The sequence below is a fragment of the Balaenoptera borealis genome, assembly GCF_965194805.1.
Source record: "Balaenoptera borealis genome assembly, chromosome: 3".
Taxonomy (NCBI): Eukaryota; Metazoa; Chordata; class Mammalia; order Artiodactyla; family Balaenopteridae; genus Balaenoptera; species Balaenoptera borealis.
The window spans coordinates 130,620,731-130,692,819 of NC_138866.1; the positions used below are offsets into that span (position 1 = coordinate 130,620,731).

The following is a 72,089-nucleotide window of genomic DNA, read 5'->3' on the forward strand; positions in this document are numbered from 1 at the left end:
TCCTTAGGACAGCCAAGCGTCATTGCTATACCCAGTCGGCATAGCATTCCCTGACGTTTGGAGCTCTTCCCGGAGGTCTTTGGGCCCAACCATGCAGAAAGAAGGGAGTCGGCTGCCAAAGAAACCCTACAGGTTGAAGGGCTGGAGTGAATGTGTGCTGCAGGGGTCATTTTGTCCTTCCTCCTTCTGGTGCTGTGAGCCTGTGATCTCCAGCGTGCATGGCTTGAAGCCAGAGAAGTCATGCCGGTTCATGCGTCCAGGATGTTGGATGCATTCTCTCATTGCACGGCTGTGGATCACACGATGGTTCTGGAGGACCTGGGTCTCATGGTTTCTCCAAGGTTTTTTCCTTAAAGGGAAGAATGCGAATGTGCAATGTGCTACGATAAGTTACCCAGTTGCTGCAAGGTTTTGCTCTGCCACTTTGGGCATTGGAACGGCTCCCTTGCCATTAGCTTTGGTTGCGGTCCTAGGGAAGTCCCTCTGGCTTGGCAGGAGACCAGGAAGTATGCCTGCTGGTGAGTCTCCCTTGATCAGTGCAAGGGTTTCTCAGGTGCCCTTTCTCATGGATCCCTACAGGTCGATTTTGATGGAGGTCATCATATTCGGCCAAGGGCCCTTCCCTTGTGGAAGATCTCTCCCCTTGAGGGCATGTCCACTGTGGGGAATCATAAGTGCCAAGGGCGTGTTTGTTCCCGTACAGGGCACTTGCTCTTAGGCTGAGGGGGCCCAGTTGTCCTGAGGGTGTCTCAGGGGATCAGGAAGACATCCTTTTGCTGTGATGGAGGACAGATTTCTCAGGAGAGGTATTTCACTGCCTGAGACCAGGGGGTTTTTGGTCAGCGGCACTCTTTGTCCTCATGGCCGCACGCTCTGAAGGCACCTGTGCCACGATGCTTTCACGTTTGGCTGCAGACACACAGGCAAAATGGACAGCAAATGAAATGTTGAGGAGAGATCGGACACACATCGCTGGGTGGTATCACCCTTTCCCTCGGTGCTCCCGTGAACACTCCTCAAGCATGCGTGTGTTCTCTCACCCCCAGCCAGGTGGAATGCCAGGGAAGGAATGCCAGCAGCAGCCTGGGGCCATCCATATAATCCCTGATACCAATTGAAGTGAGGATGGTGTGGCAAGGCGAGGGCAGGCGATGGAGTCTCGGAGGTGTGTTGGCGTGAATTACATGAGTATCCTGCTTTAAGCCTTGTTGCGGTAAGCGACACTTCTTTGCTAATCCTAATGGTTTGGTGACGGGAACTTGTCCACCGGTACTACACCCTCACCTTCTGGTCTTTTCTCGGGGAACACGAGCTTAGATGCCCTGAGAACTGGCTGCATTTCCTGACTCGTGGCTCGGCTCTGGCCACTTCCGTACACTGATATGATTCAGCTCGCTGGCCGTCCCATTGTGGAATCTGCAACTTTGCATATCCAACGTTTGAGCATGTGCTTGGATCGATGATGACTCTCACAAATGCATTCCTTGGAAATCTGAACAAAATGAGTGAGAAATCCCTACCGTCTCCTCGTTGGAACTGAGGTCCAGCACGTGGCTCCCAAAAGGAAAGTAGGGAGAGGTTCACATTGCATTTGCGGCCGTGGGTGTCTACAGCCACGTTGTTCAAGTTGAGGGTTGTGGTCATCTCCTGGGCAGAAGAGCCATTGGGAAAGGAGCCTGGGATGCCAATCCAGGTGGGAAGGCTTGGGACAGCGTGCTATCTCTGTGTTCCTTGGTCTAGCCAGGACTGCTGTCCCCTGCCACGGTTCAGCATGCAGGTAGGAGAGGAAGTGTGAGCCATTGCTCTTCCTGCCACCTGCACTTGAGTTCTACAGGCTGCCCCCACCTGCTGGTCATTGCCTTGTGGCCTCAAAGAAACAGAAGTCTGTAGGCTCAGGGTCAGAACAGGATTCCAGGCCTAGGGCAGGCTTTTTTGTCATGTTCTGCTTGGGAGACCAGATTCAGTTTAGGTTTCTCCTGATGAGGGGAGAAATCAAATGGGCCACTCTTCCCAGGATTTTGACCAATCTGATGGCTCCTCCTCGGGTTGTGTCCTGCTGGTGTGTGCTGTGTGAAGGGGCTGGGAAATGCCTTATTCAAGCTTGGTCACGGCAAGCTTCTTTGGTGAGGGGTGGCTCTGGCATCTTGCCGTGACACGTTGGGATCCTGGTGGAGAGAGAGTAAGGCAAGGTGAGTGAAAGAGACACGTGATATGGCTGGCTAAGCCCACAGGTTTACTGGTGGGTGGATAGATCGATGGTAGTCATGGGGTTGACGGTACACATTTGGGATTCCCTCAGGAGCGTTTGGAGGCACGTGTAGGGATGGAATACGGGCGCACATTTGCGGACTGTCCTGCCTTTTTCCTCTCCTTGGTCGATTTGCTTCATGGTGGGTCCTTGTGCCAGCAAACGGTTGCCCCCGTGGCACAGTATGGTGTCTTCTCATGGGGGCCGATTTGGAGGCCATGGGTTTTTTTTTCCCTGTCTGGCCACGTTCCCCCTGTGTTGAAGATGTGAAGGTGTTCCTTAGGAGAGCCAAGCATCGTTTCTACATCCGAACCACAAAGCGTTTCCTGAGGATTGGAGCTCTTCCCGGAGGTCATTGGGCACAACCATGCAGAAACAAGGGAGTCCGCTGCCAAAGAATGGCTACAGGTTTAAGGGCAGGAGAGGATGTGTGGTGTGGGTGTCATTTTTCTTGCCCCCTGCTTGTTGCTTTGAGACTGTGGTATCCGGCAAGCCTGGCCACAGGCCAGCAATGTCATACCGGTTCAAGTGTCTAGGCAGTTGGCTGGGTTCTCACGTTTCACAGCTGTGGGTAACAAGTTGCTTGTGGAGGACCTGGGCCTCACAGTTTCTCCAAGGCCACGTCATTGATGGGCCCAGAGTGCGAAAGTACCAGGCACCACTGCAAGTTACGCAATTGCTGCAAGGTTTTGCCCCGCCACGTTGGGCATCCCAATGGTTGCCATGCCATTAGCTTTGTGTGTGGGCCAAGGGAAGGTTGTCAGTCTCGGCAGTAGGCCAGGAAGTATGGCTGCAGGTGAATCTCCATTGTTCAGTCCAGAGGATCCTCCCATGCGTTTTGTCACCGGTCCCTACCAGCTGCTTATTGTTGGAGGTCGTCACATTTGGCCAAGGGCCGATCGCTTTTGGAAAATCACAGGGACCACATTTCCCCTTAAGGGTGAGTCCATTGTGTGGAAGCGTATGCGCCAGGAGTGGTTTTGTTCCCCAGAGGGCAGTGGCTCTTACGCTGAGTAATCCCAGTTCCCCTGAGGGTGTCTCAGCAGTTCAGAATGACATCCTTATGCTGTGTCGGCGGGGAGGTGGCTCAGGCAGGAAAGTTCAAGGCCCATACCGGGGGGTTGATGGACGGCCGTGCTCTTTGTGCTGTTGCCCGTGCGCTCTGAAGGCATCTGTGCCACAATGCATTCACGTTTGGCTGTGGACACACAGACATGATGGGCAGCAAATGAAATGTTGAGGAGAGATATAGCCCACATCGCTGGGCGGTATCACCCTTTCCCTTTGTGTGGTCATTCACTTTTCTCAAACATCCCTGTGTTCTGTCACTCTGAGGCAGGTGGTGGTGTGTCAGGGAACCAACCCCTGCAGCAGCATGGGGCCCTGTGTATAGTCCGTGATATCTGGCTAAGTGAGGACAGTGCAGCAAGGTGAGGCAAGTCGAGGCCAAAGAGTCTCAGAGTGATTTTGGCGTGAAGTCCTTGAGGATCCTCGTAGGAACCTTGTGGTGGTGGGCGGAACTTCATTGCAGAAACGTAGATGTTTGGCCACGGGGACTTGTGCACTGAGACTACACCCTCACCTTCTTGGCTCTTCCAGGGGCACCCCAGATCCGATGTCATGATCCTTAGCTCCATTTGCATCCTCGTGGGTCGGCTCTCGCCGCTCCTGACTGCTGACATGATTGAGATCTTTGGCTGCCCTGCGGTGGAGCCTGCGACTTTGAACGTGCAGCCTTTGAGCAGGTGCGTGGATGGATGATGACTCCCATAAATGTACTGCTTGGAAATCTGAACAAAATGAATGGGTCTCAGGTTTCTCTGAGTTCATGTCACTGACGGGCCCAGGGTGCGAAAATACAAGGCACCCAGGCAAGTTATCCAGTTCCTGCAAGGTTTTGCCCTTCCTGTTTGCGCATCAGAATATCTCCAATGACAATAGCTTTCTGTGTGATCCAAGGGCATCACCTCTGGCTCGACAAGATTCCTGGTGGAAACCTTGTGGCAGTAAATGGAACTTCTTTGCAGAAACCTAGATGTTTGGCCATGGGGACTTTTGCACCGACACTACACCCCTCACCTTCTAGACTCTTCCTGGGGCACCCGAGCTCTGATGCCCTGAGACTTGTGTGCACTCCTGCCCCTTGGCTCGAATCTGGCAACTCCCTACTGCTGAGATGATTGAGATCGCCGGCAGTCCACCATGGAGGCTGCGACTTTGCATGTCCTGCCTTTGAGCAGGTACATGGATTGGTGATGACTCCCATAAATGCATTCCTTGGAAATCTAAACAAAATGAATGAGCAATACTTACCGTCTTCTCATCCTAACTGAGGTCCAGCACGTGGCTCCCAAAGGAAAATTAGGGAGAGGTCCATGTTACATTTGCTACTGTGGGCATTCGCAGCAACAATGTTCACGTTGACAGTGGCGGGCTTCTCATGCAGAAAGGGCCATGTGGAAAGTAGCCTGGGATGTCCATCTACGTGGGAAGGCTAAGGACAACTTGACGTCTCTGGGCACCTGAGTCTTGCCAGGACTGCTATCCCCTGCTGCAGTCAGTGTGCAGGTTCGAAAGGAAGCGTGAGCCACTGGTGCTCCTCTGGCTTGCCATTGAGATCTACAGGCTAACCTCGAGCCCAGGTCGTTGCCTTGTTCCCGCAAGGAAACAGAAGTCTCTGCACTCAGGGTCAGAGAAGGAGTCCTGGCCAGGCCACGCTTCTTTGTAATGTTCAGGTTGGGAGATGGTATGCAGTTTAAGTTTGCCCCGATGGTCGGGGGAAATCAAATGGGCCACTGTCCCCGGGATTTGGGCGACGCTGATGGCTCCTCCTTGGGTTCTGTCCTGCTTGTGTGTTGTGTGTGGAGAAGTTGGAAAATGTCTTAGGCAAATCCAGGGGATATCAAGCTACTTAGGTGATGGGTGTTTCTGGCACCTTGCCATGAGACGTTTGGATCCTGGTGGAGAGAAGAAGGCAAGGCGAGCGGGAAATACACGTGAGAGTGTTGGCTAAGCCCATAGGCTTACTGTTGTGTGGATAGATGGTCGGTGGACATAGGGTTCCAGAACTCTTTTGGGATATCTTCAAGAGCATTTGGAGGCCCGTGTAGGGAAGGTATACAGGTGCACATTCGTGGACCATGCCACCCTTTTCCTCTCCTTCGTCAATTTGCTTCACGGCAGGTCCTTGTTCCAGTGAATGGTTGCCTTCACGGCACAGTATGTGTCTTCTCACTGGGACCGATTTGGAGGCATTGGGATTTTTTGTCCCTGTGGCCTCATTGCCCCTATGTTGAAGATTTGAAGCTGTTCCTTAGGATAGCCCAGCGTCATTGCTAAACCCAGTTCGCATAGCATTCCCTGAGGTTTGCAGCTCTTCCCAGAGGTCACTGGGCCCAACCATGCAGAAAAAAGGGAGTCGCCTGCCTTGGAAAGGCTACAGGTTTAAGGGCTGGAGTGAATGTGTGCTGCAGGGGTCATTTCGTCCTGCCATCTTCTGGTGCTGCGAGCCTGTGATCTCCAGCATGCATGGCTTCAAGCCAGAGAAGTCATTCCGGTTCAAGTGTCCAGGATGTTGAATGCATTCTCTCATTGCACGGACTGGGTGACACGTTGTTTCTGGAGGGCCTGGGCCTCACTGTTTCTCCAGGGTCTTGTCATTGAATAGAAGAGTTTGAACGTGCAAGGTTCTACGATAAGTTACCCAGTTGCTGCAAGGGTTTGCCCCTCCACTTTGGGCATTGGAATGGCTCTCATGCCATTACCTTTGGTTGCGGTCCTAGGGAAGTTCCTCTGGCTTGGCAGGAGACCAGGAAGTATGCCTGCTGGTGAGTCTCCCTTGATCAGTCCAGGGGTTCCTCAGGTGCCCTTTGTCACAATTCCCTACGAGCCGCTTTTTGTGGAGATCGTCATATTCGGCCAAGGGCCCTTTCCTTGTGGAAGATCTCTTCCCCTTGAAGGCGTGTCCACTGTGTGGAATCATAAGTGCCAAGGGCGTGTTTGTTCCCCTAGAGGGCACTTGATCTTAAGCTTAGGGGACCCAGTTGTACTGAGGGTGTCTCAGTGGATCAGGAAGACATCCTTTGGCTGCGATGGAGGGCATAGTGCTCAGGAGAGTAATTGCAGGGCCCAAGACCAGGGGTTGTTGGTCGGCTGCGCTCTTTGTCCTGATGGCCACAGGCTCTGAAGGCGTCTGTGCCCCGATGCTTTCACGTTTGGCTGCGGACACACAGGCAAGATGGACAGCAAATGAAATGTTGAGGAGAGATAGACCCCACATCGATGGGTAGTATCGCCCTTTCCCTTGGTGCGCCCGTGCACCCTCCTCAAACATGCGTGTGTTCTCTCACCCCGAGCCAGGTGGAATGCCAGGGAAGGAATGCCAGCAGCAGCCTGGGGCCATCCGTATAATCCCTGATACCCATTGAAGTGAGGACGTTGTGGCAAGGCGAGGCCAGGCGAATGAGTCTTGGAGGAGTGTTGGCGTGCATTCCATGAGGATCCTGCTTTAACCCTTGTTGCGGTTAGCGGCACTTCTTTGCTAAACCTAAAGGTTTTGCAACGGGAACTTGTGCACCGGGGCTACACCCTCACCTTCTGGTCTTTTCTCGGGGAACACGAACTTCGATGCCCTGAGAACTGGCTGCATTTCCTGACCCATGGTTCAGCTCTGGCCCCTTCCGTACACTGATATGATTCAGCTCGCTGGCCGTCCCATGGTGGAATCTGGAACTTTGCATGTCCAACGTTTGAGCATGTGCTTGGATCGATGATGGCTCCCACAAATGCATTCCTTGGATATCTGTACAAAATGAGTGAGAAATCCCTACCATCTTCTCGTTGGAACTGAGGTCCAGTACGTGGCTCCCAAAAGGAAAGCAGGGAGAGGTTCACGTTGCATTTCCTGCTGGGGGTGTCCACAGCCCACAGCCACTTGTTCTAAGTTGAGGGTTGTGGTCATCTCATGGGGAGAAGAGCCATTGGGAAAGGAGCCTGGGATGCCAATCCAAGTAGGAAGGATCGGGACAGCGTCCCATCTCTGGGTTCCTTGGTCTAGCCACAACTGCTGTCCCCTGCCACGGTTCAGTATGCATGTAGGAGAGGAAGCATGAGCCATTGGTTGTGCTGTCGCCTGCACTTGAGTTCTACAGGTCGCCCCCACCTGCTGGTCATTGACTTGTGGCCTCAAAGAAATAGAAGTCTGTAGGCTCAGGGTCAGAACAGGATTCCAGGCCTACGGCAGGCTTCTTTGTCATGTTCTGCTTGGGAGACCAGATTCAGTTTAGGTTTCTCCTGATGAGGGGAGAAATCAAATGAGCCAGTTTTCCCAGGAATTTGGCAAATCTGATGGCTCCTCCTCGGTTGTGTCCTTCTTCTGTTTGCTGTGTGAAGGGGTTAGAAAATGCCTTAGTCAAGCTTGGTCACGGCAGGCTTCTTTGGTGAAGGGTGGCTCTGGCATCTTGCCATGACACGTTGGGATCCCAGTGGAGAGAGAGTAAGGCAAGGCAAGTGAAAGAGACACATGTGATGGCTGGCTAAGCCCACCGGTTTACTGTTGGGTGTATAGATCGACGGTGGCCATGGGGCTCCCGCAACACATTTGAGATTCCCTCAGGAGTGTTTGGAGGCACGTGTAGGGAGGGAATACGGGAGTACATTTGTGGACTGTCCCGCCTTTTTCCTCTCCTTGGTCGATTTGCTTCATGGTAGGTCCATGTGTCAGCGAATGGTTGCCTTCGTAGCACAGTATGGTGTCTTCTCATGGGGGCCGATTTGGAGGCCGTGGGGTGTTTTGTCCCTGTCTGTCCACGTTCGCCCTGTGTTGAAGATGTGAAGGTGTTCCTGAGGACAGCCCAGTATCGTTTCTACACCCGGCCCACATATCGTTCCCTGAGGATTGGAGCTCTTCCTGGAGGTCATTGGGCGCAACCATGCAGAAACAAGGGAGTCGGCTCCCAAGGAAAGGCTACAGCTTTAAGGTGTGGAGAGCATGTGTGGTGCGGGGTCATTTTGACCTGATACCATCTGGTGCTGCGAACCTGTTGTGTCCGACTGACCTTGCCTCAGGCCAGAAGAGTCATGCCACTTTAAGGATCCAGGATGTTGGATGCATTGCCTCGTTCCTCAGCTGTGGGTGACACATTGGTTCTGGAGGGCCTGGGTCTCACGGTTTCTCTGATGTCTTGTCATTGAAGGGAGAAGTGTGAAAGTCCAAGGTTCCATGATAAGTTTATCAGTTGCTGCAAGGTTTTGCCCAGCCACGTGGTGCATTAGGATGGCTCCCCTACCTTTAGCTTTGCTTATGGTCCTCTGGATTGTCAGGAGGGCAGGAACTATGCCTGCTGTTGAGTCTCCCTTGGTTATTCCAGGGGTTCCTCTGGTTCCCTTTGTCACAGGTCCCTATGCGCCCCTTTTGTTGGAGGTTGTCATATTCGGGCAAGGGCAATTCCCTTGTGGAAGATCTCTTCCCCTTGAGGGCTCGTCCATTGTGTGGAAGCGTACGTGCCATGTGAGGGTGTGTTTCTCTAGAGGGCAGTATCTCTTTGTCTGAGGTGGCCCTGTTGCCCTGAAGGTGTCTCAGGGATTCAGGAAGACATCCTTTTGCTGTGATGGAGGTGAGAGCACTCAGGAGAGGAATTGCAGGGCCCGAGACCAGTGGGTTGTTTGACAGCAGCTCTCTTTGTCCTCATGGCTGCAGGTTCTGAAGATTTCTGCACCACGATGCATTCACGTTTGGCTGTGGACACGCAGACAAATGGGCAGCCAACGAAATTTGAGGCGAGATAGACGCACGTTGCTGGGTGGTATCTTCCTTTTCCTTGGTGCGCCCGTTCACCATTCTGAAACATCCGTGTGTTTTCTCACTCCAAGCCAAGTGGTGAAGTGCCAGGGAACGAATGCCAGCAGCAGCATGGGCCCTGTGTATAGTCCGTGATACCCCGTGAAATGAGGAAAGTGCAGCAAGGTGAGGTGAGGCGGGGGAGTCTCGGAGGGGTGTTGGCATGAAGTCCTTGAGTTTCCTGGTGGAACCCTTGTCACGGTAAGTGGAACTTATTTACCGAAACCTAGATGTTTGACCACGGGGACATGTGCAACGAGACTACACCCTCACCTTCTGGGCTCTTCCTGGAGCTCCCTAGCTATGATACCCTGGGACTTGGCTGCAGTCCCTGCCCCGTTGCTTGGCTCTGGCCGTTCCTCACTGCAGACAAGATTCAGCTCACTGGCCATCCCGTGGTGGAGGCTGCGACTTTGCCCACCCAGCCTATTAGCAGGTGCTTGGATCGATAGTGTCTCCCATAAATGCATTCCTTGGACATCTGAAGAAATCAATGGGTCTCATAGTACCTCTGAGGTCATTTCACTGACGGACCCAGAGTGCCAAAATGCAAGGCACCACAGCTAGTTATCCAGTTGCTGCAAGGGTTTGCCCTGCAACTTTTGCAATCGGAATATCTCCGATGCCATTGTCTTTGCGTGTGGTCCAAGGGAAGGGCCTGTGGTTTGGCAGAGTTTCCTGGTGGAAACCTTGTGGCAGTAAGGGAAACCTCTTTGCAGAAACGTAGATGTTTGGCCACGGGGACTTGTGCACCGATACTACCCAATAACATTCTGCGCTCTTCCTGGGGCACCCGAGCTCTGATGCCCTGAGACTTGTGTGCACTTCCTGCCCCGTGGCTTGTCTCTGGACGCTCCTGACTGCTGACGTGATTGAGCTTGCTTGCCGTCCTGTGGTGGCAGCTGTGACTTTGCACGGCCAGCCTTTCAGCAGGTGCTAGGATCAATGATGACTCCCATAATTACATTCCTTTGAAGTCTGAAAAAAATGAGTGAGCAATCCCTACCGTCTCCACATCGGGACTGAGGTCCAGCACGTGGCTCCCAATGGAAAAGTAGGGAGAGGTTCACATTGCATTTGCTACCCTGGGCATCCACAGCCACATTGTTCAAGTTGAGGGGGGCAGCATTCTCGTGGGGAAAGAGCCATTTGGAAAGAAGCCTGGGATGCCCATCCATGTGGGAAGACTAGGGACACCTTGACATCTCTAGACCCCTGATTCTAGCTAGGTGTCATGTCCCCTGCTGTGGTTCAGCATGCTGTTGGGAGTGGAATCATGAGCGATTGGTGAGCCTCTGACCTGCCTTTGAGTTCTATAGGCCTCCCCCGGCCCCTGGTCTTTGCCGTGTGCCCTCAAGGAAACAGAAGTCTTTGCGCTCAGGGTCGGAACAGGAGTCCTGGCCTAGGCCAGGTTTTCTTTGTCATGTTCTGCTTGGTAGTCGGCATGCAGTTTAGGTTTCTTCTGATGATAGGGAGAAATCAAATAGGCCACTGTCCCCAGGAGTTTGGCCAAGTTGATGGCTCCTCCTTGGGTTGTGTCCAACTTGTGTGTTGTGTGTGGAGGGGCTTGGAAAATGCCTTAGGCAATTCCCAGGGAAATCAAATTTCTTGGATAAGGGATGGCTCTGGCACTTTGCCCTGAGATGTTTGGATCCTAGTGGAGAGAGGAAGGCAAGCCATGTGGGAAATACACTTGTGATATCTGGCTAAACCCACAGGTTTACTGGGTGACTGGAAAGATCGACAGTGGCCATAGGGTTCCTGGAATTCCTTTGGGATACCTTCAGGCACAGTTGGAGGCACGTGTAGGAACGGATTATGGGTGCATGTTCATGAACCATCCCCCCCTTTTCCTCTCCTTTGTTGATTTGCTTCATGGCGGGGCCCTGTACCAGCGAATTGTTGCCTTCGTGATGCAGTATGGTGTCTTCTCTTGGGGGACGATTTAGAGGCCATGGGGTGTTTGTCCCTGTCTGGCGACATCCCCCTATGTTGAGGATGTGAAGGTGTTCCTCACGAGAGCCCAGCGTCATTTCTATACCCAAACCATACACCGTTCCCTGAGGTTTGGACTTCTTTCCGGAAGTCATTGGGCGCAACCTTGTGGAAACAATGAAGTTGGCTACCAAGAAAAACTACAGGTTTAAGATCAGGAGAGAGTGTGTTTGGGGGTCATTTTATCCTGCCACCTGCTGGTGTGGTGAATCTTTGGCCTCCAGTATGCCTGGCCTCAGGCCAGAGAAGTCAATCCGATTCAAGCCTGCAGGCTGTTGGCTGCATTCTCTCGTTGTGCGACTCTGGGTGACCCGTTGGTTCTGGAGCACATGGGTCTCCTGGTATCTCCGAGAGTATGACACTGATGGGTCCAAATTGTGAAAGTGCAAGGTGCCATGGCAAGGTACCCAGTTGCTGCAAGGGTCTTGCGCTGCACCTTTGGGCATTGGAATGACTCCCATGCCATTAGCTTTCTGAGTGGTCCAAGTGAAGGTTCTCTGGCTTGGTCGTGGGCCAGGAAGCATGCCTGCTGCTGAGTCCCCCATGTTCAGTCCAGTGGTGCCTGAGTGGCCTTTGTGCCGAGGCCGAGGAGCTGCTTTTGATGGATGTCATCACTTTCTCTCATGGCAGTTCCCGTGTGGAAGATTGCAGGGACACTGTTTCCACTTGATGGCGAGTCTGTTGTTTGGAAGCGGATGTTCCTAAAGAAGGTTTGTTTCCCTGGAGGGCAGAGGATCTTAGGCTGAGGGAGCCCAGTTCACCTGAGGGTGTCTCAGGGGTTCAGAATGACATCCTTTTGCTGTGTTGGAGGGGAGAGCACTGAGAAGAGGAATTGCAGTGCCCAAGACCAGGGGGTTGTTGGACAGTGGCGCTCTCTGTCCTGATGGCTGCATGCTCTGAAGGCGTCTGCATCCCAATGCCTTCTCATTTGGCTGCTGATACGCAGCCAAGATGGGCAGCAATGAAATATTGAGGCGAGATAGAGTGCACATCCCTGGGTGGTTTCGCCCTTTCCCTCAGTGCGCCCGTGCACCATCCTTAATCATGCATGTGTTCTCTCACCCCAAGGCAGGTGGAATGCCAGTGAAAGAATGCCAGCAGCAGCCTGGGGCCCTCCGTATACTACATGATACCTGGTGAAGTGAGGACGGTGCATCAAGGCAAGGCTAACGAGGCGAAGGAGTCTCCGAGCGGTGTTGGTGTGCAGTCTGTGAGGATCCTGGTTTCACCCTTGTGGCGGTAAGCAGCACTTCTTTGCTGAAATCTAGATGTTTGGCCATGGGGACTTGTGCACTGGGGCTACACCTTCACCTTCTGGTCTTTTCCCGGGGAACATGAGCTTCGATGCACTGAGACTTGGCTGCACTTCCTGCCCCATGGCTCGAATCTGGCCACTACCGAATGCTGACATGATTGAGCTCGCTGGCTGTCCCATGGTGGAGGCTGCAACTTTGCCTGTCCAGCGTTTGAGCATGTGCTTGGATCAATGATGACTCCCACAAATGCATTCCTTGGAACTCTGAACAAAATGAGTGAGAAATCCCTACCGTCTCCTCATTGGAACTGAGGTCCAGGAAGTGGCTCTCAAAAGGAAAGTAGGGAGAGGTTCTCGTTGCATTTGCTCCCATGGGTGTTCACAGCCATGTTGTTCAAGTTGAGGGTTGTGGTCATCTCATGGGAGAAGAGCCATTGGGAAAGGAGCCTGGGATGCCCATCTCTGTGGGAAGGCTAGGGACAGTGTGCCATCTCCGGGCGCCTTTGTCTAACCAACACTGCTGTCCCCTGCCGTGGTTCACCATGCTGGTGGGAGAGGAAACATGAGCCATTGGTAGGCCTGTCCCCTGAAATTGAGTTCCACAGGCCGCCCTCACTGGCTGGTCGTTGTCTTGTGCCCTCAAATAAAAAGGAGTCTGTATGCTCAGGGTCAGAGGAGGATTCCTGACCTAGGCCAGGCTTCTTTGTGATGTTCTGCTTGGGAGACGAGATGCAGGTTAGGTTTCTCCTGGTGATGGGGGGAAATCAAACGGGCCACTGTCCCCGGGAGTTTGGCCAAGCTGATGGCTCCTCCTCGGGTTGTGTCCTGCTTGTGTGTGCTGTGTGAAGGGGCTGGAAAATGCCTTAGTCAATTCCCAGGGAAATCAAGCTTCTTTGATGAGGGGTGGCTGTGGCATCTTGCTGTGACACGTTTGGATCCCGGTGGAGAGAGAAAGGCAAGGAGAGTGGAAAAGACACGTGAGATGGCTGGCTAAGCCCACAGTTTACTGGTGGGTGGATAGATCGACGGTGGCCATAGGGTTCCCAGAACACAGTTGGGATTCCCTCAGGAGCGTTTGGAGGTACATGTAAGGAAGGAATACGGGAGCACATTTGTGGACTGTCCCGCCTTTTTCCTCTCTTTTGTCGATTTGCCACATGGCTTGTCCCTGTGCCAGCAAATGCTTTCCTTCTTGGCATAGTATGGTATCTTCTCATGGAGGCCGATTTGGAGGCCGTGGGGTGTTTTGTCCTCTCTGACCACGTTCCCCCTTGTCGAAGATGTGAAGGTGTTCCTGAGGACAGACCAGCATCATTTCTATACCCAGGCCACATAGCGTTCCCTGAGGTATTTAGCTCTTCCCGGAGGTCTTTGGGTGCAACCATGTGGAGACAAGGTAGTCGGCTGCCAAGGAAAGGCTGCAGTTTTATGGGCAGGAAAGGATGTGTGGTGCGGGGGTCATTTTGTCCAGCCACCCGCTTGTGCTGTGAGCCTGTGGTCTCTGGCTGGCTGGCCTCAGGCCACACAAGTCATGCCGTTTCAAGGGTCCAGGCTGTTGGCTGGATTCTCTCGTTGCACACCTGTGTGTGACCTGTTGGTTCTGGAGGATCTGGGTCTCACAGCTTCTCTGAGGTCATGTCACTGACGGGTCCAGAGTGTGAAAGTGCAAGGCACCACAGCAGCTTACTCAGTTGCTGCAAGGGTCTGCCCTGGCAATTTGGGCCTCTGAATGGCTCCTATGCCATTAGCTTTGCATGTGGTTCAAGGGAAGCTCTTCTGGCCTGTCAGGAGGGCCAGAACTATGCCTGCTGTTGAGTCCCCATTCGTCAGTCCAGGGGTTCCTCAGGTGCCCTTTGTCATGGGTCACTATGAGCTGCCTTTAATGGAGGTCATCACATTAGGTCCAAGACCGTTCTTTTGTGGAAGATCTCGGGGACCACATTTCCCATTGAGGGCGAGTCCATTAAGTGAATACCTATATGCCAAGAGCGGGTTTGTTCTCTTGGAGGGCAGTGGCTCTTAGGCTAAGGGAGCCCATTTCCCCTGAAGGTTTCTGAGGGGTTCAGGATGACATCCTTTTGCTGTGTCGGTGTGGAGGTCACTCATGAGGGGAATTGCAGGGCCGTACCAGGGGGTTAATGGACGGCAGCACTCATTGTGCTAATGGCTGTGCATTCTGAAGGCGTCTGCGCCACGATGTATTCACGTTTGGCTGTGGACACACAGACAAGATGGGCAGCAAATTTAATGTTGAGGCGAGAGAGAATGCACATCACTGGGTGGTATCACCCTTTCTCTCTGTGCACCCGAGCACCATCCTCAAAAGTGCATGTGTTCTTTCACCCCGAGCCAGGTGCAGCGCCAGGGAACAAATGCCAGCAGCAACGTGGCGCCCTCCGTATAGTCCGTGATACCCGGCGAAGTGAGGACAGTGCATCAAGGTGATGCAAGGTGAAGGAGTCTCAGAGGGCTGTTGGCGTGAAGTCCTTGAGGTTCCTTGTGGAAACCTTGTGGCAGTAAGCAGAACTTCTTTGCAGAAACCTAGATGTTTGGCGACAGGGACTTGTGACCGAGACTACACCCTCACCTTCTGGACTCTTCCAGGGGCACCCGAGCTCCAATGCCCCGAGACTTGGCTGCACTTCCTGCCCCATGGCTCGGCTCTGGCCGCTCCTGACTGCTGACATGATTGAGCTCTCTAGCCCTCCCGCGGTGGAGGCTGCGACTTTGCACATCCAGCCTTTGAGCAGGTGCTTGGATAAATGATGACTCCCATAAATGCATTCCCTGGAAATCTGAACAAAATGAGTGAGAAATCTCTACTGTCTCCTCATCGGAACTGAGGTCCAGCACGTGGCTCCCAAAAGAAAAGTACAGAGAGGTTCACGTTGCATTTGCGACCTTGGGCATCCGAACCACGTTGTTCACGTTGGGGGTGGCAACCTCCTCGTGGGGAAAGAGCCATTTGGAAAGGAGCAAGGGATGCCCATCCACGTGGGAATGCTGGGGACAGCTTGATGTCTCTGGGTCCCTGAGTCTAGCCAGGTCTCCTGTCCCCTTCTGCAGTTCAGCATGCAGGTGGGCGTGGAAGTGTGAGCCATTGGTAGACCTCTGGCCTGCCATTGAGTTCTATAGGCCTCCACTGCCCCCTGGTCATTGCCTTGTGCCCTCAAGGAAAGAGAAGTCTCTGTGATCAGGGTCAGAGCAGGAGTCCTGTCCTAAGCCTGGTTTCTGTGTCATGTTCTGCTTGGGAGACGGGGTGCAGTTTAGGTTTCTTCTGATGATGGGGAGACATCAAACGGGCCACTGTTCCCCGGAGTTTGGCCAAGCTCTTGGCTCCTCCTCGGGTTGTGTCCTGCTTGTGTGTTGTGTGTGGAGGTGCTGAAAAATGCCTTAGGCAATTCCCTGGGAAATCAAGCTTCTTTGGTGAGGGGTGGTCTGGCACCTTGCTGTGACCCGTTTGGATCCTGGTGAAGAGGGAAAGGCAAGGCGAGTGGGAAATACACCTGAGAGTGTTGACTAAACCCACAGGTTTACTCGTGGGTAGATAGATTGATGGTGGCCTTTAGGTTCCCGGAACTCCTTGGGATGCCTTCAGGCATATTTGCAGACGTGTAGGAAAGGATTACGGGTGCATGTTCATGGATGATCCCCCCCTTTTCCTCTCCTTTATTGATTTGCTTCATGGCGGGTCACTGTTCCAGCGAATGGTTGCCTTCGTGGCACAGTATTGTGTCTTCTCATGGGGGCCGATTTGGAGGCCGTGGGGTGTTTTGTCAGTGTCTTTCCATGTTCCCCCATGTGTTGAAGATATGAAGGTGTTCCTCAGGAGAGCCCAGCATCATTTCTATACCCGGCCCACATAGCATTCTCTGAGGTTTGGAGCTCTTCCCGGAGGTCATTGGGCACAACCATGCGGAAACAAGGGAGTTGGCTGCAAAGGAAAGGCTACAGGTTTAAGGGCAGGAGAGGATATGTGGTGCAGGTGTTAGTTTGTCCTGCCACTCGCTGGTGCGGCAAGCCTATGGTCTCCGGCGTACCTGGCCTCAGGCCAGAGAGGCCATGCCAGTTCAAGGGTCCTGGCTCTTGGCTGGGTTCTCTCTTTGTGCGACTGTGGATGACACATTGGTTCCGGAGGTCCTGGGTCTCACGCTTTTTCCAAGGTCATGTCACTGATAGGCCTAGAGTCTGAAAGCGCATGGTGCTGCAGTCAGTTACCCAGTTGCTGCAAGGGTTTGACCCTCAACTTTGGGCTTTGGAATTGCTCTGGCACCATTAGCTTTGCATGTGGTACAAGGGAAGGGCCTCTGGCTTGGCTGGAGGCCAGGAAGCATGCCTGCTGGTGAGTCTCCCTTGGTCAGTCCAGGGGTTCCTCAGGTACCCTTTGTCACGGGTCCCTTCGAGCCACTTTTAATGGAGGTCATCGAATTCGGCCAAGGGCCCTTCCCTTGTGGAAGATTGCAGCGACCACGTTTCCCCCTGATGGGGAGTCCATTGTGAGGAAGCGTATTTGCCAAGACCTGGTGTGTTCCCCTGGTGGGCAGTGGCTGTAAGGCTGAGGGGTCCCAGTTCCCCTAAGGGTGTCTCAGGGGTTCAGGATGACATCCTTATGCTGTGTCGGTGAGGAGGTCGCTCAGGAGGGGAATTGCAAGGCCCGTACCAGGGGGTTGATGGACAGCGGCACTCTTTTTGCTGATGGCCACGTGCTCTGAAGGCATCTGCCCCATGATGCATTCACGTTTGGCTGCGAACACACAGACAAGCTGGGCAGCAAATGAAATGCTGAGGCAAGATAGAGTGCATATTGCTGGGTGGTATCGCTCTGTCCCTCTGTGCACCCGTGCACCATCCTCAACCGTGCGTGTGTTCTCTCACCCCGAGCCAGGTGGAGTGCCAGTTAACGAATGGCAGCAGCAGCATGGGGCCCTCTGTATAGTCCATGATATCCAGTGAAGTGAGGACAATGACACAAGGCGAGGTGAGGCAAGGAGAAGGAGTCTCAGAGGGGTGTTGGCGTGAAGTCCTTGAGCTTTCTGGTGGAAACCTTGTGGCAGTAAGCAGAACTTCTTTGCCGAAACCTAGATGTTTCGCCATGGGGACTTGTGCACCTGGACTACACTCTCACCTCCTGGGCTTTTCCCGTGGCACCCGAGCTCCAATGCCCTGTGACGTGACTGCACTTCCTGCCCCATGGCTCGGTTCTGTCCGCTCCTGACTGCAGACATGATTGAGGTCGCTGGCTGCCGGTGGTGGAGGCTGCAACTTTGCACGTCCAGACTTTGAGCAGGTGCTTCAATCGATGATGACTCCCATAAATTCATTCCTTTGAAATCTGAACAAAATGAGTGGGCAATCTCCATCATCTCCTCATTGAAACTGAAGTCCAGTACATGGTTCCCAAAGGAAAAATAAGGAGAGGTTCATGTTACATTTGCTACCGTGGGCGTCTGCAGCAACTTCGTTCAGTTTGAGGGTGGCAGGCTTCTTGTGGGGAAAGAGCCATTGGGAAGGAGCCTGGGATTCCCATCCACGTGGGATGGCTAGGGACAGTGTGCCATCTCTGGGCACCTGAGTCTAGCCAGGACTGCTGTTCTCTGCTGTGGTTCAGCCTTCTGGTGGGAGAGGAAGCATGAGCCATTGGCGGTACTATGGCCTGCCACTGAGTTCTACAAGCCTCTCCCGCCCTCTGGTCATTGCCTTGTGTCCTCAAGGAAGCAGAAGTCTCTGCCCTCAGGGTCAGGGCAGGAGTCCTGGCCTACGCCAGGCTCCTTGGGAGACAGGATGCAGTTTCGGTTTCTCCTGCTGATCGGGGAAATCAAACGGGCCCCTGTTGGGCTTCCCTGGTGGCACAGGGGTTAAGAATCTGCTTGCCAATGCAGGGTACACTGCTTCAAGCCCTTGTCCGGGAAGATCCCACATGCTGCAGAGCAACTAAGTCGTGCATCATAACTACTGAGCCTACGCTCTAGAGACCGTGAGCCACAACTACGGAGACCACATGCTACAACTACTGAAGCTGTGTGCCTAGAGCCCATGCTCCACAACAAGAGAAGCCACTGCAATGAGAAGTCTGCTTACCACAATGAAGAGTAGCCCCTGCTCACCACAACTATAGAAAGCCCTCACACAGAATGAAGACCCAACGCAGCCAAAAAAAATAAATTAAATAAATAAATTTTTTAAAAACTGGGCCACTGTCCCGGACTTGGGTCAAGCTGATGGCTACTCCTCGAGTTGTGTCCCTCTTGTGTGTTACGTGCAGAGGGGCTGGAAAATGCTTTAGGTAATTACCGGGAAAATCTAGCTTCTCTGGTGAGAGGTGGCTCTGGCACCTTGCGGTGAGAGATTTTGATCCTGGCAGAGAAAGAAAAGCAAGGTGAGTGGCAAATACACGTGCGAAGGCTGGCTAAGCCCTCAAGTTTTACTGGTGGTAGATGGATCGACGGTGGCCATAGGGTTCCCAGAACTCCTTTGGGATGCCTTCCGGCACATTTGGAGTCACGTGTAGAAAAGGATTAAGGGTGCATGTTCATGGACCATCCTGCCCTTTTCCTCTCCTTTGTTGATTTGCTTCATGGCGGGTCCCTGTGCCAGCAAATGGTTGCCTTCCCGACACAGTATTGTGTCTTCTCATGGGGGCCAATTTGGAGGCCTTGGGGTGTTTTGTCCCGTCTGGCCACGTTCCCCCTGTGTTGAAGATGTGAAGGTGTTCCTCAGGACATCCCAGCATCGTTGCTATACCCGGCCCACATAGCATTCCCTGAGGATTGGAGCTCTTCCTGGAGGTCATTGAGCACAACCATGCAGAAACAAGGGAGTCGTCTGCCAAGGAAAGGCTACAGGTTTAAGGGCAGGAGAGGATGTGGAGTATGGGGATCATTTTATCCTGTCACCCACTGGTGCGGTGAACCTGTGGTCTCCGGCATGCCTGGCCTCAGGTCAGAGAAGTCATGGCTGTTCAAGGGTCCAGGCTGTTGGCTGAGTTCTCTTCTTGTATGACTCTGCATGACACGTTGCTTCTGGAGGACCTGGGTCTCATGGCATCTCCAAGGACATGGCACTGATGGGCCCAAATTGTGAAAGTACAAGGCACCATGGCAAGTTACCCAGTTCCTGCAAAGGTCTTTCGCTGCACCTTTGGACATCAGAATGGCTCTGATGCCATTAGCTCTCCATGTGGTCCAAGTGAAGGTCCTCTCGCTTGGCCAGAGACCAGGAAGCATGCCTGCTGCTAGTTGCCCTTGTTCAGTCCAGCGGTGCCTCAGTGCCCTTTGTCCTGGGGCCCGAGGAACCCCTTTTGATGGAGGTCATCACTTTCGGTCATGGCCGTTCCACTGTGGAAGATCACAGGGACCCTGTTTCCACTTGCTGGCGAGTCAGTTGTGCGGAAGTGTATGTTCCTAGAGCAGGTGTGTTTCCCTAGAGGGCAGTGGCTCTTAGGCTGAGGGAGCCCAGTTCCCCTGAGGGTGTCTCTGGTGTTCAGGATGACATCCTTTTCCTGTGTCGGAGAGGAGAGAGCTCAGGAGAGGAATTGCAGGGCCCCAGAGCAGGGAGTTGATGGACAGTGGTGCTCTTTGTCCTGATGGCTGCATGCTCTGAAGGCATCGGCATCCCGATGTATTCACATTTGGCTGCTGATACAGAGACAAGATAGGCAGCAAATGAAACGTTTAGGCGAGATAGAATGCACATCCCTGGGTGGTATTGCCCTTTCCCTCGGTGTGCCATGCACCATCATCAAGCGTACGTGTGTTCTCTCACCCCGAGTCAGGTGGGATGCCAGGGAACGAATGCCAGCAACAGCCTGGGGCCCTCCGTATAGTCCATGATACCCAGCGAAGTGAGGACGATGTGGCAAAGCAAGGCATGGCGTAGGTGTCTCGGAGGGGTGTTGGCGTGCAGTCCGTAAGGATCCTGGTTTAACCCTTGTGGCAGTAAGCAGCACTTCTTTGCTGAAGCCTAGATGTTTGGCCACGGGAACTTGTGCACCGGGGCTACACCCTCACCTCTGGTCTTTTCCTGGGGAACACCAGCTTTGATGCCCTGAGACTTGACTGCACTACCTGCCCCATGGCTCTGCTCTGGCCACTCCGGAATGCTGACATGATTGAGCTCACTGGCCGTCCTGTGGTGGAATCGGCAACTTTGCATGTTCAGCGTTTGAGCATGTACCTGGATCGATGATGACTCCCACAGATGCATTCCTTGGAAATCTGAACAAAATGAGTGAGAAATCCCTACCATCTCCTCACTGGAACTGAGGTCCAGCACGTGGCTCCCAAAAGGAAAGTAGGGAGAGGTTCACGTTGCATTTGCTGCCATGGGTGTCCACAGCCTCATTGTTCAAGTTGAGGGTGGTGGTCTTCTTGTGGGGAGAAGAGCCACTGGGAAAGGAGCCTGAGGTGCCCATCCAAGTGGGAAGGCTAGGGATAGCGTGCCGTCTCTGGGCGCCTTTGTCTAGCCACGACTGCTGTCCCCTACCACGGTTCAGCATGCGGGTGGGAGAGGAAGCGTGAGCCATTGGTGGGCCTGTTGCCTGCAATTGAGTTCTACAGGCCTCCCCCAACCCCTGGTCATTGCCTTGTGCCCTCAAAGAAACAGAAGTCTGTATGCTCAGGGTCAGAGCATGAGTCCTGGCCTAGGCCACGCTTCTTTGTCATGTTCTGTTTGTGCGACCGGATGCAGTTTAGGTTTCTCCTCATGATCGGGGGAAATCAAGTGGGCCAATGTCCCTGGGAGTTGGGCCAAGCTGATGGCTCCTCCTTGGGTTGTGTCCCTCTTGTTTCTTGTTTGCGGAGGGACTCAAAAATGTCTTAGGCAATTCCCTGTGAAATCAACCTTCTGTGGCGAGGGGTTGCTCTGGCACCTTGCTGTGAGATGTTTGGATCCTGGCCCAGAGAGAAAGCAAGGCGAATGGGAAATACACATGAGATAGTTGGCTAATCCCACAGGTTTACTGGTGGGTGTGTTGATCGATGGTGGCCATAGGCCATTACTTTGTGATGCTCTCAGGCGCATTGGAGGCACGTGTAAGGAAGAAATATGGGTGCAATTTTGTGGATCATCCCACCCTTTGCCTCTCCTTTGTTGATTTGCTTCATGACGGGTCCCTGTGCCATCAAATGTTTGCCTTCATGGCATAGTATAGTGTCTTTGCATGGGGGCCGATTCAGAGGCCGGGTGGTATTTTGTCCCCTTTTTGCCATGGTCCCCCTGTGTTGAAGATGTGAGGGTGTTCCTCAGGACAGCCCAACGTCTTTTCTATACCAAGCCCACATAGCGTTCCCTGAGGTTTATAAATCTTCCCAGATGTTATTGGGCGCCTCCATGCGGAAACAAGGGAGTCGGCTGCCAAGGAAAGGCTACAGTAGGTTTAAGGGCAGGAGACGATGTGTGGTATGGGGGTCATTTCGTCCTGCCACCCGCTGGTGCGGCAAGCCTGTGTTCTCTGGCGTTTCTGGTCTCAGGCCAGAGAAGTCATGCCGTTTCAAGAATCCACGTTGTTGTCTCGGTTCTCTCTTTGTGCGGCTGTGGGAGATACGTTAGTTCTGAAGGACCTGGGTCTCACGGTTTCTCCGAGGTCATGGCACTGACAGGCCCAGAGTGCAAAAGTGCAAAGCACCACGGCAAGTTACCCAGTTGCTGCAAGGGTTTTGTCCCGCAACTTTGGGCATCGGAATGGCTCCTATGCCATTAGCTGTCCATGTTGTCCAAATGAAGAGACTTTGGCTTGGCTTTAATTTCATATGGAACTGTGCTCGTTAGTCCCCCTTACCTAGTTAAGTGAGCCAGGTCCAGGTGGTTTGTTGACTTTGTATCTTATATCCTTGCAGTTTTTCCATTCTTCTTGTAATGTGTCCCAGCAAACTAATTTATTCTAGCTTTGTTAATCATGATTATTTTTTATAGTAAATATTCATCTTTTGTCATTGGCCAGTTTTTTTCCTTGACCTTTTATTATATGTGTTATATTATGATACAGTTGCCATTTTCTTCAGACAGTGTTGTTTTGTTTGTTTTTTTCAGAGCCTACGTTTTACATTTTCAAATGGTTTCCAGCAAGAATTTTAATAGACCCTGTGTGTTCATAGGGGATAGTGTCTTTTTGACCTTATTTTGTTATTTATTTGTCCTTTTAATGTCATTGTCATAGTCTTCTGTTTTTCCTCTTTTTTTTATATGGACCGTTTTTAAAGTCTTTATTGAATTTGTTACAATATTGCTTCTGTTTTTTTTTTTTTTTCTATTTTTCTTGGCCATGAGGCATGTGGGATCCTATGTCCCTAACCAGGGATTGAACCCCCACCCCCTGCATTGGAAGGCAATGTCTTTACCACTGAACCGCCTGGGAAGTCCCTAGATATTTTTTAAATTAATAAACTACAGCTAAATATTTCTCAGTGCTGTGTCAGGTACACCTTCTTTCATTTTTTGCTCTCATATTTTCCTGAAATGTTGTTATATAATTGAACTTTTTAGTTTTACATTTTATTTCCAGCTATCTTTTAGATTACAGTGTTTTAACTGTAGATTTTTAAAAATTCTGAATTCACGCTTTTATATGTTTGTCCTACGACCGCTGTATTTTTAACCTTTAGTTGATTAGTATTCTTTTTTAATGAGTTATTTAATATCTAGGCATCTTTTCTTTTTAATCACACAGATCCTTATTAGGATTTGTTTCTTAGATTTTATTTTCTGGTTTTAAAATGATTTTAATATATTGATCTACACTAATTTCTCTTAATATTTTTCCTGTTTTGTCAGCTCTAATAGTGAACCTATCTGGTGAGATTTTCATATTTATTATATAGGTTAATTTGTATTTCAGTTATTTATTTATTTACAATTCATATTATTTACTGGAGATTATTTTCTTTTTTATTTGTTTTAAGGTATTTTTTATTTACACTGTAAAATTTTTTCATCAATATTTTAATATTTTTTCTATAATTGCACTTTTAAGCTTTTGTTTCCTTCATTGATTTTTCTGGTCACATTCTGTTCATGATTATTTTTCTTGTATAGTGTGATTTTTTCATTCCTATTGGGCAGTTTTTTTTTTTAATTGAAGTATAGTTGATAAACAATGTTGTAACTATCTCTGCTGTATAGCAAAGTGACTCTGTTATACACACATACACATTCTTTTTTTATATTCTTTTCCATTATGGTTTATCACAGCATATTGTATATAGTTCCCCGTGCTATATATTAGGACCTTGTTGTTTATCCATTCTAAATGTAATTATTTGCATCTACGAACCCCAAACTCACAGTACATCCTTCTTTCTCCTCCCATCCCCCTTGGCAACCACAAGTCTGTTCTCTATGTCTATGAGTCTGTTTCTGTTTTGTAGATAGGTTCTTTTGTGCCATAATTTAGATTCTATGTATAAGTGATATCATACTGTATTTGTCTTTCTCTTTCTGACTTACTTCACTTAATATGATAATGTCTATTTGCATCTCTATTGGGCAGTTTTTCATATTAAATTGGGATACCTGATTTCTACTTAAATTTTTATTTTAGTTCCATGATCCCTGTGTTGGTTTATTTCAATGTCTTATCATATTTTTCTAGGGTGTGGTTTCAATTGCAGTCCGATTGTCAGAGCCGATTTGCTGCTGTTTTGATCCCTTTGTTTCTTTGGTTTTGCTGGACCTTCACATATCTCCTACTAGTCCTGTATAAGGTGTTGGAAAGTTTTTTCTAGACTGGGTTACCTAAGGCTCTCACTGGGGTAAGGGAGACTCCAGCATACAGAAATGAAGAGTTCCTCTTAATTAAGGTTGCTCAACAACATGGGATGACCTGACCTTTGTCACCCAGCTTTTAGCCTTTTTAGGTGCAGAAAGAGTTTCTCTCTTCTAGACATCTTTGAGGCTAAGTAAATGAGAATACCTGCAGTGTAGGGATTCCTAGGCCAACTGATCAGTGAATGTGTTACAAATCTTTGCTCACTTTTGCTCTAATTTTGTAGTTCAACTTAGAATCAGCACTTGTTTTTTTATGAAAGAACTAATTTTTTTCACCTTGAGAAGTGAAATGATGGAGAATATCATGACTATATCTGCCATCCAAACCTCACAGTCCAGTGGGAATTCTCACACTGGTAAGCATTTTGTCCTGAGAATACTGACATTAGAACATTTTAACATTCCAATGATAATAAAACTCTGGCCAAGCTAGTCAACTGTGAGACTAGGTCATTGACTGTGATGATTGGTCTCTGTGATTTAAAACTGTGGGTCATTGTGTCTGAGGGTGTTGGAATCCTGAGTGCTCAGTCTCTGCCACATATCTCACGTTTAATGTTCTTCTACAAATGTACCTGTATTGATGATGACTTCAGAAATGGATCTCAGTGGGGTCTGAATGAAATGACTGACAAAATTACTTCTGAGAGGTGAGGTCCAGCACAAAGGACTATACTAGGCAAAAAATGGAGGGAGTTCAATTGATCAAGAAGTACTACTAATAGTGACTATGGTATTTGAAAGTTAACCTGGTTGCATAAATTATAGGAAATAAATTTCTTAGTTGTCTATAAACACCTGATTATCTGGTGGCAGAAAATACTGGACAGTATTTGCTCTGATGGAGGGTAGAGATTAACACAATTAATATTGTTGGAATAACATCAGAAATATTTCAGGAGAGAAATATATTATTTTATTTAATGTCAGGGTACATTTGTGAACCTTACCATCTTGTGCCTGGCAGACCAATGGACACATTTACTTCTCATCTTTCCACATTTTATTTTATTCCTACATGCAGCATGGATCAAGTACTGTGTTTCATATGAAAGAGAGGTGACATAAAGGACAGGATTCAGAATAAGTCTGCCTTTCCATCCTTAAGGTCCATTCTCAAACTGGTAAGAATTTTGTCCTGGAAATACTGACATTTCTCATAGGGGTAATATAATATTTCAATAACAGTAAGTCTTTGACTATGCTAGTCAGCCTTGGAGCCTTGGGAAGTATATGTGATATATGGTCTCCATGACTGAATATGATAGGTCAGTGTGTCCATGGGTGATGAACTCCTGAATGCTTGGTCTGTTGCTTAACTGAGCCTCAAAGTACCCCTTTTAATAATGTCCCTGGATTGATGATGACTGTAATTATTGATCTCAGAAAATCTGAACAAAATGAGTGACCTAATCAGTTCTGGGAAACTGAGGTCCAGCACAGATACCCACCCTGTGCAAAATATGTGGAGGGAGTGTTGAGTTTGTTCAGTTGTGAGGTACCAACAGGGACTGTTGTATTTGAAAGCTTACGAACGTGCATGCGTTCGATAAACTGAATTAGGCAGAGGTCTGTACTTCTACAGTGTTGGGATAATAGTGAAACTCTCTGAGTGCTCACCTGGCAGCATTATTTATGTACTTAGTAAACAGACTCTAGAGAGCCAGCACATGAGAGTGGAAAATGTGGGCATGGTTATGCTTACACATGTTTGTCTGAGCTGCTGGAATCTTCTGAGTAACGGTCTCTTTAGGGTAATTAGATGGTCAAAACTCAAAGAGATCACAGGTTTCATGGGTTTTTATTCTTCATTTCTACATTAAGTGAAACAATTACATGGAAATTGAAGCATAGGTACTATATTTTGGAATGTCTTCACAGTATATTTAATCTGCTCGCCAACCCAGTCTTAAGTTTTCAACTGTTGTTTAGTTGTGTCTCTCTTTTTCCTCTGATCATGTGAAGAAGAAGTTTCATATACATTTGATTGCTGGCTTCAATTATATGCTGTAATAAACATTTTTAGATGTGAAATCATGTTTAAAATTCTTGCATTTTTATATGGATTTCATGACTTCTGCCCTCAGTGTGTTTCAAATGTGTATAAGAGAGGTCCTGGTTGTAATGCATGGTTCTGAGGCATGTGCTCTGGGGAACTCTGAAACTAATGTCTTATTAAAAAAATTAATCTGTATACTACCATGTTCCAAATAGTGAGTGTAACTCTTCTGGTGATATCAGTTGTCCGGTGACTATCTATGGTGAATGTTATGTAAGCTTTTATGATTTAACATTATATTAAGAAGATTTTCTTTCTCAACCTCCCTAATTTTTGCTTGTGCTTTGTAGGTTGGAAGTGATGTTGAATGGAAGGTACATTTTATTGCTTGGAATTCTCACCACTACACCAAGGAACTGCTGTTTTTGTAACAGCTTTCTCACCTGGGAATGGCAAGAACAATGTATTCCAGAGATAACCCAATTTTCAATAAGTTTTTTGCAGGATTATTTTTGTTATTGTTTTTAAGAAGTCAGGAATTCACATGGTTTTTTAAGGACTGTTAATTCAAATACTGTGAGGCATTAATAATATGGTGAGTTATTCATGTTTTCTGTCTCCTTTATTTCCATAACTTTTGCTCTTTATTTGTTTGGAATATTATTTTTAAATAACTAAGTAAAGAAATAAATGAATACAGTTAAATGCAGGTGCACAGCGAACCATTCCATCTTTTGCTTGGTTGATAAATGGACATTATCGCTTCTCATCTTTACATATTACATCTTTACATTCTATTACTACAATTCAAGATGGACCAAGAGTTGGGTTTCATATGAATGAGTTTATTCCCTCTTCTTGAGATCTGACATGAAGGAGTATTTCAGTAACAATTTTGCCTCTCATCCTTAAGGGCCAGTGGGAATTTTCATGCTGGTAAGCACTTTGTCCTGAAGATACTGACATTCCTCTCAGGGAGTGTAACCCTCCAGTGACAATGGGACTCTGGGGTCACCAGTGATGCTGACCTCCACGGTTGAATAGTGTGGGCCAGTGTGTCCCAGGGAGATGGATTCCTGAGAGCTCATTGTCTGCCACATGTTTCATTCTAAAGTTCCCTTTTATAAGTGTGCCTGGATAAATGGTGACTTCAAAAATGGACCTCAGTGGAATCTGAACAAAATGAGTGACAAAATCGCTTATGTGAGCTGAGATCCAGTCCACGGACCATGCTAGGCAAAAGTGTGGAGGGATATTCAATTTGCTCAGCAGGTGTCCCCCAGAAAGGACTACGGTATTGAAAAACTAAGATGCTGGCATACGCTAGAGGAACTGAATTGTACAAAGGTCGATAAATAACCAATTTGGGGATGATATGATAACTCTTTGGGTACTTGGCTGCCAGCATGTACAAACTTGTAGTAAATAAACTCTGGGTAATCACCACTTGAATAATGAGTTCCATGAGAAACCTTTGTAACTACACTTGAACCATTCACACATTTATCTGAGCTACCAAAATCTTCTGAGTGATTATTGATATCTTTAATGTGCTTAGATTGTCAAAATTCAAAGATATTGTATTATGAACTTCTACTTTTCCTTTTCTGTTAAGTGGAACAATTATATGTAAATTGAAGAGTAGATGTGTGGAATCTTCACAACATATTTTAATTTGCTTGCCATCCCAGACACCAGAATTAGAACAGTTGTTTCTTTGTTTTTCATTTTTCCTACAAACTGAGCAAGTAATTTCATATATTTTGAACGCTGGCTTCAACTACTAAACGTTTTTAGATGTGAAATGATTATACTTCAAATTCTTAGATTTTTACATGGATATCATTGGCCCCTTTCATATATTCTCAATGGGTTTCTAATGTGTTTAAAGAGACATCCTAGTTACAGTAAATGATTTTGCAGTGAGTGTTTTGGGGAAACTTTGAGACAAATATCTTAGAAAAAATTATATCTATTCTACTGTGATCAAAGTTGTGAGCATAATTGTTCTTGTCATCTCATGATCCAAGGAATATCTATTATGAATTCTTATAACTTCTTATAGCTGAATATTCCATTAGGAAAACTTTGTTTTGCAGTTTCCCTAATTTCCTGTGCACTTTTTTATTGGCCATGACATTAGGATTCCATGAATATCATCACCACACCATTGAAGTACTGATTTTGTCACTTGTGCCAGCTCTCTTAACTGGGAAGTAACAAAACAATACACTCCTAGGGTAACATCCAATTTTAGTAAATTTACTTTTCTGGATTATTTTTATTATTTTTTAAGTAATCAAAAATTGTATTGAGTTGATGAATAGTCAGTTAATACAAACAACTTTACTAGCATTAATAATCTGTTGAGGCATCTGAGGCTTCAGTCTCCTTTATTTTTAAGATTTTATGCTTTTCTCTACTTTAACCAGAAACATCCCAGAGGAGTAATAAATTAGGATATTTTACATAAAGATACATAGCACATCTTCTTGTCTTATGCAATTTTGACAAATAGACATGTATACCTTTCACCTTTTCACATTTATACTTTCCCACAGGTAGATATGGACCAAAAACTAGGTTTCATATGGATGAGTTTCTTCCTACTCCTTGATATGTGCCATGAAGGAAAGTATTAGGAATAATTCTGCCTTCCATCCTCAAGGGCCAGCAGGAATTCTAATATCAGTAAGTATTTTTTCCTGAAAATACTCCATCCCAGGGAGACGGAGTCCTGAGAGCTCAGTGTCTGCCACATATCTAAGGATCAAGGTCTCTTTCACAAATGTGCCTGGATAGATGATGACTTCAAAAATGGATCTTGTTGGAATCTTAACAAAATGAGTGACAAAATCACTGATGTGAACTGAGGTCCAGCACAAGAGACCATGCTAGGCAAAAATGTTGGGGTAGAGCTCAGTTTGGTCAGCTAGTGGAACCTATAGGGTCCATAGTAATTGAATGCTATCCTGATTGCATACATTAAGGGAATTGAATTTCACAGAGGTCTATAAATATCTGACTTAAGGATGACATGGCAACTCTTTGAATGCTTGGCTGGCAGTATCCATGCATTCATAGTAACCAGATCCTGGAGAACCAGCACAGGAATAGAGAGGCTGGTGGTAAATGGTTATGTCTACCCATGAGCCATTCACACATTTTTCTTAGGTGCCTAAGTCTTCAGAGTGAAGTCAATTAGGTATTCAAGGCAGAATATATGAGTGTTTATTTATCTCTTAAAGTAAAAGAAAAATATAGAAATTGAAGAGCAGTTTCTATTTGTCAAAATGTCTTCCAGAATGTTTTAATTTCCTTGCTGACCAAGTCACAAGTATTGGAAGAGTTTTTTTCCCTGTCACCCAAAGAGGAATTTTCTAGGCGTTAATGTTATGGATCCAAATAGATGCTGTATTAAACATTTTTAATTAAAAATATTATATTTCCAGTTATTTATATTTTACGTAGTTTTCATTGCCCAGTATTCATATTGTGTTAGTGGGTTTCACAGTGTTGAAGGGGAGATCCTAGTATTAATGCCTGATGCTGAGGGAAGGCTTTGGGGAAACTTTGAGATCAAGGTCTTATGACTTTCAGTGTTACCCTGATCCAAGTAGTGAGCATTATTTTTCTTCTTATACAGATAGTCAAGGGAATATTTATGGTTTATTCCTTATAATCTGTTATTAGTTAGTAAACTTTCAATTATGATGGTTTGGTTTGTCAAATTCCCTAATTTCCCAATATATTCAGTAGATTAGAGGTGATATTGAAGTTGGATGGAATTCCTCCCACTTCTTCAAGGAACTGCTGATTTTGTCACTCATACCAGCTCCCTTCTACAGAAATAATCACAACAATGCACTCCAGAGGTAACATTGCAATTTTTAATAAATGTATTTTCCTGGGTTTTTCTAGTATGTGTTTTTAGTGAGCAAGATTACAGATGGTGTTTTGGAGCCTGTTAATCCGAACAATGTGAGGCTTTTAATAGTCTGGGTCATCTGAGGTTTCTGTGTACTTTTTCCTCAGGATTTTAATACTTCCTCCATTTTGAATAACATCAGAAGATCCTACTAGAGAAATAGTATTTTTGTATACTTGTGCATAGTGAACATCTTGTGTTGTGCGTGGTTAACAGGTGGACACATATACTTCTCATTTTTCCATAATTTTACTCTATGCCAGCATATCGACATGGACCAAGACCTCAGTTTTGTATAATAGTGTGGGCTACTGTGTCACAGGGAGATGGAGTCCTGAGAGCTCAGTGTCTGCCACATATCTCAGGATCAAGGTCTCTTTCACAAATGTGCCTGGATTGATGATGACTTCAAAAATGGATCTCGTTGGAATCTGAACAAAATGAGTGACAAAATCACTTATGTGAACTGAGATCCAGCATAAGAGACCACATTAGGCAAAAATATGGAGAGGATTCAGTTTGGTCAGCTAGTAGTAACCCCCATAAAAGGACTATGATATTAGAAAACTAAGATGCTGGCATATGCTAGAGGAAATGAATTGTACAGAAATTATAAATAACCATTGTGGAATGCCAACTCTGAGTGCTGGGCAGGCAGCATCTTTACACCCATAGTAAACAAACAGTGGAGAACCAGCACATGAAATGGTTGTGCTTAAACTAGGGCTTTCGCACAGTTTCCTTAGATGTTGCAGTCTTTTGTGAAGATCAGCCTGTTTAGGTCTATTAGATAGCCAATTAGAAAGAAATTATTAGTTTTTGCTTGTCATTTATCTCTTACGTAAAAGAAATATGGGAAAATAGAAAAGTTGATTGCATTCGTGAGATTATCTTATATCATGTTTTAATTTGCTTGCTAACCTATCAATTCAAAGAGTAGAATATGTTTTTTTCTTTTTCTTGTCACTCAGGGAGAAATTCCTAGATATTTGATGATGGGTTAAATTTGGATATGTCATTAAACATTTTTAACATGAAATGATTAAATTTCTAATTCTTGGAATTTTATGTGGATATCATCAGCTAATATTCATATTCCTTCAGTGGGTTTATATGTTTAAAGAGAAGTTGTAATTTTAGTAAGTAATAGTCAGGGGGAATTTGGGGTCAACTTTGAGATGAAGGTCTTAGAAAAATTGATTTCCTATGCTACCCTTTTCCAAGGAACAAACATAATTTTTTCTCATTATATAGATTGTCAAGTGAATATCTGTGGTTAATTCCTTATTACTTTTTATCAATTGACATTCAATTGGGAAGGTTTCATATCACAACTTCCTTTATTTCCTCTGTGCTTTGAAAAATGGAAGTGACTTTGGAATTGCATGGAATACTCACCGCCATAAAAAAAAGTGCTGATTTTGTTGCTTTCACCTGTTCCCCCTCCTGGGATGGAACAAAATAATAAACTCCAAAGGTAATAACCAATTTTAAACAAATTTTCTTTTTACGGCTTATTTTTATTATATTTTTTGTAATCAGATAAGTAATTGGTTTTGTGAAGTATCTGTTAATCCAAATAATGTGAGTTATTAATTATCTGGTGAGGTCCAATATTTTGTCTCCTTTATTTCCAAGGTTTTTGTGCTTTCTCCCTTTGAATAACATCAGAAACATTCTAGTAAAGTAATATGTGTATATTTAATATGAAGGTACATAATAAATCTGCTTGTCTTGTGCATGTTTGACAAATAGACATATATACATCTCATTTTTCCATATTTTTACTCTATTTCCACAGGTATGGACCACTGGTTGAGTTTAATATGAAAGAGTTTATCCCTCTTCTTGAGAGGTGACATGAAGGAAAGTATTGAAAATAATTTTACCATCTCATCCTCAAGAGCCAGTGGGAATTGTAACATCAGTAAGCATTTCATCCTGAAAATATTGACATTCCTCTTAGGACATTGTAACAATCATATGACAATGAGACTCTGGCTGTGCTAGTCAGTCATGGGGCTGTCATCGACTGTGATGACTGGTCTGCATTATTGAATACTGTGGGTCAATGTGTCTGAAGGTGTCAGATCCCTGAGTGCTCAGTGACTGCCACATATCTCAGGATCAAAGTCCCTTTTACTAATGTGCCTGGATTAATGATAACTTCACATATGTTTCTCATTGGAATATGAACAAATTGAGTGACAAAATCATTTGTCAGCTGAGGTCCCTCCCAGGTACCATGCTAGGCAAAAAATGTGGAGGGAGCTCAATTGGTCTAGTAGAAGTACCAGCCAGGACTGAAGTGTTTGAAAGCTCACCTGATTGCATACATTAAGGGAAATGAGCTGTACAGAGATCTATAAATGTCTGGTTTAGGGACGACATGGAAACTCATAGAGTGCTTGGCTGACAGCATCCATTCACTCATAGTAATCAGACTCTGGAGAACCAGCACATTAGTAGTGAGACCCAGGATATATGTTTTTGTCTACCCTTGAGCCATTCACAAGATTTCCTTAGATGCTACAATCTTGTGAGTGAGCAGTAGTCTATTGAGGTCAATTACATAGTCAGTTCAAAAGATATTATGTCTTTACTTGTCATTTTTTTTAGATAAAGCAAATATATGGAAATTTAAAAGTAGTTTGTATTTACAGGAATATCTCAGGGGATGTTTTGATTTGATTGTTAACTCAGTCACAAAAATTCATACAGTTATTTTTCTTCTCACCCAAAGAGAAATTTTCTAGACATTTGAGTGATGGAGTCAAGTATATGCTGCATTAAATATTTTTATTTGTGAAATTATTGCCTTTCCAGTTCTTGGCATTTTATTGGTTAATATTCATATTCCTTCAGTCTGTTTCACATGTGTTTTAAGGGAGATCCCAGTTTTAATGAGTGATTCTAAGTGTCCTTTGGGGAAATTTTGACCAGGTCTTAGAACAAATGACTTTCTATACTTTCCTGTTCCATGGAACAATGCTATTTTCATTCTTATCATACAGGTGGTCAACAAATGTATGTAATTAATTCCTTATAACCTCTTATCAATTAATATTCAACTTGGAAGGTTTTCTTTCTCAACTCCTCTAATTTCCTCTGTGGTTTGTAGGTTGGAAGTAATATTGGAATTGCATGGAATTCTTACCACCCCACCAAAGAAGAGCTGGTTTTGTCACTTCTGCCAGCTCCTTATCTAAGAAGAAATCCAATGATGCACTCTCAAGGTAACATTTAATCTTTTATAAATTTTTCCTGGGTTATTATTTTTTAAGTAATCAAGAATGTAATTGGTGTTGTGTAGAGTCTGTCAATTCAAACAGTGTGAGGACTTAATAATCTGGTGATTCTTTGAGGCTTCTTTCTGTTCTTTTCCAGAATTTTTGCATTTTCTCAGTCTTCCTACTAATGCCTCATACAGGAATTAAGCATGGAGACGATGGTAAAGCCATTCCTCACCAGTGTGGCGGAGAGAAATTGTTTCTACTGAGGGGTGTGCTTGGCCAAATGTCACTGAATCCTCAGCAGTGTGGCCTGGTGAGCACCACCCTGACAATAGGACGGGAAGTATTTCATGGTGAGAGGGCTCAGTGTCTGACTTTTCCTCTCTGCACCCTCCCAACCTCTCTAGTCACATGTCAGTATTTATTGTGCCTGTGTGAGTCCTGCCTGCATTGCTGTGACCATACCATGTAGAATCAGGCATAGAGTAACTGTGCATCCTCTGCAAATTGCCAGGTTCCTGAGCTCAAGCAAGTTTAGTGCTATAGGTGATTTTTAGACGACTGTTCTTTATTTCCCTATCATGGCTTTTTGCAGTTTTCTCCTCCCCAATCCATTCGGTCATCTTTGAGGATAAAATAATTCTGAGGTTTAATTTACAGAATATATATGCATTATATGTATTGTTTTGATTGAATTGTTCACCAGGCTAACATTTTCCTGGAACTTTAAGCACATTCCGACAGTCTGATTGCACGTTTAATTTGTCTGGCAGAAAATGTTGGACAATATTTGCTCTTATGGAGGCCAGAGAGCCTAACACAATTAATGTTGTTGGAATAACACTGAAAACATCGTAGCAGAGCAATGCATTAGCTTATTTAATAGGAGGGTACATTATTGAACCCTACTGTCTTATGCCTGACAGACCAATGGACAGGTTTACTTCTAATCTTTCCACATTTTTATTCTACTCCCACAGGGTAACAAGGATAGAGCTCAGGTTTCCTATGAAAATGTTTATTCCTTCCCCTTGAGATGCGACATGAAGGAAAGGCCCATCCTAAGAGGCCAGTGGGAATTCTCAAGTCAGTAAGCATTTGTCCCTAAAATATTGACCTTCCTTCTAAAGATTATATAATATTCCAATTACCGTAAGGCACTGTCTATGATAGTCAGCTGTGGAGCCTGGATCACTGATGTGGGGTCTGGTCTCCATAACTGAGTAGAGTAGATAAGTGATGAACTAAGGAGTTTCTTTCACTTTCTGAGGTGAGCAGTGCCCTATTTTAGAAACTCATGTGTATCAATGATTGCTATAATAATTGATCTCATTTAAAAATCTGAACAAAATGAGTTACACAATCACTTCTGTGAAACTGAGGTCTAGCATAGATACCCACCCTAAGCAAAATATTTACAGGGTGGAGATCAGTGATGTCATTCATGTGGTATCAGGAAGAACTGTGGTATTAGAAAGCTAAGCTGCTTGCCTGCATTAGAGGAACTGAACTGTACAGTGTCTATTCATATCTAATTTTCAGGCGAAATTGCAACCCTTTGAGTCTTTAGCTGGCAGCATAAATACACTTGTAGTAAACAGACCCTGGGAAACTAGCACATGAGCACTGAAGATTCTAGAAATGGTTGTACCTACACTTGAGCCATTCACACAGTTGTCTGAGCTGCTGGAGTCCTCTCTTGAGGGCTATTTATAGGTGGTCAAAATACAGATTATGGATTTTTACTTTTCCCTAGTAAGTGAAACAAATATATGATAATTAAAAAGTAGGTACTATATGTGAAACCTTCACAATATATTTTAATTTGCTTGCCAACCAGTCACTAGGATTGAATTATTGTTTCTTTGTTTTTTTATTTTTCTCATCAACCAAAAGAGCAACACACGAGTACTGGCTTCAACTATATACTGCATTAAACATTTTCAGATGTGAAATGATTAAATTTCCAGTTCTTGTGTTTGTTTGTTTTACCTGGATTTCCTTAGCCACTTTTATATACCCCCAATGGATTTCTAATGTGTTTAAAGAAAGATCCTAGTTATAATGGATGAAGTTATGGTGGGTACACTGAGGAAACTTTGAGACAAATGTCTTAGAACAAATATTTCTAAACTAATATGTTCCAAGGAGTGAGCATTTATAGTTCTTGTCATATTGATTGCCACGGAATATCTTTGAGGTATTCCTTATAACAACTTGTTACTAAATATTACATTAGGAAAGTTTTGTTGCTCAACTCCCTAATTTCACTTGTGCTTTGCAGATTGGAAGTGATGTTAGAGAGAAGGGACATTTTGCTGCTTGGAATTCTCACTGCCACACCAAAGAAGTGCTGTTTTTGTCACTTGCACCAGCTCCTTTCTCTGGGAAAAATCAAAACAATGCCTTCCATATGTAATATCCAATTTTAATAAATGTATGTTCCTAGATTATTTTATTATTTTATTAAGCAATTTAGAATTTTATTGCTTTTGTGAGGTGTCTGTTAATCCAAAGAGTGTGAGGCATTAATAACCTGGTGAGTCATGTGAGGCACTTTTCCACCCCAAATTTTTGCACTATCTGTCTTTTGAATAATTTCAGAAACATCTCAGTAGAGTGATAATATGTATTACATGCATATACATAGTGAACACTCCTGTCTTGTATATAGTTGACAAATGGACTCATCCTACTTCTCATCTAAATGCACATTTATTCTTTCCCACAGGTTGATGTGTTCCAAAAACTGGGTTTCATATGGATGAGTTTATCCCTTCCCCTTGAGATGAGACATGAAAGAAAGTGTTGGGAATAATTCTGCTTTCCATTCTCAAAGGCCTTTGTGAATTCTCACAAAGGTAAGCATTTTGTCCTGAGGATACTGATATTCTTTTAGGGACTTGCAATGTTCCAATGACACTGAGAGTCTATCTGCATGAGTCAAACATGGAACTGGGTCACTGATTGTGTTTGCTGGTCTCCATGACTTAATAGCATGGACTGTGTATCCAGTGGTGATGGGATCCTTATTGTTCAGTGTTTGTCACCTATCTCAGGCTCACAGTTGCTTTATAAACATGCTGGGGCCAATGATGGCTTCAATAATTGATCTGTTGGAAAATCTGGACAAAATGAGTGACAGAATCACTTCTCTGAAACTGAGTTCAATATATATAAAAGGACATATAACAAAATTAGTGTTACTCTGAAGTAGATTGTGATAATTTAAGGTGCTTTTGTAAACCCTAGGGTCAGTACTAAGCAAATAACTCAAAAACATTAAAAGAACTGCCGAAGAATTAAAATAGTACAATAAGAAGTATCTATTTAATACAAAAAAGGCAGCTAAGAATGAACAGAGAAACCAAAATGATATGACATCTAGAAAACAGATAGGAAAATGGCAGGCATAAATCCAACCACATGACCATTATATTAAATTTAAAAGACAGAAACTGGGAGATTTCATTTAAAAAATTAAACAGGTATACATTGTTCATAAAAGAGATACTTTAGAACAAAAAAGACAAACTGTCTGAAAGTAAAAGATTAGTAATTATATCATGCAGAGAATACCCAGAATAGAGCAAGAGTGGCTATACTGACATCAGAGAAAATAGTCTTTATGGTAAAATATTACTAGAAATGAAGAAGGATATTATACGATAGAAGGTTTAATTACATAATCATCAAGTAATAGTGTCTCAAATTACATAAAGCAAAAACCGACATGATCAAAAGGATAAATAGGCAATTAAGCAGTAACATCTGGCCTGAAGAGGTACTGAAGAGGACCCTCTTCTTAATAATTGATAGACCAATATAGAGAATCAGTGTGGTTATAGCATACTTGAGCAATCTTATCAACCAACTTGACCTGACATATATAGAACATTCTACCTACCAATAGCAGAGCACAAATTATTTTCAAACACATCTGGAACATTTTCTGGCATAGGTCATATGCTAAGTTATAAAACTGAACTCAGTGAATTTTAAAAGATTGAAATTGTGTAGAGTATGTTCTGTGACCACAGAAGAATTAAATTAGAAATCAAACAAGTCAATCTGGGTTATTACTAAATATTTGGAAATTAACATCCTTTACAAGAACCCATGGTCAAAGACAAAATTATAAAAGTAAACATTTAGAACTGAGTGGGATACAACTAAAGACATGCCTAGACAGAAATTTATAGTTTTAAATGATTATATTAGAAAAGAGGAAAAATATCAAACAAATAATCTAAGCTTTAACCCTAAGAAGCAAGAAAAAGACTAAACTAGAGAATTAAACCCAAATCAAGTAAAAGGGAGTAAATAATACATTTCTGAGCAAAGGTCAATGACATAAAAGTAAAGCCCAGAATAACTATAGGGAAAACCCATGAAACTGAAAGCTAGATTGGTTGGAGGAATGCTACTATTTGTCTCATTGTGTTTTCTTGAGAGGAGGTGGCTCTGGAGGAAAGCAAAGTTCTAGTTGCACTTTAAACTCAGTAACAGGGGCTTCCCTGGTGGCGCAGTGGTTGAGAATCTGCCTGCCAATGCAGGGGACACAGGTTCGAGCCCTGGTCTGGGAAGATCCCACATGCCGCGGAGCAGCTGGGCCCGTGAGCCACAATTACTGAGCCTGTGCGTCTGTAGCCTGTGCTCCACAACAGGAGAGGCCGCGATAGTGAGAGGCCCGCGCACCGCGATGAAGAGTGGCCCCTGCTTGCCACAACTAGAGAAAGCCCTCGCACAGAAACGAAAGACCCAACACAGCCATAAATAAATAAATAAACAAAAAAATTTCTAAACTCAGTAACATGCCATTGATATTAGGTTTGCATTACTATCAGTATCAGTGCTGATCTCTGTGAAGTTTCCAGAAGATTCATTGACAATATACCACCGTTCAAATTTACCCGTTGCTAGCCAGTGGTTTTTTTGATTTGTTTTTGTTTATTTGTTCATTTTATTTTGCTTGTCAATAGTTTAATCTATTTTGGGAGGACCCTTGTTATAACATCAGATACATACATTAATAATATGGTGAGTCCTCCGTGGTTTCCATTCCTGTAGATTATAGGATTTTTCACACTTCTGTGCTTAGCTCAAAGCATAAAGGCATTGGACATTGAGAGTGCTTGAATAGTTCCTTCCTTTTTAGGAATGAAGATGATGTTGGGCCAAAATAAGGTATATGATTGAGAGAAGGTCCCTGAAACCTCAGCAGTGTGTCCTGTTGAGTGACCATTTGAAGAGAATGGGAAACTGCCCCAAACACAGTTCATGACAGAATGGAACACTCTATGCACTCCTTACCTGTTTAGTTATTTTTCTCAAATTAATGAGTATTCACAGTGTATTCTCAACATAGTCGATGTCATCATCCTGGGGTGAAAAATTGGTTCTTGGGGATCAAAAGAAATCTTAAATATTACAGTAGTTCATTGTCCTCCAAACAGCCATAGTACATAAGCAGATATACAGCATATCTGTGGTACTAAAATTTGGGAGCAGGGTTGAAAACTAGGAGAAAATGTCTAAGAAGGATATCCAGGAAGGTGATGGGAAAAAAAGGTTGTGAAACACTGTTGAACATGTTTCTGCCATCCAACTATATAAAAATCAGGTGTGATGTAAGCCAGAGCACTTGCTACCATTTGCCAAGATTTCCTTAGTAGTAGCAGGTTTTACAGAGACAGGGATTTAAGAAGGTTGTGTTTCTTTTCCCAGTAGAGGCACTTAATATCTTTCTCTTCCTCAATACATTATCTTAACTTAGTTCTTAAATATTTTCTGAAGAAGTGTGTCTGTGTAGGTTCCTTTGAAGGCAATGGTTGCTTATCTTCTATTGGGACTTTCAGAAAACTCAAAGTCCACATCTATATATTTTCCAGCAGGAATATTTAGGACTAAATTTGCTGTGTCTGAGACCAATAGCTATTGCCATTGTGCAATAACATATGCACAGCGATATGCTATTTCTCACCCCTAAGATTTCCAGACCTTTGTTCAGCAGAAACCAAAGTTCTATTGGACACAAGTTATCTAGAGCTATTACATGTATGTTACTATATGATAAGAGATGTAGTTATAAAAATAACATCTTTAAAATACTTGTTGAAATTTTAGGTAAGATTATTTTGGAAAAACGTGTTGGAAAATAGAATTATAAGCTATCACATTATGACAAATATTTCTAAATTTGTTTATTGACTTGTCAGGAAGCAAGAAAATGAAATAAGACAGTGGCCTTGTATCAATATGTTTATATTCAGAAGACCAATGCATGTTTTAACAAGGGTATGTTTTTTGCTTAACTTTAATATAAAAGTTAAAATTTTACTCCTTTACATAAATCTAGTATTTCAATATATCTTAATGGTTGACATAATAATAGAAGAAAACCTGTAAATACATTTGATAAAATTTGTGATATAGTGTTCTGCAGATGACTTCAGAAAGAGTATTCAGCCATCACTTTAAGATAGATACAGTTTTTCATTTGTTCATTGGGTGATCAGCAAAGTTGAGATTAGTAAATCACATGTAAGCCATTGTTCTCTGCATTTTTGAAGATAATCTGAACATAGTAATCAAATGTGTTCTTCATTTTGTCACATCTATAGTTATATTGAGATTGCTTAAAAATCATATATTAAAATATTGTATTTATCGATATGTTTTAGATGAAGAATAATTAGTACACTTCTGATTATTGCATAGACCAGCACTTTTCACTAGATTATTATTTTGGGGCAAATTTTAGACTACTTTTTTAAAAAGAGTAATCTGGCTTAATCCAATGTTTCTAGGTATTTGGATATTATTGACAGACATTTTTTCTAAAGATGGTCTTATGATAATTGATAAACTAGAAACAATTTTCTTTTGCCATTGGAATTGTTGGGAGCTTCTGTTGGACTTCACTGGGTTGTAATAGAGAAACCATGTTTTCATTGATCTGTACATAATAGTAAAAAAATTGTTTTCTAACATTTAGTCTTAATGGAATGAGAATATTTTACCTTGCTAACATAATTATTGGTCAGATACTCTCTGTGTCTATTGGACCTCAGGGGGAAGGGAGAACAGTGCTTGTCTGAAGATTGTGCACTTAACACACAAAGGACTTAGCAACATCCACCCTGCCCAGTCTGTGTGTAGCACAGGATACTCACATTTTATGAATGTTTTATTGTTAAATTAGATTACATGCATGTGTGTTTGTGTACCGTTTATATGTACCCATAGGTGCATTTATATCTGCATATACTCTTTCTTAAACTGTTACTTTTCCTCTTTTTTTTCCTGTCAGGTGATAGAGCCTAGAAGGAAAGGGAAACTGTCTATGCCTTTGCCTTAACTTCTGAATGTCAGTTCTAGAGAAGGAGGTGACAACTTACTTCTCAGCCAATGCTCTCCCTTCCTACCTGTGGTCCTTTGGACACCCTCGCAGGTATGACTATACAGGCAGGGAACTGCATGTTTATTAGAAAAAGGCCTCAAATGGATAGGCATTGATATATCTTGCTCTTCTTAAGTTTGATGACATTTGGTTGTAGATAAATAGCATTAAAAACCAATCCAAGAGCCAGATGAGAGTGAGAATAGTAATTGGAAGTTACAGCTTTGGGTCATAACAGGTCTTCCTAAATGGGGGTCTTTCCTCAACTATTCTATCCTAAAACTAAATCTACCTTTATAATACCATTTACTAAGTTACTTCTCAGCTCTTTATTTGTATGATTGATTCATCAAATTGAGTTTTAATTTCTTATGGCATTATGTTTTTAGATTCATTTTTGTGACACAAACACCTAATGGGCTGTCAGACATAGAGTAGGCTTTCAATAAAATTTTGTTTAGGATAGATATATGAATAGATGATATAGAGTGATTTTATAAATAACCTGGCCAACTAAGCAGAAAATAATAAATGATAAAAAAGAAACAATTTTCAGCAGGATCCAGGCAATCTAGTCAGCTTTGGAAATGTACAAGAGAGAAACTCTCTGATACAAGGTGCTGATATTGAAATGTATAGAGTTATGAGCAGCTAGGTATAATTTCAGAGCTGCGTAACGGAGTAGAAAGCAGCTTCCAAATGAAATCAATCTGGGAGAGTACTGAAGGGTGACTTCCCAGCTTCCAGCTGAATTGCCTTTTTCACTGGAAGTGGTGTTTCTTTTCTTTTTTTCCCCCTCAGAGGATGACTTCTTGGGAACTCTTTTGGGAATGAATGATATCAGTAAATCCCTGAAGCAAGATTCTTCAGACAAAGCCTATTTACCTACCTGTTGTCCAAGGGCTACCCTCTGAAGGTAAGGTTTTTGTCAGAATAGTCCTTGCTTTCTAGGAGCAACCACATCTGGGTAGAAAGTTAGACATTAATTTTCTGAAGATTGATAACTTATGGTTACATTCTAATTGAAAGACCAGATTGTATAATGAGTTAAGAGATATAACTTCTGACTGGTGTGAGGTGATACCTCACTGTGGTTTTGATTTGCATTTCTCTAATGATTAGTGATGTTGAGCATCTTTTCATGCATTTGTTGGCCATCTGTATGTCTTCTTTGGAGAAATGTCTGTTTAGGTTTTCTGCCCATTTTTGGACTGGGTTGTTTGTTTTTGTGATATTGAGCTGCATGAGCTGCTTGTATATTTTGGAGATTGATCCTTTGTCAGTTGTTTCATTTGCAAATATTTTCTCCCATTCTGAGGGTTGTCTTTTCGTCTTGTTTATGGTTTCCTTTGCTATGCAAAAGCTTTTAAGCTTCATTAGGTCCCATTTGTTTATTTTTGTTTTTATTTCCCTTACTCTAGGAGTTGGGTCAAAAAGGATCTTGCTGTGATTTATGTCATAGAGTGTTCTGCCTATGTTTTCCTCTAAGAGTTTTATAGTGTCTGGCCTTACATTTAGGTCTTTCATCCATTTTGAGGTATCACCTCACACCGGTCAGAATGGCCATCATCAAAAAAATCTACAAACAATAAATGCTGGAGAGGGTGTGGAGAAAAGGGAACCCTCTTGCACTGTTGGTGGGAATGTAAATTGATACAGCCACTATGGAGAACAGTATGGAGGTTCCTTAAAAAACTAAAAATAGAACCACCATATGACCCAGCAATCCCACTACTTGGCATATACCCTGAGAAAACCATAATTCAAAAAGAGACATGTACCACAATGTTCACTGCAGCACTATTTACAATAGCCAGGACATGGAAGCAATCTAAATGTACATCAACAGATGATTGGATAAAGAAGATGTGGCACATATATACAATGGAATATTACTCAGCCATAAAAAGAAACGAAATTGAGTTATTTGTAATGAGGTGGATGGACCCAGAATCTGTCATATAGAGTAAAGTAAGTCAGAAAGAGAAAAACAAATACCGTATGCTAATGCATATATATGGAGTTTTAAAAAGCGGTACTGATGAACCTAGTGGCAGGGCAGGAATAAAGATGCAGATGTAGAGAACAGACTTGAGGGCACAGGGTGGGGGGGGGAAGGGGAAGCTGGGATGAAGTGAGAGAGTAACATTGATGTTTGTACACTATCAAATGTAAAATGGATGGCTATTGGGAAGCTACTGCATAGCACAGGGAGATCATCTTGGTACTTTGTGACGACCTAGAGAGATGGGATAGGGAGGGTGGGAAGGAGGCTCAAGAGGGAGGGGATATGGGGATATATGTGTACATATAGCTGATTCACTTTGTTGTACAGCAGAAACTAACACAACATTGTAAAGCATTTATACTACAATAAAGATGTGGGAAAAAAAAAAAGAGATACAACTTTTCTTGTATACCTTCATAGCTTTTCTACATCTCGGTTAGTACATTTACTGTTAATATGAAAAATTTCCTTAACTTTTCTTAACCAACAAACTAAACTCCTTGGCTGGATCCATTGTGTTACCAGAGAATTATTATATGCATGAGATATAATAGATTCTCAATAATTATTAGACTGGAATGTAGACAAGTAGTTTTGCCTGAAATAATTGTGTCAGTGAATGAGTGACCTAGAACTTTAAAGAGCCAAATTCAGAGGGTAAGAGACAGATAAAAATCTGAGATAGTTGGAGATCTCCATCATTTTTTGGCCAAGCAAAGGAGAAAAAGTATCACCAGTGTTTGGCATCCTTTAAGAAGTCTTAAAGTCACTTTTCTGGCCATAGCAGCCACCCAGCTGCTGAAAATGTGGTTTTCTCTGTGTATTCTTGGTAGATTTTTCCAGAACATGTAGAGGAAGAGTGTACAAGGATTTCATAGCCCCCCTGACATGCTCCTTAGAAAATGTGTGCCTCACCTTTGCCAATTTTCCCCACTCTGTCCTTGCAGGTGATGACCACAGAGACGAGATGGATTTGTTACTGTGGGTACCATTACTTCTACCATCAGCTTCTCCAAAACAATGATACAGTCTTCTTTGTGCATGGAAACTCTTCTCTTTCCTGTGTTGCAGTGGATTCCTCCTGCAGATAAGAAATGCTTAACTGAGAAATGGTCATGTTGGGATATCATCGATGAGACTTTAATTTGGGCATGGTGACTGTTTCCCTTGCTTCCACTTGACTCAATCCCAGGAGCCTCAGTAGAGGAAATATTATTGCACAAGAAACTCAGAATGATGGAATTGCTCAGTGCTCCCATAAATATACATTTATAATTTTCATTTGCCATGTGGTAAATTTAAAAATTAAGATCTATTAACTTTTTTTCAAAAATTCAAAGCATATCTAAATATCTAATATATAAATTAAGTGCCCTCCTCTCTCCCAATTCTATCTCCCAGAGTTATCCTCTATTAAGTGAGTTGTGTGCATTCTTTAAGTGGATAGATGCACACACACACAAACACACACACACAAGCTATTTTGGGGGGTTCTGGAAGTGGAGGTATATTGTACACATTATCCTGCAAGTTGCATTTCATTTAACAGTTTTTTCAATACCCTTTTTCTGTTTCAGTAATACATATCTGTGTCATTTGTTGAATGACTGCATGATTGTTTTGTACATGAAATATAATTAAATGTTTTAAGCATTTCTCATTCATAGATATTTATGTTAGCACCAAATTTCTTGCAATGAACCTCCCTATATATCAATAATTTGCATTTGTCTATTATATCATAATAAATTACTTAGCAGTGGAAATACTGGGATTAAGTATATGCACATTTCAAATTTTGAAAATGATCACAAGATTTCCTTTAAAATGTGGTAACAACTTTATCCTCAAATGGCAATGAATGAGATTGACAGCTTTCCCACAACCTCACAGATAATGAATTTTATGACTATTTAAAATCTTTGCCGGTGTGATAGCCCAAACTATTGTCTTAAATTGTATTTCTTTCGTTTTTGAGTTTGATCATTTTTTCATATGTTTATTAGCCATCTGTAATTTTAATTTTCTTTTTATGTCCAATTTTGGGGGTGGGTGGAGGTTTTAATCTCTTGCTAATTTCAGAGAGTCATTTATTATTGGGGGAATAAACTTTCGATTGTCAAGTATTACAGATATTTTTTACACACTTTAAAACTTCATTTTTGTTATAAGAATGTGTATGATTGTTATATGTCCAAGTATAACCATGTTCGCTTCTATGGCTTCTGAGCTTCATGTCATTTTAGAAAGATATTTACACTGATCCCATAAAACTCTTCACCTATGTTAACTTCTAATTCTTTTGTGTTTTTTAATTCAAATTCTTAAATCATGAGAAATTTTTTTTTTATTTCAAATCTTAAAGTTGCCAAGTTATTTGCCATTACTTGCGATTATTTGCCAATAATTGCCCATTTATCTGTAATGCCATCTTGCATATATGCTGTATTCTCATCTGTGACTGGCTCAATTTTTGTTCTGTGGGTCTGTGTGTCTCTTCTTCTGCCTCCTGTCTCATATGTCTTCTCATTGGAAGAAATTACAGTTTAGACTGCAATTTCATCAACTTCAATAAATTAATTTAGTGGAGAATTGGTGTTTAACAGTAGTCTTCCTATCCAAGGACAAGGTATGTCTTTCTTTTTATTCAATAATTTTAATTACTGTTAATATTTTCACTTTGTGGTGGGGGTATCTTCTTTCAGTTTATTTTCTTACTTGATAATTTTTCTATACCTGAAAGTTTTGTTTTGTTTTGGGGGTAAGTGATCTCCTTACTCTTTCTCATGGCTTTTCAGATTTTTTTTCAAATTATGTACTAAATCCTTTGAAAATACTGATAGCTGTGATTCTCCTCTTCCAAATGATCTGGATTTTAGTTATGTTGATAAAATTCACTGACTGGTACTTTCAGAGCACTTAAACAGTTGTGGAAATATTACCCACCGTTGATTTAATTAGGTTTTAATGGATACTTCTTGGGTTTGACCAGCATGTTTTTGCTGGTCTATTAAGCAAAAAGGCTCTCAGAAACCTACTGCAGCAAAGGAAAACACCACTTTGACAAGGTTTAGTAGTGTTTCAAAAGCAGGAAATTAGGGCTTTGAGGGATGCGCTGATGTGGTTTAAGGCAGGATTTTCAAGGCAGGGAACTGGTTAGGAGTGGGCAAAATTTATCCTGCGATAGTTTGAAGTCGGTGAAAGAGTAAGATGAGGACCTTGATGTGAGTTTAGATAATCAAATTTTTGTCTGATGAATGAGCTACTTCCCTATATGAGTAATATTTTATCAGTGATGGAAGAACTATTTGCTTAGATGAACAAACTGAATTTACTTGTTGGTTTACAGTTCTATCTTGTTTATAGAACCCTGCTAGGGGTGGTATCAGGTCTTAGTTCCAATAGGTAAGTTATTTTGATGTAACTGGTCTCAGTCATCAAAGTAAGATGCTAATTTTAAATTTGAGATTCTTGTGTATTGTGTTAGGAAAAGTCTCTTACCTTTTATATATTTCTAAAGAATTTTAATCAAAACCAAGTGGTAGATGTAATCAAATGCTTTTTGCATAAACAATTATATTATTCTTTAAACTTTTATCATTGTGAAATAATTCATTTTTAATATTGAAATTTCCTTATATTCCTTTTATTGTTCATTCAACAAACTCATTTTGGTTAAAAAAAGTTTTGCTTTTTAAATTTACTACTGAATTATGAGTATCTTAATTTGATTTGGAATTTTTGCAGGTGTACTACTTAGATGGAACTGATTAGTAATTTTCTTTTTTGTTCTATTTTTGTCATGTTTGTATATTAGATTTTCTGGTTGTGTTAAAATAATTTTAAGGATTTTCTTTTTACTCTGTGCTCTAGAATGGGTTGAAAAGGTTTAGCATTAACATCAGCAGTTAAGCGAACACATCATTTAAATCATCTGAATTCTCCTTTGTTTTTGGTGGTTTGGAGTAGAACTGAGGCTAACTATCTAGAAAGTGTTCTCACTTTTTTCTATGGTTATTGCTTATTTTTTGTTTTATATCTTATATTTAACTTGCTTTCTACTAGAAAATCACAGTCCAAGTAGATTTGCAAACACGATAGGATGAAGTAATACAAAGTGTTCTTTCATCACTCTGTTAATTTCTCTTGTCTCAATTAATATCCATTTCATTCCAGTCTTGGTTGTTTCTGCTATGTCTTTTTTAATGAAATGAGTTTGACTCATGGATTTTTAGCATCACTAGTTCTCCATTCCCCTGTCCCCCAATCACCTCTTTGGTATAATTTATCAGTGTTTTTTTTAAATGTTCTAATTTATTTATATATTTTTTCTGTATTCCTCTGTGGTTTTTTCCTAATAAATTCTTAAACATGTGTAATCCACTGATTTTCACTTGTTCTTGTCAATGAAAGATTTTCTCTGTTCTGAATTTTATAAAACTTCATACAGAGTATAAGGAGAAAAGAACAGTGACTTTGCAAATACTGGTAACCCAGGTTCTACCACATTTTGCCATATTCACTTCATGTTATTTTTAAAGTATTTTTAAATAAGCTAGAGAAATCATAACACTGCTTTCCCCCAGAAGCATTTTTTTAATTTTATTTTTAAAATCATAATATATGTTACAAAATTCAAAATTGAAACAGAGATTTTCAGTGAAAGGTAATTTATCTTTTCAGTTCTGTCTTCTATAACCACTCAATTTCCCTTTCCTGGAGACAACTAGTGTTATAGTTTCTTGTGTTTCCTTTCAGACATACATATACACATACATACACATACACACATCACACACACATCCCAAAATGTGTGTGAGTATATGCATAGGTACACACACATACTTTTATAGTGTTCTGTACTTCCTTTTATTTTATATATCTATGTAATGTATAAATATTTTTAATATTTCTAGCAGATCAGCTCATATCAGTAATGAGGAGCTTCCTTATTTTTTAAAATTTATACTTTACTAGTTCTGATGAACCCAGGGGCAGGACAGGAATAAAGATGCAGATGTAGAGAACCGACTTGAGGACATGGGGAGGGGGAAGGGTAAGCTGGGATGAAGTGAGAGAGTGGCATGGACATATATACACTACCAAATGTAAAATAGATGTCTAGTGGAAAGCAGCTGCATAGCACAGGTAGATCAGCTCAGTGCTTTGTGACCACCTAGAGGGGTGGGATAGGAAGGGTGGGAGGGAGACGCAAGAGGGAGGGGATATATGTATACATATAGCTGATTCACTTTGTTATACAGCAGAAACTAGCACAACATTGTAAAGCAATTATACTCCAATAAAGATGTTTAAAATATATATATATAATTTTACACAGGTAAAATTTACATAGTTAAATGCATAGATCTTAATAGTGTAATTCAATGACTTTTCTTAAAAGTATATACCCATGTAACTACTACCTTATTCAGGAGGTAGAATTTTTTTTATTACTTGAGAACCTCCCCTACTGCCTCCTTCCAGCTAAGCCTAATTCTCATAGGAGACAATGTTCTGATTTCTATCATCATAGATTAGTTTTGCCTGTTCTCACAATTAATTAAATGAAATCACACAGTATATGTCTGACTTCTTCCACTCATCATAATGATATTGAGATTTATCCATGTTATTCCCTGTATCAGTAAGTTTAAATTTTTTTTCTGTTTAGTTATAGAGTAACATTCCATTGAACGGGCATATTGCAATTTGTTTACTCATTCTCCTGCTGATGGACATCTGGGTTGTTTCCAGTCTTTAGCTATTTTGAATATGTTAGCAAATCTTTTATGCAATTACCTCAAAATGGAATTTGCTTGATTATAAGATATATTTTGCTTAATTTTATAAGAAACTGTCAAAGAGTCTTCTAAAGAGGTGGAAAAATTTCACACTCTCCATATATATCAGTGACATATGATATTTTCAATTACTATCCATCATCACCAACATTTGAAGTTGTCATTCTTTTAAATCTTATTCACTTGAGTGAGTGTGAGATGTTATCTTATTGTGATTTCAGTTTACAGTTTGGTCACTTAAGAAGATAAAAAATTTTCATAAGTTTAACTGCCAGTTATAAATCTTAGGTAAAGTTTCTGTTTAATTTTTCCCAAAATTTTATTTATTATTTTGAAGTAATTTTAGACTTACAGGAAATTTTCAAAAATAGTACAGAGAGTTCTTATATATTCTTTACCCTTATTTCCTAATGTTAACATCTTATATAACCATTATTATAACGTTAATACATGTAACAATCTTTGAAATACGTAAATACTATTTAGTCTGAAGACCATAATTTTAATTTTGCCAATTGTCCACTGATGTTCTTTTTTCTAGTTCAGAATCCAATTAAAGATTCCATATTGCATTTCTTTGTCATGTTTCCTTTTTCTCTATGCCAACCCCCTAATCTGGGGGAGTACCTCAGTCCTTCTTTGTATTTCATAACCTTGACACATTTGAGAAGAACTAGGCTGTAATTTTGTACAAAAGTCCTCAATCTGGCTTGTCTGATACTTTAATGATGAGATTGGGGTTATGTAATTTTGATAAAGATAACAGTGATGATAGTGTGTGCTTTTAGTGGATCATATCAAGAGTGCATGAAGTCAATATGTCTTATTTCGGCAAATGTTAAATGTGGTCACTTTTGGTTAAGGTGGTGTATGCCAGGCTTCTCCACTACAAAGTTACCACTTTTCTCTTTTCAATTAACAAATATTTTGTGAGGAGATACTTTGAGACTATGCAAATATTGTCTTGCTCATCATACATTTACTCACTAATTTTAGTACCCATTGATCATTCTTGCCTACATAAATTAATACTATGATGTTTGCCTAATGATAGTTTTCTATTTCCATAATGCTTTCTACACTTATTCATCAGAATTTAACTATAGGGCAGAACTCTTCCCTGCCCCCCCCCTCCATTTTTTATGTACTCGGTTGTTGTTCTACATCAGTATGGATTTATGATATTTACTTTAGTCTATGGGTTTTCATTATTGTTATAATTATTTATTTTTACTTCTAAATTTTTTTTTAAGATTTGACCATTGGGAGCTCCTTTTAAGTTGGCCCCTGTGTTCTTTCACCATGCCCACATAATTTTTTGAACACTTCTTTATTTTCTGGTTCCACAGATGTTCTAGGCTTATCTTATATTTTCCTTCCCCAAACCTGGAATCAACCATTTATTCAAGGAGCTCTGGTTCTTTGTATTGGAAAATAGTATTTAGAAACCAAGATCTGAGTGTTATGTGTGCTCATTGCTACTGGGAAATCATTTCTTCTAGGCCCTACTAATGTACAGAGTTGGGAAATATTTTTAGGTTTACTCATACACACATGCACCCACCTAAATCACTTCTATCTCTCTCCATCTGTGTGTTTGTATCTCCATACTGATGTTTCTGATTATGACTTATTTTATTCTTCCCTCTTTCCCTATTTGTAACTCCTTTCTCTAACAGCAAGAAACATACCTTTCATTATCCACAATAGTTTCTTATTTCCTTAATCCAATATGTAGTAGTTTCAGAATTGCTAAAACATACCCCTTTAAAAATGAAAGCACTAACTAAAATACAGTGTTCAAATACAGGGCTTTTGTTTCTTTACCCTTACAGTATCCAGTCAACACACTAAATAGATAGGTTAGTTTTTCCCCCGAACCCCCTACATATGTTAATCTTAGAGTCAAGTATTTCTCTTATTGTTTATATTCCAATTTGAGTTCCTCCCCCTCATGGTTGACTCTATTTATTTTTGCAATATGAAGCATTACTGTAGTTCTAAGAATTAGAACTCTGAGGATTGTTGTTCTTCCCCTATTACTGGTCCCATTCCTCCCACCTTTCCACGTAACTAGTCTCCTTAGTTTCTGGTTTATCTTTTCTTTTTTCCTTGTTCACAACTGGGTAAATACATGTATATTTTTTCATATCCCCATCCTTACATGAATGGCAGCATATTATAGATGGTCTTTTACAGTTTGCCTTTTCCACTTCATTATCATGGAAATCATTTCATCAGTATGGAGATTCAAAGAGGTCTTCCTTAGTGTTTTGCTTGACACTTAACTCTGTACATACTGCAATATGTTCCACCACTGTGCTCTATGAGAATTGTTTGCAGTAATTTTAAATTGCAGAAACTTTTAAATTGGGTTGTTTATTCACTCTTCATTTGTAAGCGTTCTTTATATTATGAGGATACACATTTCTTGACCAATATTTGTATTGCAAATATTTCTCCCATTAAGTAGCTTACATTTTCCTTCTTTCTTTCTCTTTATTTTCCTTTAAATGACCATGTGGTCTAAGTTTTTAAATAGCCCAAATTTTCTAATTGTTCATCCCTTACTGCTGTTATTCTCACTCTATTTTCCTTTTTCTTTTGCTCTCTTTTTTTAAACTGAGATGAAATTGACATAACACAAAATTAAACCTTTTAAAGTATAGTATTTAATGGCATTTAATACATTCACAATATTGTACAACCACCATCTTTATCTAATTCCAAAACATCTTCAGTACCCCAGAAGAAAACCCATACCCATCAAGCAGTCAGTACCACTCCCCTTTCCTTACCTTTTCATTTTTAAGTTGTGTTTTTATAAGCAGACATTTTTAATTTTGATGAAGGTTCAGTATATCAGTTTGATTCTTTACTTTTTAGTGTTTATTGAGAACTCACTGCTAAAGTTTACAAATATATTCTGTTTTCTTCTAGAAGCTTTATTTTTTTCACATCTTTATCGGAGTATAGTTGCTTTACAATGTTGTGTTAGTTTCTGCTGTACAACAAAAAGTGAATCAGCTGTATGTATACATGTATCTCCATATCCCCTCCCTCTTGAGCCTCCCTCCCAATCTCCCTATCCCACGCCTCTAGGTCGTCACAAAGCAGGGAGTTGATCTCCCTGAGCTATGCAGCAGCTTCCCACTAGCCATCCATTTTACATTTGGTAGTGTATGTATGTCAATGCTACTCTCTCACTTCGTCCCGGCTTCCCCTCCCATCCCTGTGTCCTCAAGTCTGTTCTTTACGCCTGCGTCTTTATTCCTGCCTTGCCACTAGGTTCATCAGAACCGGTATTCCATATATATGTGTTAGCATACAGTATTTGTTTTTCTCTTTCTGACTTACTTCACTCTGTATGACAGATTCTAGGTCCATCCACCTCACTGTAAATAACTCAATTTCATTTCTTTTTATGGCTGAGTAATATTCCATTGTATATATGTGCCACATCTTCTTTATCCATTCATCGTTCAATGGACATTTAGGTTGCTTCTATGTCCTGGCTATTTAGAAACTTTATATTGATTACTCCTGCACATAAATATAGCATCTATCTCAAATCAGTTTTATGTGTGGTGTGATATCAAGGTCAAGGGATTGTTGTTGTTGTTTTTTTTCATGTGTTTCTCCAGTTGTCCCAGAACAATTTGCTGAAAAGACTTTTCTTTTTCTTTTGAATTACCTGATGTCTTTGTTGAAAATAAGTTGACTATATATGTATGGATCTCTTTTGAACTCTTTATTTTTCCCTTTTTATGTCATTCATTTTCATAGAAGCTTCATAGTAAATCTTTAAGTAAGGTAGTGTGAATCCAAACCTTTGTTCTTTTATTTCAACGTTTTTGTAGAGGAGGGAGCTAGTTTATGGTATTTTCACTTAAATGTTAGAATTAACTTGTCAACTTCATAAACACGAAACCCTGCTGAGATATTGATTTTAATTACCTTGAACTTATAGATCAATTTAGGGAGAATTGACATCTTAACAAGATCGAGTCTTCTGATCCATGAAAGTGGTCTATTTTCCATGTATTATGTCATCTTTAATTTTTCACAGTAATCTTTTATAATTTTCAGTATAGAAGCATACTTTGTAGTTTTCAGTAGAGAAACATACTTTGTTAAATTTATCTATTTTATTTGTTTTTGTGCTAATATTGTAAATAAATATTAAAAATTTTTACAGACTTTGTTGCTATTATATAAAAATAAAACTGAGTTAGTACATTGAGCCTCTGTCCTGTGGCCCTAATAAGTTAATTTATTAGTTCTTGCAATTATTGTTCATATACGTTACAATTTTCTACATAAGCAGTTATGCCATCTGTTAATAAAGCAGCTTATTACTTATTTTTGAATCTCTATGGATTCCCCTCCTTTTTTTGCATTATTACATTGCCAGGGACCTCTAGTATAACACTGAACAGAAGTAATGTGAGTGGGTATTATTGCTTTTTTCCTAGTCTTTTAGGTGAGATTATACAGTTTCTCACCATTAGGGAAGACACTAGCTGTAAGTTTTTTGTAATACCCTTTACCATATTGAACAACTTTTCTTCTAGCCCTAGTTTGCAGTTAATTTTTACAATAAATGAGTGTTAACTTTATTGAATGTTTTTCTACACTTACTGATGTAATCACGTTTTCCCATTATTCTCTTATGGGAAATCATATTGATCAATTTTTATTTTTTTTAATTTTTAAAAAATCGATTGATTGATTATTTTTGGCTGCGTTGGGTCTTCATTGATGCACACAGGCTTTCTCTAGTTGTGGCAAGTGGGGGCTACTCTTTGTTACAGTGCACGGGCTTCTCATTGTGGTGGCTTCTCTTGTTGTGGAGCACAGGCTCTGGGTACACGGGCTTCAGTGGTTGTGGCTTATGGGCTCTAGAGTGCAAGCTCAGTAGTTGTGGTGCACAGGCTTAGTAGCTCCGTGGCATGTGGGATCTTCCCAGACCAGGGCTTGAACCCGTGTTCCCTGCATTGGCAGACGGATTCTTAACCACTGTGCCACCAGGGAAGTCCCTACTGATCAATTTTTAAATGTTAATCCAGCATTGCATTCCTGATATAAACTCCACTTGGTCACTATTATCCTTTATATTTCTATGTTCAGTTTACTACTTAAGGATTTTTTATCAATGTTCTTAATGGCCATTAGCTTGGGATTTTCTTATCCATATTTCTTTCCTTCTTCCTTTTCTGTGATAGCTACTTAAGGTTGAAACTTGGATCATTCCTGGTGGATCTTCTATCTTCATGTAAATGGTTTAAGTCTACAAGCACTGCATTAATGGATCCCACAAATTTTGATATGTTATTTTAATTATCATCATTTAGTTCAAAATTTTTCTCACTTCTCTTGCAGTTTATTTTGACCTATTAGTTATTTTTAAGTGAAGTATTTAATTTCCAAATATTTGGGACTTTTCCTGGTAACTTATTACTGATTTATATTTTAATTTTGTTATAGTAAAAATAGAACTCTAATATTTTAGCTTTCCCAAATTTGTTGAGACTTGTGTTGTGGTCTAGCATATAGTCTATCTTGATGAAAGTTCACATGCACATGAATGTGTATTTGGCAGTCATTGAGTATAATGGTATACAAATGTCAATAATTCAGGGTGTTTGTTCAGATTTTGTTCAGTTAATATTTAGATTTTCTATATCTTTAGTGATGATTTTCTTTTTCTGTCTTCTAGAAGGAAGTGTTAAAATTTTCTGCCTGTGATTGTGAATTTCTTTCTTTGGTTCTCTCATTTGCTTTTTATGTATTTGAAGATCTTTCATTTTTTACACTTTTATGACTATCAAGACTTCTTGATGAATTGTCTCTTTCCCAATTTTGTATGTCTCTCTTTATCTTAGATATATTTGTTGTCTTGAAGTCTACTTTGTCTTATATTGGAGTAGTAATAGCAGACTTCTTATGCTTACTGTTTGTCTGATTTTTTTTTATCTCTTTATTTTCAGTCTATCTGTGTCTTTATATTTATAGTTTTTCTATTGTAGACAGCATATAGACCAGTCTTGATCTTTATCCAGTTTAACCATCATTCCTTTTATTTTATTTTATTTTATTTTTTAATAAATTTATTTATTTATGTATTATTTATGTTTGGTTGTGTTGGGTCTTCGTTGCTGTGAGTGGGCTTTCTCTAGTTGCAGTGGGTGGGGACTACTCTTCATTGTGGTGCACAGGCTTCTCATTGCGGTGGCTTCTCTTGTTGTGGAGCATGGGCTCTAGGTGCATGGGCTTCAGTAGTTGTGGCTTGCGGGCTCTAGAGCACAGGCTCAGTAGTTCTAGCGCACAGGCTTAGTTGCTCCACAGCATGTGGGATCTTCCCAGACTGGGAAACGAACCCATGTTCCCTGCATTGGCAGACAGATTCTTAACCACTCTGCCACCAGGGAAGCCTCCCATCATTCCTTTTAAATCATTTGTAGTCTTTTGGTCCATTTACATTAAATATACTTATATATTTGGATATAATTGGACTTATGCCTACCATTTAGCTTTTTTTTTTTTTGTCCCTTTTAATTTTCTCTTCTCTCCATTCTTTGCTTTATTCTTTTGGCAAAGAATTGAATAACTGCCAAATTATTGAATATTTTAGTGTTCTGTATCAACTTCTCTATTTATGTTTATCTTTACTTCTAATTAGCTTTATTTAGGGGTTTCATATGGATTATAGTATGTACCTTTAACTTACAACTATCTTAGAATTAATATTTTATTTCTAGAATTTTCATTTGGTTCATTTTTATAATTTCCCTTTCTCTGTTTATATGCCCTATTCATTCATTATAAGCATCTTTTTTCTTTAACTATTCTGAACATATTTTAATGGGTTCTTTAAAGTCCTTATCTATTAATACCACATCTGAGTCATTTTAGAATATGTTTCTATTGACATACATGTAATTAGGGTCTTGGAGGAAGAGAGAGTGGGGAGAAAAAATAATTTAGGAAATACGTTGACTGTTATAAAAGAAGTTTATCTTTTCTTTCAATAGCTGAAAGCCACATTAATATTGAAACCTAAAATTATAATACTAGGTCATGGGTGTTGTAACATATGTAAATATAATCTATATTACAACAGTAGTACACAGGATGGGGCAAGGAAGAATGTAACGGTAGTGGTGCATGGTTTTTATATTTTATATGGAGCTATATTATATTAACTATAAGTGGACTCTGATAATTTAAAGGTGCATATTATAACCATACAACAATTACAAAAAATACAAAGAACTATAGCTAAAAAGCCAATAACAGAATTAAAATATAATGATAATAAATATTTTATTAAGCCAAAATAGTGCAGGAAAGAATGAAGAAAAATTATACAGGGGTATATGGAAAATAAAAAGCAAAATGGTAGACTTAAAGCCAACCATACTGATAATTACTTTATACTCTAGTTTTTCATTGCTTTGATTGGTCTAATACTGGGTAAAATGCTTTAAAGCTTCTTCATAGTTTTCTTTAAATCTCATGGATTTTGTACAATTTTCGCTTTGTAAAATCTGATGCTATGATATTTACCCATAATGGGGTCAATTTAATTTTATCTTCTTGTGGATTGTAACCATCTTATTTTTCTGTTGAAAGATCTTTTTAATCTCAGATGTGTCATTTTGAAAAAAAATTTTGTCACATTAGTTTAATTTAATGTTACTTTTTAAATTAGATATTATAATCCTATTATTCTTATTTATATAACAGGCAGTGTTGTTTTTATTACCTAAAATTTTATAATCCTCCCTTTTTTAAAAGTGATTTGTGGTGTTTTATTTGACTTTAATCTGTTTTTATATAACTTCTGTTTCCTCCATTTCACTTATTTAGAAGATGTGTTCCATGTGTGTTTTGATTAGTTTAGGTTACTTACATACCTTTAAATTATATTGGGAAGCAAACATATTTTTTAATTTGATCATCTTAATAGAGGCTTCCTTTTTTGAAAGAAGAAAATAACACGTCTATGAATTCCTTATTCATGTAATAAAATAATTAATGACTGATAATAAGTGTTTTTATTTATTAAGTGCACACTTAAATGTGGTAGGGTAAACCTTGAATTTTTTTGGTTTGTAAACCTTGAATTTTAAAAATTTTCCAGTTACCCCATGAGATATGTATTAGAATATTATAAATTTGATATATATATAATATATTTTATATATGTGCCTAAATAGTGAGGATACTCATACTGCCTTTCTCACATTGCTCTTTTAAGTAGTAAATGTCTTCATATAGATAAAGCAGCTTGGAAAAATTTAGAACATAATGCTGCAGTGAACAGATGCTGGGAACAGCAACAGTAATGGTAATCATTATAGTAACTGGTTGAGGTAACATTTGAACCCAGATATGTCTTAACTGCAGAACTGTTTGCTTAACCATTATACCTTGATTCTCTCCACATCCTTGCTTCACTTTGTTGGCATAATCTGACATTTTAATCCCATGTCACATATTACATTTGCACAGTTATATTCAATTATAATATCTGTACAAATACATAACATTACACAAAGTCAAATTATTGGATTTATTTCATCATTGCATTCTGTTTTGCAGCACTAGATACAACATGATCAACAATTAATCACATATCAAAGAGAATTTGGTTGTCACCTCTTGCTCCATGGTACCACCTTCACATCACTTTTATTTTATCTTCTTTTTCCCCCCATTGGCAGTATTATGTTCTCAAGAAGAATTGTTCAAGAAGCACTCTGGGAATAATATAATTCCTCAATCTTGATATTATTAACCCTTCTTTACATTTCCTCATAATTGTCTTGATTAGTCATATCTCTCAGTTATAAATGAAAGATATACAACACAATACCTTAAAAGGAGGAAAGGAAATTCATAAGTTTCTATAATCATGATGAGTCTAGCTTCAATCTCAGTGGAATCCAGGAGTCCAGGATCTAAAGAACCATCTGAACTTGTGCTCATTAGTTCTTAATTCTATGTTTCTTGGCTTCAATTAATTCTGCAGTCAATTTTTTCTTTAGATGATTGATTGGCAAAAAAGCCTTTTTAAGTTCTAAATTCAATTATCTACTTTGCAATTTTAGTAAAATGTGAATTTTTCTCTCCCCTTTTCTATATAGAAGTCCAAGGGTCAAGGGATGGGCCTGACTTGAGTCACTAAGATATTCACTGACCCAAGAATAGGAACTCTCGGTAGTCTGGTTATATCCCCAGTGGAGGTAAGGTACCTCATGATTATCAGCCCTTCCAATATCTCATAGTCTAGAAGAGAATGTCCCCTAAGAGAAAGGGAAAGGGAGTTAGTTGCAAACATGGCTAGGCAGCTATAAAGCATAAGTGCCACCACGCACCACTAGTGTGCCATGTGCTCTAATGCAAGGCTTTATGACCATGTATGTCATGTTAATAATTACAACAAGCTTACATTATCAAACAACCCTACATGCGACCAAATATGAAGTATAGCCTGGTAGACAACAGCAAGGGCTCCCTCCCTACTGGAGTAAGTTCATTGGTCAATTAATCCAGTTGTTCCTGTTTTGCTTTTGTGGAAGAGCTCAGTTTTCTAGAGGCCTTAGAAGCTATATGATGACAATGGTTGGAGAGTTCCTTCTTTGTGGACTATTATGACTTAAAAATTCCTTTTATCAGGGCTTCAGTGTTAGGCTTTAGGTTTCTAATTTGTATATGCAGGTCTCCTGAAGAACACAGGCAGTTCGATTGAGTAAACTTCTTGTGATATGAAACATTATCAGGCACCATTACTTATCATGGTATTTAAATCATGACTCTACCTTTAGAGAAAAAGTGGTTCTTTCTGTCTTGGCTTCAGGCTGCTGAAGTGAGTAACAGAGCATCACTTATTTCCTGACGCAGTAACCTCCTAAATGGATTCTTTTTAGGGCCAGTGATGTACACCTTCCATTCAGGAAGGAAGTGTGCATCTGGAGGCATTGGTAAAGATTTCTTATCTCACTCTGGCTTGGGAAGAATATGGCTATTGCAAATTTTCTACTTTCATGACAATTTGACCTTCAGGTTCCTTGCATTTTGTACACAGAAAAGACTTCTCCACAAAGCTGTATGCTATTCTCTGCTTTTAAAAGGGCAGCTTGGGATGGCACTTATTTCATTGTGGCAGCACCATTATGACTAGATACCACATCCTTAACATTATTGCATTTTTTGGTCAAGACCTAAAGACTTCAGGTCAAGACTATCCCAAAAGATATGGTAATACACTTCTTTGGTATAATCTCAAAGTAACTGCCAGTTTTCCATTGGAAAGCCCAACAAGTTAGACATAGAATATAAGAATATGGTAGAACTTCCTCAAAGGAACTGGGGGAATGAAGAATGTAATGTACGTTAGGCACACAAATTATTGTTCTTTTTACCTTTGATTCCTTTCCACTGAATTATGAGTGAGCTCCCAACCCCCACCCTACCTGCTCATCCTTCACCTCAGTGAGGCTATTTTCAGGCTGTTGTGGAATTGAGTGTATAGAATGAAATTAATATTTCTCCTTCTAACACTTGTAAAATAAACAAAAGGAACAAATTTGAAAAAGAAACTATGTCTCTGTTATAGAAATAGGACCTGTACTACAAATGGAAAGGTTTCATCCACATAAATGAAAATAGTACCAGATAAAGGAAAACACTGGGGATCATTCATTTTTCTAATTGCAATCAGGGTACATATTTTTAAATTTTAGTCACAGACATATAAATGCAGTATTAGCAACTTTCAACTTGAAGAAGCAGCTACTATTGTTCTGGGTAGAGCACAGAGGAAACAATACCAACTGCATGTTATATTTATACAATTTAAAATGGCAGTGCTCAGTATTTTCTGTCTCTGACCTCTAACTGAGAATCCTGCCCTAGACAACATAGCTGGTGTCAGACCACAGGGAACCCTGTTCAGCATGTTCCACACTCTTCTGGGTAGGCTTGACCTTCCTCTATCCTGATTTGGAGGACAATTAGATTCATCATTAACAAAATTAGAGGTATAAATTGAGAAAAAATTAGAAAAAAAATTATCTTCTAAATAAAACTTCAGGAATAAGTTGTGTCATCATTCTTAGACCTGTTTGTAAGTTCGTTCAGTTATCATTTTTAATTATTGTCAGTGTTCCTTTCATCTTTGGTAAACTATAAGCTTCAGATCGTCTTTTTCATATTGAGATATTAGTGCTTCTCACACTTTCTGATCATGGTATGTGCTCAATAAATGCAATGATTAAAGAAATGGGTTATTATATGCATTATATATATAGTCACATGTATGTATGTTACACATACACACACATATAAAAAGCTATATAGAGATTCAGAAATATGCAGCTGCATACATACACACACATACACATTATTCTTTCAATCTGGTGTGAGTTTTAGTGAGTATGAACAAATGTGTAAAGTTCAAAGGAGAGAATAAAGAAAGCTTATTTGAGGTGAGTGTCAGAGATGCAGGTGGATATGATATAGAGGCCAAGAGGGCATTGGCAACTTCACATTGGCTGTCAGCACTATACTGAGTTCCATGAAATCAGCCAGAGGAAAGACTGTACTCTTCTTGTGTCTAGTACAATACCAGGCATAGAGGACATGCTAAAGCAATGCTTGTCTATTGAATAAATTACCAAAAACATGAATGGGCAAGAGGATTTTTTCCCTTCCTGCTGTGGGAAGTTTCTTATAGTTATTACCTCCATGAAAGACAGTAGTATCTGGAGAGAACCCATAGCTAAAATCATGATGAAATTTCATTTTTTGAAGTCATGATGGGTCTTTTTTTAGCCTGTCATATAAATGAAGAAGATTACAAACATAATACTGTATGTGCTTAACCTGACACAATTCCTTCCTTTTGAAGGTTATCTGTTGTTTGATTAATATTATGCATTGAATGAGCAAATAGTGCAGAAGTAAATGTGATAATACTTTCCCTTCATTACCACTTATTGAGGTTTTGCTATATACCAGCCACATGCTTTACCCTGTATCTATGTCATCTTTCTTATATAATCTACATATGTACATCTATGTAGGGCTTACACCCACTTAAGGAGAAACTCCAATGTTTAGAGATCAAGAAAGGTGTCTTGGGACATATATTGCCCTAGTGACAGAGAAGTTTACCTCTACAGCAGCTGGGCAGAATACCCACTACAATAAAAATACAAGTTTACTCCCTCACATATTCTACCTACTTTTCCTATCCCCTTTTAATCCCTGATTCTGGATGAGATGTAATAGGCATTAAATGGTTACAATCCACTTTCATGCATTGTCTCCAGACACTCAGAAACCTCCAAAATAAAAAAAAAAAAGAATCAAAACTAAAACTATACAACAGCTTATTTTATGTTACTAAATAACCAGAAAAAGTAAGGGAGTATATCACTTAATGAAATCATATTTAGGGAAGAAAACTTCTGGGGGGAAAACAATATAAGAATCATCATTATCATCATCATATTAGATACCATTTTTATAGTACCAGTCTATTCTAGCCCCTATGGCTGCTGCTTTATATAATTCTACCATATAATATTTAAAGCAAGCCTAGGTATTATTTTCTCCATTGCAAAAATTATTTACCTTAAGGTAGGGTAAATCATAACCAAGTAGCATATATATTAGTCGAACTTCTGGATTCAAAGCCCACGTTCTAGGATATCACTCTTGTGTACCATCATGCAGTATGTTTTAAATTCATCTATTCACCCTAAAAATATTTGTGGATCATGTTGTATGAGAAAGGAACTGTTCTAGGCAGTGGAGAAATAGCTGTGAGCAAGATAGTAAGGATCCCTGCAATCATGGAAATAGAATATATTAGTAGGTACAAAGAAATGGATGCCAGGATAGATTTCTTGGATTCAAATTCCATTCACCATGGTTTCCTAATTGTCTCTGTGGTGAGAGGAAGTGAGATGTGCCAGCCATTACCACAATTAAGGGAGATATGTTGGGGAAAGTTTCACTTAGCTCAACATCTGGCACATTATGTGTTCAATAAATTTTACTTGTGACCCTTTGAGAAAACATACATTTAAAAATAACTGATTATGTTACATACATCAAATGCTGGCTCCTGAAAAATATCACCAAATCTACCTTACTCCCTTATGACAGCAAGATATAGCCCACCTTGGCAGAGTCTCAGCAGTATATCAGAGAGGCAGAGTCTTAATAGTATATCAGAGAAGGAAGGACATTCTGAAATTTCATTCAAGGTGAATCTTTCAGTATGGGGGCTTGAGAAAGAAAGCAATACAGAATTCCCCTTGAGTAGTAGGGCTTGGGTTCTAACATCAAGGTCTCGTTTTTCTTCTTCTATAATTAAATTATCTGAGGATCTCCTCTTAGAGGAGAAACTAATGGGTCAAAATAGAACCTGGGTGATGTCAGAGAGTATACGAAAGGCAGAATTTAGTTTATCAAGGTAGCAGGTTCCTCCAGTGTGCAGGATGTAGCCAAGAGACTTTTGCTTCACTGATCCAATACCAGTCTTTCAGAGGTACACAATGATCTGTTTAAAGCCAAAATACCCCTATGAGATTGTCAAATAGTTTTGTAATGTTTCAGTGCTACTCATCAAGAATAGTTTAGTGCTAGACAATGAATTTTGTAGTATCAATATCATTAGTAGATCTAAAGCAAAAGAAAAGTAGTGGGTCTTACTTATAAGATCTGAGAAAATTAGACACCTCCAAATAAATACTGTCTGCTCTGTAGTTCTCATGCAAGTTCTATTCCTGTGAAAGTTAGTTACAAAAGCTGACTTCCACCAAAGACCCTCCAGTATTGTCTTCGTAGACATAGGAAACTCCTTTTCCAGATATGACAGGATAGTGATTTTAGATTTCTGGCTGTCTAGTATATTGTTGTGTTTGTCTTGTAATCTATTAGTCGGGCCTCAGTTACTGATTCATTTCAAAGAATTGGAACCAAGAGAAATTGTGTGGCTCACAAGGGAAAATGTGTACAAACTCAGTAGTCAGTTTGATTGTATGCTTTAACCCTTCGCACACACACTGTAACAGATATTAGACTTGTACTAAAGAGTGATTACATGCAAAACAAATAAAGCAATATAAATAATAAATGCCGTATAAGTAATGTAATTAAATGTAACTTAAACCTTAAACCAGGTAGATAAGAAAATAAACAACAAAGGAATATAGATTAAACGATGATAACTTATCATATTTTGTGTGGACCTTGAGGGGAAGCCATCTACATAGCCATCTACTTGGTTAGAAGGTCTTCAGTAGAAGCCATTTCTTTCCAAAGAACATCTGCTTCTAATGGGTTCCTAAAATTTCTTAGCTTGATATCTCCAGTAATGATTTAATATGGTTTACGCATCTTTGATTGAAAGACATCACTCTAGGTATCAACCTCATGGAATTTTACTTCTGCACTAGCCTCAACAGTATCTGATAAGGTTTTTTCCCCAGAGTTTGAAGGCTATCTTTCTCTCACAAATATTAGACCAGACCTCCAGAATTTAATAGTTGTTTAGGAGGATATTGAGGAAAACTATATGTGTCTCTTGATTTAAAGGAGACCCTAACCTAAAACCAAGCCAGCAGAAGTTTCCACCAGTTTAGCTGCTATGCCTATTGCCACTGGGTCAAGACAGATATATTAGTAAGGTGGTCTCTTAGGATTCCAATGAAGTTGAATCAGAACACCAAGAGTTTTTCTGTCCACATTACTCAGATACAAATTGGTAGAAAGTTTTATTATAATTACAACTGGATGAATTGCTTGAGTCATCTGCAGTATGTGACTAGGATTACTTACAATAGTGCAGAGGTGATATTCCTACACTCATACATTGTCCTGTTGCTAACTCAAAAGGAACAATTCAATGAACCCCAAGAGTTAAGCTCATTGTCATTAAAGCAAACCTTAGGCCATGGGAGTTTTAGAGTATCTGAGAATGTTGCTAATCTGAGTTTCAGATTTCTGTTTATTCTATCCTTTCTGAGGATTGGAGCAATATGGACAATAGGGTTACTGTGTGACTGGAAAAGATGTGCAAACTCTTCAATAATGGTCTCATTAAAATAATTTTGCCTAATACTATCTCAGAGATAGTTTGGGAACACAAAATCATGTAATATATTGCTACTGGCAGAGATGGAATTCTCCAGAAAAGCTTGAATCCACCCCCCAAATAAACAATTACTATATATATATATTTTTTTAACATCTTTATTGGAGTATAATTGCTTTACAATGTTGTGTTAGTTTCTGCTGTATAACAAAGTGAATCAGCTATATGTATACATATATCCCCATATCCCCTCCCTTTTGTGTCTCCCTCCCACCCCGCTAGGTGGTCACAAAGCACCGAGCTGATCTCCCTGTGCTGTGCTGCTGCTTCCCACTAGCTATCTATTTTACATTTGGTAGCGTATATATGTCAATGCTACTCTCCCACTTTGTCCCAGCTTACCCTTCCCCTTCCCCATGTCCTCAAGTCCATTCTCTACATTTGTATCTTTATTCCTGCCTGCCCCAAGGTTCATCAGAACCTTTTTTTTTTTTTGATTCTATATATATGTGTTAGCATACGGTATTTGTTTTTCTCTTTCTGACTTACTTCACTCTGTATGACAGACTCTAGGTCCATCCACCTCACTAGAAATAACTCAATTTTGTTTCTTTTTATGGCTGAGTAATATTCCATTGTATATATGTGCCACATCTTTATCCATTCATCTGTGGATGGACACTTAGGTTGCTTCCATGTCCTGGCTATTGTAAATAGAGCTGCAATAAACATTGTGGTACATGACTCTTCTTGAATGATGGTTTTCTCAGGGTATATGCCCAGTAGTGGGATTGGTGGGTCGTATGGTAGTTCTATTTTTAGTTTTTTAAGGAACCTCCATACTGTTCTCCATAGTGGCTGTATCAATTTACATTCCCACCAACAGTGCAAGAGGGTTCCCTTTTCTCCACACCCTCTCCAGCATTTAATTGTAGTTTTTGATGATGGCCATTCTGACTGGTGTGAGGTAATACCTCATTGTAGTTTTGATTTGCAATTCTCTAATGATTAGCGATGTTGAGCATCCTTTCATATGTTTGTTGGCAATCTGTATATCTTCTTTGGAGAAAAGTCTATTTAGGTCTTCTGCCCATTTTTGGATTGGGTTGTTTGTTTATCTGATATTGAGCTGCTTGTACATTTTGGAGATTAATCCTTTGTCAGTTGCTTCATTTGCAAATATTTTCTCCCATTCTGAGGGTTGTCTTTTTGTCTTGTTTGTGGTTTCCTTTGCTGTGCAAAAGCTTTTCAGTTTCATTAGGTCCCATTTGTTTATTTTTGTTTTTATATCTATTTCTCTAGGAGGTGGGTCCAAAAGGATCTTGTTGTGATTTATATCATAGAGTGTTCTGCCTATATTTTCCTCTAAGAGTTTTATAGTGTCTGGCCTTATATATAGTTCTTTAATCCATTCTGAGTTTATTTTTGTGTATGGTGTTAATAAGTGTTCTACTTTCATTCATTTACATGTAGCTGTCCAGTTTTCCCAACACCACTTATTGAAGAAGCTGTCTTTTTTCCATTGTATATTCTTGCCTCCTTTATCAAAGATAAGGTGACTATATGTCCGTGGGTTTATCTCTGGACTTTCTATCCTGTTCCATTGATGGAGTTTATCACAGAAATGCAAGGATTCTTCAATATATGCAAATCAATCAATGTGATACACCATATTAACAAATTGAAGAATAAAAACCATATGGTAATCTCAATAGATGCAGAAAAAGCTTTTGATAAAATTCAACACCCATTTATGATAAAAACTCTCCAGAAAGTAGGCATAGAGGGAACCTACCTCAACATAATGAAGGCCATATATGACATACCCACAGCCAACATCATTCTCAATGGTGAAAAGCTGAAAGTATTTCCTCTAAGATCAGGAACAAGACAAGGTTGTCCACTCTCACCACTATTATTCAACATAGTTTTGGAAGCTTTAGCCACAGCAATCAGAGAAGAAAAAGAAATAAAAGGAATCCAAATCAGAAAAGAAGAAGTAAAACTGTCACTGTTTGCAGATGAAATGATACTATACATAGAGAAGCCTAAAGATGCTACCAGAAAACTACTAGAGCTATTCAATGAATTTGGTAAAGTAGCAGGATACGAAATTAATGCACAGAAATCTCTTGCATTCCTATACACTAACGACAAAAAATCTGAAAGAGAAATTAAGGAAACACTCCCAGTTACCATTGCAACAAAAGAATAAAATACCTAGGGAGGGTATTTTGTCTCCTAAGGAGACAAAAGATCTGTATGCAGAAAATTTATAGACACTGATGAAGGAAATTAAAGATGATACAAATAGATGGACAGATATAACATGCTCTTGGATTGGAAGAATCAACATTGTGAAAATGACTATACTACCCAAAACAATCTACAGATTCAGTGCAATCCTTATCAAACTACCAATGGCATTTTTCACAGAGCTAGAACAAAAAATTTCACAATTGGTATGGAAACACAAAAGACCCCAAATAGCCAAAGCAATCTTGAGAAAGAAAAACAGAGCTGGAGGGATCAGGCTCCCTGACTTCAGACTATACTACAAAGCTTCAGTAATCAAGACAGTATGGTACTGGTTCAATATATATTTAAAACTCATTCCAGAAAATATGAAATCTGTTTGGTCGTGTTCAAAGGAACCCTGAGGTTTGAGCTCTTATCCATGCTCCACCTTTACAGTTTTACCAGAAAACAAATGAGACAATCACCACAAACACCCTGAGTGATCATAGTAAAGTTTCTCCACTAATGTTGATTATGTATAGTAGCCAATTCGTCTTTGTTGTGGTGGATAATTTCATGTTAAATGTTTGCAATTTTCCATTTCAGGTTGCCTGCTACTACTAAGTGTCCGTAATGAGAGTGCTAGAGATTATTCTCATGTAATTTACCTGCAGATTTCTCCCAGTAACACTTTGCCAACTCTGGAGCCAATGTCTGGCATTGTATAACAGGCTATTTTAATCTCTCAAAAGATTTAATCATGAGGGATAGGAGCTTAGTGAGCACTGCCGTCTGGGGCATTTCCTTTAGCTTCCATGGTATCCCTTCTTGTATGAGAGTTTACTTTTATAATAGCCACCTCTTTAGGAAAATTCAAACTAAAGTTACTTAATTTGCTGACTATTCTTCATCGAGGCTCCTGCTGAGATCAAGAACCCTGTTTATTCTCAAAGAATTCCAAAATCATGGACTACACTCAAAGTATACTCATTATCACTCTGTATCACTCTCTTATCTCTCTCTAAATGATCAGATCTGTGGAGTGTAATGAGTTCTGCCTTCTGGATATATTTTGCCTTGGGACATAGTCCAAATATGCTGTTGATTTTCCTGAGTGGACAAATAAGTATAGACTATTTTGATCCAAAGTGACACTAACAAAAAACTAGAACACAAATCTATCACTGTAAAATATACTGCCTCAAGGAGTCACTGAAAATAAAATGGTATTTGTGTGTGGTACTATAGGGAAACAGGGAATAATGATTCTATTTATGGCTCTGAGGTCCTAAACAAATCTCAATCTTTGTCAGGTAGGTTTTTGGAATTGGAGGGTAAAAGTATTATAGGGACTGGTACAAGTTTTTGTGTTTTTAGTCCTTTTCAGTTCCTGGTTTTAGAAGATACTGTGCAAGTTTGGATAGCAATTTAGATGGATAAATGTAAACCTTACTGGGTTTAGCCCAAACAATCCTATGTATATTAGTAGAAATTCTTGTGCACAGGAATATTGGGCGCTTCCTTGAGATCTTCAATTTGGATTCAGTTTAGATACAAAAGTAACAGTAAATCAATTTCCAGATTATCTATAAATTCTTTATGAGGAGGGGAATCCTCAGAGACTTGAGGTCCAGACCATCCAGAGAGTGTTTAGTTTGCAATTCCATTTGTACAGTAAATCTCTACCTAGCAAGAAAGCAGAGATGGTATTACAGTGGAAGAAAGTGTAATTAAGTTAAAGGCTGAGGGTGATTTGTCCTAAGCTGGAACATGGGGAACATGGAACATGTGACAGTTACTGGAGAAACCTACCACCTGAATACTTTGTCATTTCTGAGGAACAAATTGTGAAATGCATGTAATAGTGGTAGTGTGTAAAATTGATATTGTAGCACCAATATTAATTTTTTAAATTGCAAGTTTATCCTTTAACATTTAAAGAAAATTTTCCTTTTGACTTTAAGGGTAAAATGGATTATTATTTGCTTGATACACACTTGAAGCACCTTGATTGATTACTTATTTCATTTTTTTTTTCCTGTTTAGATTCTCAGCTAATGCAGGACAATTATTTTCCCAATGTACTTAATGTTTACAGGTGTCTAGGATGAGAGGATGTAGTTTTGTCTCTAGTCTGATTTGGTTTTTATTATAAAACTCAAAATGTTTAGTGAGGTACTAGAGATCTGATAATGTGACTATTTCCCATTCTAGGGGTTCTTTTTCATATTAAATCCTCTATTTCTGGCTTTAAGTTTATTTGTATCCTGTTCCATGATCTTTAGTACTTATCATCTAATATGAAGTACTTTATTTAATATTTTTTAATGAGTGTCTTCCTTCTTCAACTAGAATGTAAACATGCTGAGTATAGAGATTTTTGTGTGTCCTAATACCATAAAAATTCACTTAAATTTGAAAATCAAATGCTAAATTTACTTCAAATTATTAGTCTGGTAAAGGAGAAACTACAAGAGAAATTTCAACTTTTTGCTTGTTGAAGAATAAAGCAAAATTACGTAGACTTTTGAGGATGAGTGGAATTTAGGCCAAATTTATAATAAGCAGTATTTTGGGTAGATCAAAGCAAAAGTGGAGCTGGTTGGATGGGGCTGATTTGATCAAAGCCAAATAGAGATGATTGGAAGGATTGGAGAGCAAGTCAGTTCCAGTAGTGTTTGCTAAATGTGGGGATTTAGTTAAAAACCAGTTTTGACCACTTTTGCAGCTTCCTGAGTACTGGGTAATTCTACCACGGGAAAGTAGAATTTGCAGCATTTTTGTATGTGTGGATGATGTCCTTCAGGCAAGGGTGGCATTTGTTAAAGTCTAACCATAGAAACCTGGAAAAGTACAGGGAATGTAAAAGTGGGAACATAATGTTCCTAATCATCTGATACTCTCATTTGCCTTTGTAGATAATTGCAATTTTCCTAAATTAAAATTTTTTTAATATAAATAACATTTGAAAGCTAACTTTTTTTTTTGCCCCTTAATAAATACTGTTGACCATTGAACAACATGGGTTAGAGATGCAAACAAGTCTCCCCTCCCCAGTTGAAAATCTGCATGTAACTTTACATTCGGCACTCTGTATCTGTGGTCCTGCATCCTATGACCCGCATTCACAGATTGAACCAACTGCAGATCCTGTAGTACTGTAGCACATATTTATTGAAAAAAATCCATGTATAAGTGGATCTACGCAGTTCAAACCATGTTGTTCACGGGTCAACTCTATCAATGAAATTGGAAATTTCCTTAAAAACATAACTAGTGAAAAAACTGCAGAAAGATATAGAAAGTATAAATTGTCCTATATCTGTTAAAGACATTGAATCCAAAGTGAAAATCTTTCCAAACGAGAGTACTCCAGGCATAAATATTCTCACTAGTAGATTTTTACAAGTATTTAACGAAAAATATATTATTAATTCTCATTTTCTCAGAATAGCTTAACTAAACCTGATAATGACATTGTAAAAAATGAATTTACAGAATATGACTACTATGAATACAGATGCAAACATCCTAAATACAATAATGGTAAATCAAATTGCATAACACATGTCAAAACTGATGCATCAGAACCACTTGGGGTTTACTTATTTAATAAAAGTTTTTCTTTACATTCAAAAAATTATATAAGACTTCTGATTCCAACTCTGACATGTGAAGGGATCAGAAATCATTATTTCTGCTCTTACAAGATAAAGGTGGGAAAACTGAGAAAATCAATTGATTTCCTAGTATCCATCAGAGACCTGAAGCTGCAGGGAAAACTGCCACCCCAAATTCTGGAGATACAGACATCCATTGAGATACAGGTGAGATTTGCTTATCTGAAACAGAAGCTACAAATTGGTAGGAAAACTTGAGTGGCAATTTAGATGAATAGTTGGACTGAATGTGGACTAGAGTGAAAGGGAGAAACTTCTGGAAACTCTCACACTCCTGTGGGCTTTGCCTAGAAGAACCTCACATGTTTCTTATGGTAAAGATTTAAGAAAAACCCCCAAGATGCCCTTAATGACTCTGGAACTGGAGTGCTGAGGTAGAGTGATCATTGTGAAATACACCCAAAGAATTTTCCATGACAGAAGCCTTATCTTCAAGGGAAAGACTTGGGCAAAGTATTATCACACTTGAGGGAAGGGCATTCATCTAACTCTGGCCTCTAGCCATTCTATCTTACCAATCAGAAAACACACACACACACACACAATTGTCAATAGAGGTCAATGCTTTGAGGAAATAGATTGGGAACACTAGAGTCAGAACAAGGAGAAAAAAACTATATTACTGAAGAAATACTTGTGAAGGTCACAGTTCTAAGACACAGGCACATAAAAACAGAGACTTATTCAAAAACGTTGTGGATCACCCAACTCCCCCACAAACTTACCATTCCACCAATAGGCTTCACTATAATAACAGTGGATTAGAGTTGAAAGAGCTGAAAGACACCAACTCTCTCAGGGGTACTTAGGGAAACCCAGAGTCAAGAGAGGAGGCAAAAACAAACACACTAAAGGAATTTGACACTTCTGATACCTCTAGCAACAGCAAACATTAAACAGAACAGAGCCCTTAGTTAGATTACCATAAATCTCATACTAAAGACTTATTTATCTCAATTCCTAATATCAGACACAACTCAACAAACAATTACAGTGAAGTTATATGGCAAGAAAAAATAAAATAAAAACACTCTGAAGAGACAAAACAATTAGTGAAACCAGACTCAGGATACAGATGTTGAAGTTATCAAATGAGGAATTTAAAATAACTGTGATCAATGTGTTAAGAGCTCTTAGAGGAAAAGAAGATATCATGCAAGAATAGATATGTTATATAATCAGAGAAATAAAAACTGTAAGAACCAAAAGGAAATGCTAAAAATAAAAAACACTGTAACCCAGATGAAGAATGCCTTCAACAGACTTTTCACTAGACTCAACAAGATAGGGGGAAAAAAATCAGTGATGTTGAAAAGAGTCCAATAGAAATTTCACAAAATGAAATACAAAGAGAAAAAAATAATGGAAAGACAGAACAGACCATCCAAGAACAGTTGAACAATTTTTAAAAATGTAATAGATATAATTGGAATACCAGGATGAGAAGAGAGAGAGAGAGTACAGAGCAGAAGAAATTTTCAAACTATTATAATAATCGTCAAGGATATTTCTAAATGAATAACAAACATCAAACCATAGGTGCAGGAAGTTTAGAGAACACAAAGCAGGAAAAAATGCAAACCACACAGACAATAACAACATTAAAGCCTAGGCATATCATATTCAACTGAAGAAAACCAAAGACAAAATCTTCAAAGAAGTTAGAAAAATACCTACAATGCATTACCTATAGAGAATTACAGTGAATTACAGTGAACTTCTTATCAGAAACCAGGAAAGTTAAAAGAGAGTGAAGTAAAATATTTAAAATGTTGCAGGAAAAAAAATCTACCTAGAATCTATATCTAGCAAAATTATACTTCAAAAGTAAAGGAGAAATAAATACTCTCAGACAAACCAAAAATGAGGAAATTCTTGCCAATAGACCTGCCCTACAAGAAATGTTACAAGTTCTTCAGGAAGAAGGAAAATTATACAGGTCAGAAACTTGGATCTCCATAAAGAAAAGAAGAGCATTGGAGAAGAAATAAATGAGGTAAAATAAAATTATTATTTCTATTATTCTTAAATAATCTAAAAAATGTCTAAAGTAATAATAGTAACAAAATATTGGTTGATTATGGCATATGGATAGTGAAATAAATGACAGCAATGTCACAAGAGATGGGAAGGAGAAGTTGAGAATACTCTGATCTATGGAACCTGTACTACACGTGAAGTGGTATAGTGTACTTTGAAAGTGAGTTTGCGTTAGTTGAAAATTTTTATTGTTAAGTTCTAGAAAAACTAATGAAAAAATAAAAAAGAAAGAATAATTGATATGCTAAGAGAAGAGATAAAAAGGAATCGTGTAAAAAGATCAACTAAAAGCAGAGAAGGCAGTAAAATGGGGGAATGAAGAAACAGTAATGCAGTGACTAGAAAACAGTTATAAACATGGTAGATACTAATCCAACAATATTAATAATTATTTTAAATGTGAATGGTTTAAATTAAAATACAGGGCTTGCTAGAATGAATAAAGAAGCAAGACTCAATTAAATGTTGTCTACAAGAAACTTACTTTAAAATTAAAGATTTAGGTCGAAAAATGTAAAGGGATTGAGAAAGATACATCATGCTAAA

At 40.4% G+C, this 72,089-nt stretch overlaps 2 long non-coding RNA genes across 19 annotated transcripts in view; one reads left to right on the top strand and one right to left on the bottom strand.

Moving 5' to 3' along the window:
* The first annotated feature begins 4,750 nt into the window (after window positions 1–4,750).
* Window positions 4,751–47,045, top strand: LOC309625545. Of its 18 annotated transcripts, none has more exons than XR_014242570.1 (10): window positions 4,751–6,770; window positions 8,946–12,320; window positions 14,690–29,970; window positions 31,394–33,259; window positions 33,411–34,346; window positions 35,541–35,693; window positions 35,988–36,117; window positions 40,569–40,709; window positions 41,460–41,574; window positions 43,614–47,045. It is a non-coding gene; the product is annotated as an uncharacterized lncRNA (long non-coding RNA). The 18 variants fall into 18 exon arrangements; XR_014242571.1 differs by having other exon boundaries at window positions 33,411–34,342; XR_014242572.1 differs by having other exon boundaries at window positions 33,411–33,609; window positions 34,237–35,693.
* A 5,043-nt stretch (window positions 47,046–52,088) lies between these two features.
* The window catches only part of LOC309625556, a 303,557-nt gene continuing 283,556 nt past the window's right edge, over window positions 52,089–72,089 (bottom strand). The window contains exon 2 of the long non-coding RNA XR_014242595.1: window positions 52,089–53,512. This is a non-coding gene — a long non-coding RNA (uncharacterized lncRNA). The remainder of the gene's footprint in view (window positions 53,513–72,089) is intronic.